This window comes from Labeo rohita, chromosome 3 (assembly GCF_022985175.1).
Source record: "Labeo rohita strain BAU-BD-2019 chromosome 3, IGBB_LRoh.1.0, whole genome shotgun sequence".
Lineage (NCBI taxonomy): Eukaryota > Metazoa > Chordata > Actinopteri > Cypriniformes > Cyprinidae > Labeo > Labeo rohita.
In genome coordinates, this window is record NC_066871.1 from 29,231,633 (window position 1) to 29,303,721 (window position 72,089).

The 72,089-nt window shown below is 35.3% G+C and overlaps 3 protein-coding genes across 7 annotated transcripts; 1 reads left to right on the forward strand and 2 right to left on the reverse strand.

Moving 5' to 3' along the window:
• Positions 1-3,432: 3,432 nt before the first annotated feature.
• On the reverse strand, positions 3,433-3,784 carry LOC127163315 (DNA-directed RNA polymerases I, II, and III subunit RPABC5-like). Its single transcript, XM_051106488.1, has one exon. It carries the CDS (start codon positions 3,733-3,735, stop codon positions 3,499-3,501), a length of 237 nt encoding a protein of 78 aa, XP_050962445.1. The 5' UTR covers positions 3,736-3,784; the 3' UTR covers positions 3,433-3,498.
• Positions 3,785-11,662: 7,878 nt separating this feature from the next.
• On the forward strand, positions 11,663-30,424 carry pdgfbb (platelet-derived growth factor beta polypeptide b). 2 transcript variants are annotated; one of them, XR_007827435.1, is made up of 8 exons: positions 11,663-12,544; positions 18,108-18,204; positions 19,197-19,259; positions 22,247-22,440; positions 22,523-23,447; positions 25,751-25,903; positions 27,066-27,451; positions 29,623-30,424. XR_007827435.1 is itself a non-coding variant. In XM_051105965.1 (7 exons), exons 1-6 carry the CDS (start codon positions 12,476-12,478, stop codon positions 25,879-25,881), a joined length of 1,479 nt encoding a protein of 492 aa, XP_050961922.1. In that variant the 5' UTR covers positions 11,663-12,475; the 3' UTR covers positions 25,882-25,903; positions 27,066-29,116. The 2 variants fall into 2 exon arrangements, 1 of the variants encoding a protein (XP_050961922.1); XM_051105965.1 differs by lacking the exon at positions 29,623-30,424 and having other exon boundaries at positions 27,066-29,116.
• An 8,045-nt stretch (positions 30,425-38,469) lies between these two features.
• Positions 38,470-66,405, reverse strand: csf2rb (colony stimulating factor 2 receptor subunit beta). Of its 4 annotated transcripts, none has more exons than XM_051105961.1 (14): positions 66,270-66,405; positions 55,899-56,074; positions 53,481-53,625; positions 53,227-53,399; positions 52,984-53,135; positions 47,360-47,507; positions 47,133-47,256; positions 46,897-47,048; positions 46,693-46,820; positions 46,430-46,595; positions 43,940-44,036; positions 43,691-43,760; positions 41,871-41,968; positions 38,470-40,703 (listed from the first exon to the last, which is right to left on the reverse strand). In XM_051105961.1, exons 2-14 carry the CDS (start codon positions 55,999-56,001, stop codon positions 40,274-40,276), a joined length of 1,986 nt encoding a protein of 661 aa, XP_050961918.1. In that variant the 5' UTR covers positions 56,002-56,074; positions 66,270-66,405; the 3' UTR covers positions 38,470-40,273. The 4 variants fall into 4 exon arrangements, with proteins under 4 accessions (XP_050961918.1, XP_050961916.1, XP_050961914.1 ...); XM_051105959.1 differs by lacking the exon at positions 66,270-66,405 and adding an exon at positions 65,211-65,354; XM_051105957.1 differs by lacking the exon at positions 66,270-66,405 and adding an exon at positions 59,801-60,172.
• Positions 66,406-72,089: the final 5,684 nt, after the last annotated feature.

Below are 72,089 nucleotides of genomic sequence, written 5' to 3' on the forward strand. Positions count from 1 at the left end.
TCTGTATGAGCATCAAAAAAGTAGGCTAATGCAGCTTTGCCTAAAATAAGTCATGTGTCATTTAAAGTGACAGTTCCCCAAAAATTAAAATTCTGTCATTAATTACTCATCCTCATGTCATTCCAAACCTGTAAGGCCACAAAATAAGATATTTTTGATGAAATCCAAGAGCTCTCTGACACGGAAGAGAGGAAATTGTTGAATAAAGTCACTATTTTTGTTGTCTTTGTGCACAAAAAGTACTATTTCAGCTTCAACATCACAACTGAACCACTGATGTCACATGGACTATTTTAACAATGTCTTTACTAGCTTTTTGGGCTTTGAACACATCAGTTGTGTTGCATGGTCAGAAAGCTCTCGGATTTCATCAAAAATGTCTTAATTTGTTTTCTGAGAAAGGTCTTACAGGTTTGAAACGACATGAGAGTGAGTAATTAATGACAGAAATTTCATTTTTGGATTAACTATCCCTTTAAGAATCATAAACTTTTGTTACACATTGCTTATTTCTGCAATAATCTTAAAGCCGATGGAAAATTCTGTCAGGTTTTTATCGAGGGAACCAGGCTGATGCAAACTTCTGGGTTGGCCTACAAAAATATATAATTATTGCATTACCTAATTATCTGTTAGAACTGTATAACATAGAGTTAGGGTATTTTTGTCTGCGTTAAACACCAAATGTCCATTTTAAAATGAAGTAGTAAGACTGTATAGTCACAATAGCTACTGTACTAGTATTGTGCATCATCATATCGTGCATGTTAGCATGCATGGATCACTGTTTCGACCAATCAACATCTAGAACCAGAACTGCTTGGAACAAAATACACATGACTGTCAATTTAGGAGCTGTGTGAATCCAGCTTCGGTTAGTGTTGGTATGTTTGTGTGTGAGAATGTTATGCATTTTTGTCTGTTTGGCTGGCATGGTGGGAGGAACACTGGGGGAGGGGTTTTGTTGCTGGGGATTTTCCCAGCGTAACACACACATGCCTGAAATCAAACAGAAGGTCTCAATCTTACAGTCATTCCATCTAGACACCTGCAGGCTCATCAAAAAGCTGCTGCCATCAATCATAACTTTGCATACGACAGATTTATGTCCAAAATCAGACCTTGCACAAATTTGTGTAGTTCATGGTTGAAACTCACACGTGAAGAATGTGTGTGTGAGTGATGCAGCTATTAAAAATAATTTTTCTGTCCATAAAAATCTTCAAACATTCAAATAAAGAGGCATTCCTGTACATTCACATAGCCACAGATTTATATACACCTATAAAGAGACAGACATTGCAGATGTACGATTTACTGCTTTGTTTGCTTGTGGCAAAAATGTAACTTATTTAAAAAGAGAGGACTCATTTATTAAATCTAGCCACAAATTAATAAATCATCTTAATTTGTGGCCACAGTATTTTTTTTCCCCATGTTAAGTTAGAACTTTGCTAGTTAGCGCACAGGCGAATACACACTTGCAGTACAGTTTGTACTGTTTCATACAGTGTGTGTCTTGATGATCTTGCTCTTTGAGACAGAGAGAGCTTTATCTGTGGCTGAATGTGAACTGCGCTCGCTAAAATATTTGAGATCTTTTAAGAGACTCAGAAGAGGTCAAAGGTTTTTTGGCTCTAACTTGCTATGGCACGGGTGAGTCACTTTTCAAACGCTGTTCCCAACCGAATCTAAAAACATCCTTGAAAAACATCCAGCCACAAATGAATTATCTGTATATAATTCAGATGTAAAGAAAAATGCAAATGATTTTATGTAGTATTATTCTTTGTGGTGGTGCTGCTTAAAATCGTAATATAGAATTAAAGCCAAGTTCGGGTTGTTTATATTTCTTTCCCGTCTGTGTGTTTACAGGCGGATCAGCAGAAGAGAAAGAAAAGAGGAATGAAAGGGAAAGAAGATGACTGAGTCCCATGAACCTTGAACTAGGAGGTGCATCATTGGTGATTCTTCTGGCCAAATTAATTTTGATAATTTCGATATCGAAATTAAATTGATATCGTCTCCATTTACTAGTTTCATTTGTAATCTTCACAATTCATAAACTTTCTCTTACTCAGAAGTTATTATTGTATTCTCTTGGTGTTACTTAAAGGAACAATTCCCCCCAAATTGTTCAATCTCCAGTGAAAAAGTAGTCATGCCTGAATCAAGGAATGGGATTGTGGACTGTATTGTGGACTGTATTGTGAAGTTAAAATGCCTTAATGATGGACTTGTTACTTAGTCATGTGGATTACTTGTGGTTTATTGTGATGTTTTTATCAGCTGTTTGGATTCTCATTCTGACGGCACCCATTCACTGCAGAGGATTCATTGGTGAGCAACAAATGTAAGCATTTTTATAGCAAATTTGCATTTGGTTACAGAATGTAACAAATTTTCTCTTTAAAATTCACTCTGAAATGTCGCATGAAAGTGGGTTATAAACAGCATAGATGTACAGTTGAGGTCAAAAGTTTTCATACACCTTGAAGAATGTGCAAAATGTCAATTATTTTACCAAAATAAGAGGAATCATACAAAATGCATATTATTTTTTTTTATTTAGTAATTACCTAAATTAAGATGTTTCACATAAGATGTTTACATATAGTCCACAAGAGAAAATAATATAATAATAATAATATGTTTTTTTGTTTAGTGATAGTTGTTTATGAGTCCCTTGTTTGTCCTGAATAGTTAAACTGCCTGCTGTTCTACAAATTCTTTGGTTTTCCAGCATTTTTGTGTATTTGAACTCTTTCCAACAATGACTTTATGATTTTCACACTGAGGACAACTGAGGGACTCATATGCAACTATTACAGAAGATTCAAACACTCACTGATGCTTCAGAAGGAAAAAACATGAATTAAGAGCGGGGGGGTTAAAAACTTTGAATTTGAAGATCAGGGTAATTTTTTTGTATTTTTGATAAAATCCATGAGCTTTCTGACCCTCAAAGACAGCAACACAACTGACACGCTAAAGGCCAAGAAAGGTAGTATGGACATTGTTGAAATAGTCCATGTGTCATCAGTGCTTCAACTGTAATGTTATTAAGAAATTGTTGAATAAAGTCGTTTTTTTGTTTTCTTAATGCACAGAAAGTATTCTCACAGCTTCATAACATTAAGGTTGAACTGCTGATGTCACATGGACTATTTTAACAATGTCCTTACTACCTTTATGTGCCTTGAACATGTCAGTTGCATTGCTGTCTGTGGAGGGTCAGAAAGCTCTTGGATTTCATCAAAAATATTTTAATCTGTGTTCTGACAATGAGGATGTTCAGAACATTTTCTAGTACAAAATCACAAAAGGTGCACAATTTAATATAATTTACTATTATATATATATATATATATTTTTACATTTCAATCTTTATTTAACAAAATGCTAATAAACAAAAATTCAACTTCAGCCATGTCCGGGTTGAACCCCACACCTGTATCTCTTCCATTAGGATTAAGTCTTTGAAAATATGAGGAGAGGCTAAATGTCATCTTCAATTGCACATAAAGCTCCTCGCTTCTCCAGAGGTGCATAATTCAACAACTTCTCAATGAGATTCACGTGAGCCAGAAGCATCCTGCGACAGCAGTATCTCTTCAAACCCAGAGCGTCAAAAGCATCACCTTCTGTATACTCTGCTTGAAGAAGACCTAAATACGCCTCCCATTTGTTCCCAACAGTCTTCCCACAGGTGAAGCAGCGAATGGGGATAATCATGGTGAAGGACGAGAGGCCAAAACAATCTCGAATGCTACATACGTTCCTCTTGCACCACTTAAAACAAACGCATTACAATGTACTATTATAATTAATCATTTATTACTGTACTCAATATTTGTGTGTGTTGTCTGTTTTTGTATGCTTAGAGTGTTTTATCATTAACTTAGCAACATGTTAATTATTGGAATCAGTTGTGAGTCAGCTCTTCCTTGCGCTGTTTCTGTTCTGAAACACAAATGAATTTGGCCGCATTGTCTGTTAAATAGTAGAGCAACTAATGTGTTATTATTTTGGACAGGTTGTGAGGAGGGTGTATTCTTCGGGGTGACCACCTCCCTGTAATGTGGAAAGATTCCTGTGACACTGCAGCATTGTATGTGCTGAGGAAGCACAGTTCAGGTTAGGCTATGGAAAACACCCTATTTGTCAGAGTTCGTTTGGTTTGAGAGGAGACGCGCACTCGCTCGGAACAAAGTCACCAACCCGGCCGGAAGAGCACAACAATAACATGTTGTTTGATGAGAGCAAATCAATGAATAATCCGTAGGCCCAATAGAAGACTCTTCATCTTAGCAGAGATGATGACAATTGGCCCATTCAAAATGCTCTACAGCGAAAGGTCCAATGCAGAGGAGTGACCATTTGTCATAACTCATTACTTCATCATGCTGTCAGTGAATAGTATGACTTATTATTTGATCTCTCTCATTCTCAGTCTTGTTTTCCATATCTGTTCTCTCATTTTAGAGCTGTCTTTCTTTTGCAGTGTGCAGTTTTGATTTGTTAAATTTGTAAAACATTTGAGAAATGATAATTTTAAAAATAATAGAGCTCAAAATAATTAAAAATAAATACACTATCAGTCAAAAGTTTTTGAACAGTAGGATTTTTGATGTTTTTTAAAGACGTCTCTTCTGCTCACCAACAAAACAGTAACATTTGGAAATATTTTTGCTATTTAAAATAACTGTTTTTTATTTGAATATATTTTAAATTTTAATTTATTTCTGTGATTTCAAAGCTGAATTTTTAGCATCATTACTCCAGTCACATGATCCTTCAGAAATCATTCTAATATTCTGATTGGCTGCTCAAAAACATTTATTATTATGTTTACCAGGGTTCTTTGATGAATAGAAAGTTCAAAATAAATACATTTATCTGAAATAGAAATCTTTATAAATTATAAATGTTTTTACTATCACTTTTGATAAATTTTAAGCATCCTTGTTAAATAAAAGTATTATTTCTATAATTTCCCTATAACTATGCTGACTCAATTATGCTATAATGTTACAAAAGCTTTTTTATTTCAGATAAATGCTGATCGTTTGGATCTTTCTATTCATTAAAGAATCCTGAAAAAAAATGTACTCAACTGTTTTAAATATTGATAATATTAATAATAATTACAACTAATAAATGTTTCTTGAAAAGCAAATCAGCATATTAGCATGATTTCTGAAGGATCATGTGACACTGAAGACTGGAGTAATGATGCTGATTTAGCTGATCAAATTTAGCTTTGATCACAGGAATAAATTACATTTTAAAATATATTCATATAGAAAACAGTTATTTTAAGTTGTAAAAATATTTCAAAATGTTACTGTTTTTGCTGTACTTTGGATCAAATAAATGCAGGCTTGGTGAGCAGAAGAGACTTAAAACATTACAAAACTTTGAAAAGTAGTGTATATACATTACTGCAAAGTTTAGGATAAGTATGATGTATTTATTTTTTAAATAAATTAATACTTTTATTCAGACTTTTTAAAATACTTTTATAGATTAGACTTCTTTTGAAGTACATCAGAGAATCCCAAAAGGGAAATGTGAATGTAAAAAAAATAATAATAAAAAATAAAAATAAAAATAAAAAATAAAAAGATGAATGAATGATTTCTGATGGATCATGTGACACTGAAGACTTAAGTAATGATGCTGAAATTTCATCTTTACATCACAGGAATAAATTACATTTTAAAATAAATATATAAAAAAGAGAAAACTATTTTTATTTGTAAAAATTTTTCACAGTATCACTGTTTTTACTGTTTTTTTAATCAAATAAATGCAGCAATGATAAGCATGTAAGACACTTCTTTCAAAAACATTTTAAACATTTTACAGACTCCAAACTTTTTATTAAGTAAAGTCTTAAAATAAGTTACTTTTTGAGGATTTTAAACAACTTCAGTTTCAGAGGAAGCTATACTTTGTGAGATTGTCTTTTGGTTTGGTGTTGCTGAAGGGTCATTGAAGCTTTAGTGATGGATCTGTGAGGAAACACTGATCTAGACTTCTGTACACTGTGTTCACTGGACTAGATAGAGTACTGAACTGCGTTTCTAATTGATCTGCCACACTCTCACAGTGAGTGAACACACCCATGAGTCTCAACAGCTGGCTTTGTGCTGTAATGGCTCTGCGGTTCTGAACAATAGTGTTCCTCTCCGGTCTTTATCCGGTTCATTGAGCCCTGCTGTTGCTCGTGTACAGCATCCTGTCCAGGAGCAAAGATGGTTATGACATCACAGCAAGACACAGCTCCAATCACAGTTATTACAATGCTAAATCATTTCAGCATAATGGCAAAAAAAAAAAAAATAAATAAAAAAAAGCTTTTTATCCAAATCGACCTATGGGGACAATTATTAGTGGTGCCAACTAAAGCAAAAATCACTATTACTACTAATTTTGCATTATACAGACTTCAGTTTTACACTACCTCAAATCGTTTCACCTGTTGATGTGAAAAACCAAGAGAAGAGCATTGGAGGTGAAAATGTTTTAGCACCAATTTAAAGTTAAAAACATCTTCATGATGGATTTGTTTATAAGAAACACACAGCTTTTTACTTCACAAGATGTTAAATGATAGACTCTTGTGCACGGGCGTAGAGTTTAGTAGGAACACTATAGGGAACACTATATGTCCCTACCATTATCCAGTGACCACTAAATTTTACCAACAATAATTTTGATCAGATGTTATCTTTGGAATGGAAATATTGATATTTTAATTGTAAACACTTTTTTCGCTTATTTCAATTAATGTTTTAAAACTAGTGAGTTAAGCCAGTAGCAGTACTGACAATGTAGACACGGCTGAAGGATTGAAAAGTGGTGGAACAGACAAACCGATTCAATCGGAGTCATTTACGCTGAAACCACTCCAGCTGATTCAAACTCGTGACTTCGATCATTCAGTTCAAGCGATTCACTAGCAAAAAACAGATCAAAAGCCATTAATTTTAGAATTTCCACATTGCTTGTAATGATTATAAAAGCACTTTTCATGAATTTAATGATTTGTAATATGCGCTCCAAATCCTGATCTGAAATGATGATTTGTGAATCATTATTCTAATCGTGACTTCGGAGTGTGGATCACAAATCATTTGATTTACAATGGAACTTCTGAGCAGGTTCACTATCATTTCACGAATTGAATGATTCATGATATGTGCTCCGAGACTTGATCTGAAATTATAATTTGTGAATCATTATTCTGATTAGGACTTCGGTGCATGGATTGCGAATCATTTGATTAAGATCAGGGGCTGGTTGCATAAAAGGTCTTTAAGACTGGTCATAATTTTTTTGAATTTTTTCAGTTTCATAAAAATGTAGATTAGTCTAAGATGAATCCAAAAAATAATTACCCTTTGGCTAACTGCTAACTGGTCAGACTAGTTCTTTAGACACTGTCTAGAGGCTAAGCACATAGAGGCTAAGTTTATGCAACTGGCCCTTGAACTTTGAAGCAGTCTGTGAATCTTTTAAATCAGATTGGTACTTTGGAGCACGGATCGCAAATCATTTAATTTAGATCAGGACTTTGGTGCAGGTTTGCGAATCATTTGATTCAGATCAGAACTTCGGTGCAGGTTTGCGAATCATTTGATTCAGATTGGGACTTTGGAGCGCGGATCACAAATCATTTGATTCAGATCAGGACTTTGATACAGGTTTGTGAATCATTTGATTCAGATCAGTACTTCGGTGCAGGTTCGCGAATAATTTGATTCAGATTGGTACTTTGGAGCGCGGATCACAAATCATTTGCTTCAGATCAGGACTTTGGTGCAAGTTTGCAAGCCATTTGATTCAGATCGGAACTACAGTGCAGGTTTGCGAATCAATTGATTCAGATCGGAACTTTGGTGCAGGTTCACAAATCATTTGATTCAGATTGAAACTTCGGTGCAGGTTTGCAAACCATTTGATTCAGATTGGAACTTTGGAACGCAGATCGCAAATCATTTGATTCAGATTGGTACTTTGGTGCAGGTTTACGAATCATTTGATTCAGATCGGAACTTCGGTGCAGGTTTGCGAATCATTTGATTCAGATTGGGACCTCAAGCGTGTATTGCGAATCTTTTAATACAGGACTTTAGTGCAGTTCTCTTTTTATTAAAAAGTAGAAAACGTAAAACCATTAATGCAGTGCAGCAAAGAAAAAAGAGCATAAGTAAAAGTAACCATGTTTTTTTTGTGTAACCATAGTTTTACTACAAATACCATGGTTAAAATATGGGTAGTGTAGCAAAACCATGGATAATTTGTGGTTAGCATGGCTTAACTATAGTAACCATGTTTTTTTTTAAATGTGAATAAAAGGGATGTGTTGCCAGGTTAACAACAACCAAAAAAAGTTCCCTCCAAAGCCAAAATCAAGCTTACACCCTTGCTTTTGTGAATTGTTTTGATTACTTGTGGATTATTGTGATGTTTTTATCAGCTGTTTGGACTCTTATTCTGACGGCACCCATTCACTGCAGAGGTGAGCAAGTAACACATTACTAAATTTCTCCAAATCTACTCCTTTGAAGAAACAAACTCATCTACATCTTGGATGGACCGAGGGTAAATAAATGTTTCATTTCTGGGTCTTTTAAAGTCACTCAGCAGTAATTTCTGCTGCAGTAGCATCGAAATCCAAAAATAATGATGTGAAATAGTCTTTAAAATGATCTGACAGAGTTCTAAACACCTTTCTGACAGAGAAATTCTGGTTTGAACCTCAGCATGTACAGAGAGACAGAAAGAGAAGTACATAATCATGAACAGACTTGAACAAATGGGTGCATATTACAGATGAAAGAAACCGAGGAATAGTGCAATATCAAAAGGATGAAAGGATGAGAGGGGGGCAGGGAGGAGGTGGAGAAGAAGAGAGGAAGTGGGAGACAAAGAAGTGGAAGGAGAAAGAAGTAGTGTGGGAGTTACAGCATGAGATGAATGGAGAATAAAAAGATGAACATTGCACAACTCTGTGAATAAAGAGTAGAACAGAACGGGGGCACAGATAAAAAATGAGAAATTGGATTAGTTGTGAGAGATTGTCCAGCCAGCCTTGTTCACATTTGACCTCTTGACCTGTCCTTTTCCTAATAAGTCAGATCATATCTGCTCACGCACGTGTCAGTGATAATTCTCTGTGCCAGTGCTCATTGTGATGTGATCTGACCACAGAGCTCTTTTGTTTGAGACCACTGGCAGCTGCCCACACATTTTTCTAGTAGACTCTGCTCATAAATGTGGTTTATTAACATCCTTTAAGTGCAAGTGTTTTTAAATACAGTACAAGAAAATACAATCTGAGTGCAGTTGATAAAAGTGCTATTTTGGTTTTTAAAGGTATTAAATCTGTACAATTCATGGACTTTTTTTCTCCTGTTTTTTTTTTTTTTTTTTTTTTTTTTTTGTTGCATTATACAACACGTTAGACAACACGTCATTGCATTTTTTAAACTTTTCAAAAGGGTCATGTTCAAATGCTTGATAGTAAACATTTATGTAAGAATTTCTTTAATGCATAAAGATTTGCATTAATTTATTATATAACAGAGCTATTCCTGTCACTTTCGGTTTAGGCTACCGACCTCTTGGTTTCATAACTTGGAAAGCCATTGTGCAAATCTAAAAGGTTGTAAGATTTAAAATAGCTTTGAAGAGTTTTGGTATTTAGACACACCTTTGGATTCCATTACCTTGGGCAATGCTGTGAAAACATTTAAAAGAGCCCTGGCCAAAGAGAATATGTCAACCGCCATTCCATTCATTCTATGCTAATGAAACCTTAACTTTTTTTTTTCTTTATGCATGGTTGACCTTTTTTTTTTTCAAAAGATGCAAACTACCTTATTTGCAATGAAAATAAAAGAACATGCCAAATGAAATGAGAACTTTAATATCTAAAGGCACTGCACAAAGGTATTCAGCTTTTAAAAAGGTTGAAAGAATAGTTCACCAAAAAAAAAAAAAAAAACCTAAAAATGCAGTCGTCCTCAAGCCATCCAATAAGAAGATGAGTTTTTTTTCATTGGATCAGGTTTGGAGTATTAGTACATCACTCACACACTGCATTGAATGCCATCAAAATGAGAGTCCAAACAGCTGATAAAAACATCACAATAATCCACAAATAATTCACATCAGTTCATCACTCCAGTCCATCAGTTAGAATCTAATATAATTCAATTTCTCCAAATCAGTTGCCATGAAGAGTAAAATCCATTTACAAGATTTGTAATGCTTTGTAAAGAAGTCTCTTCTGCTCACCAAGCCTGCATTTATTTGATCCAAAAAACAGAAAAAGCAGTAATATTCTGAAATATATTACTATTTAAATTAACAGTTTTTTATTTGAATATATTTTAAAATGTAATTTATTCCTGTGATCAAAGCTAAATTTTCAGCATCATTACTCCAGTCTTCAGTGTCACAAATCATTTTACTATGCTGATTTGCTGTTTGAGAAACATTTAATATTAATATTATTATTATTATAAATATTTAAAATAGCCGAGTACATTTTTTTCAGGATTCTTTGATGAATAGTAAGATTAAAAGATCAGCATTTATCTGAAATAAAAAGCTTTTGTAACATTATACGCTATACCATTCAAAAGCTTGGAATCTTTTTGGGAAAGAAATGATAGAAATTAATACTTTTATTTAGCAAAGTTTAAATTGCTTTAGTTTAAATGGATCAAAAGTGTTGATAAAGACATTTATAATGTTACAAAAGATTTCTATTTCAGGTAAATGCTGTTCTTCTGAACCTTCTATTCCTCAAACAAACCTGAAAAAATTCTACTCAGCTGTTTTCAATGTAATAATAATAAATAATAATAATAATAAATGTTTTTGAGCAGCAAATCAGAATATTAGAATGATTTCAGAAGGATCATGTGACTGGAGTAATGATGCTAAAAATTCAGCTCTGAAATCACAGGAATAAATTACATTTTTAAATATATTCAAATAGAAAACAGTTATTTTGAATAGTAAGAATGTTTAAACATTTTACTGTTTTTGCTGTACTTTGGATCAAATAAACGTAGGCTTGGTGAGCAGAAGAGACTTCTTAAAAAACATGAAAAATCTTTTGACTCATAGTGTACATCATTCATATTTTCATTTTCGGTTGAACTGTTCCATTAAAGCTTATTCTGACATGCAAGATGCAATTGCCACTGATGACAAAAAAGCAGTGCATGTTTGAATAAATATGCAAATGAGATTTGTGATCTAAGTTTTGGAGGAAAACTTCCATAGTGCATATTGTATAGCTGAAAGCTTTTTTGTATAGGAAAAAAACAACAGACATTTTAAAATAAATATGCATTTGCGTTCCACGTTAGAAAGAAAGCCAAAGCAACAACTGGAGGGTGAGACGTTGATAATATATTGCAATTGTACATTATATGTTCAGTGTCATTAATGAAAACAATAATATTCTATTTGTTCCCATGCACGTTTCTACTATTAAAATATATTGCAGGCATCCAAACTGAGGCAACATGACTTCAGCACCTCCTCACCCACCTCCCATCCTCTCTTTCTCAGTGAGTTCAGCCCTGCCTTTAAGGGGAGGGTAAGATAAGAGTCCACATACAGACCCCTGAAATCCTCCTCAGAGCCACAGTCCCATAATCAACACAGGACAGACGGCTCGCGCGGGGCCGTGCACGCGCTGGACATTGATAAGAAAACTGCAAGACCAAGAGTTATATTTAGGCTAGCTTACATTAATGTCGCTTTTATTGCAGACAATGCGAAGACGAAGGGACCCTCGCGTGCAACATATGGACCAGCTTAAAAAGGAAAGCCTTTTTAATATATAACAGTTTTTGACGTAATCAACGGTGATGTGGAGTTAATTATAAGTGAGGAGTTTATTACCAAAACAAAGGCACCGTAGCCGCATCACTTTGTTTTGTAACTATTTTTTTTTTTTTATTTTTTTAATAACATAAAGTCCTGTTTGACTTTTAAGACATTTTATGCAATCCGAATTACTAAAAAAAAAAAACACATGCATGAACAGGTATTTTAGATTATCGTTCTCTCAGATAATATTAACAGACGTCTTTATTGGACTGAACCATGTAAATAAATGATTTAAATAAGCTGAGGAATCCGGGATTTCGGTGCTTCGCCTGGAAACAAAGCTCTTGGCTTTAATCCGCAAACTGCCTTTCAAAGGACTTCAAATGGGCCACTTGCTCCTCAGAAGAGAGACTCATTCTGCCGTGGAGGGCAATTTGAATGTTTGCGCACTGAGAGGAATGTCGAGCCTGCAGATCCGCTGAGGGACTCAAACTGCTGCTTAATTAACCCGATATTTGCTCACGAGTCGGAGCCCAGTTGCTGAGCGTCTTGTGCGCGTCTCTCTAAATGCGCGCTGTCCCGTGGAGCCCCGCAGCGGCACGGCAGCAAGATGAGATCGCGGATCCCGCTTCTTCTCGCGGTACTTGCGGCGGCTTGTCTGCGGTTGGGCAGTGCGGAGGTAAGAGCGACCTAATACAAGAGTTAATTGGTTCCTGTTTCATTCTTATAGGCTAGGCTATTTTTTTTATCATAACTTTATAGGGTGGGTAATATATCTGCAATATAACTAACCTGTTGTTTATTTACTTACCCTCATGTTTTCCCAAACATTTTTTGTTCTCCATTAAAGTTGATAGGTTAGTGAACTCATCTGTCAGGCCCCAAAAAGGACAAAAGTAGGCAAAAGTGGTCCATACTCATGTGGTATATTCTTCTGAAGTCATATGATAGATTAGTTTAGAAACAAGCCAAAATATAAGTATTTTTTCCAAGAAAATCGTCCCCTCTTCTGTAGCGCTTGCATCACATTTTCAAATTTGTGACCCTGGAATGCAAAACCAGTCATGAGAGTCCATTTTTGCAATTGAGATTTATACATCATCTGAAAGTTGAATAAATCAGCTTTCCATTGACGTGTAGTTTGTCAGGACAATATTTGGCTGAGATACAACTATCTGAAAATCTGGAATCTGAGGGTGAAAAAAAAAAAAATCGCATTAAAAGTTGTCCAAATGAAGCTATAGCTAAGGTAGGAAATTTAAAAAATATCTTCATGGAACATGATCTTTACTTAATATCCGAATGATTTTTGGCATAAAAGAAAAATTGTAATTTTTGACCCATACAGTGTATTTTTGGCTATCGCTACAAATATATCCGTGCTACTTATGACTGGTTTTGTGGTTCAGGATCACACTTCACCTTTTTGGCGAGTCACATTCTATAGTAACACATTCCAGAATCAATGACAGTTGGCATAATGGTATCAAACCGGGTAAGATTTGCCTTCATGCTTTAAGCTGAATGTTGAAAATCCTAATTTTCATTCTCGATTTCACATATTCAAACTGTTTTGATACATCGACCAATGGGAAAAGACGTTACTGGTGACGACACACCTGACTCGACGTGGCACAGATTTATTTTAAATCTGAACAAAAAGTAAATGTGACCCTGGACCGCTAAACCAGTCTTAAGTAGCACGGGTATATTTGTAGGAATAGCCAACAATACATTGTATGGGTCAAATTTATCGTTTTTTTTTTCTTTTATGCCAAAAATGATTAGGGTATTAAGTAAAGATAATGTTCCATGAAAATGTTTTGTAAATTTCCTATCCTAAATATATAAAAACCTATTTTTGGATTAGTAATATGCATTGCTAGGAACTTCATTTGGGCAAATTTAAAGGCGATTTTCTCAATATTTGGATTTTTTTGCACCCTCAGATTCCAGATTTTTAAAATCTCGGCCAAATATTGTCCTATCATAATAAACCAGACATCAATGGAGAGCTTATTAGTCAGCTTTTAGATGATGTATAAATCTCAATTTTAAAAAATTGACCTTTATGACTGGTTTTGTGGTCCAGGGTCACAAGTGAGATTTCTTGAGAGTCTTACGGAATTTTATGAAGATTTTTATAATTTGACAGATGTCCTGAATGGAAAGGAGCAGCATAAACATTACATAAAATATTTAATTTAGTGTTCCATGGAAGAAACAACAGCATACAAATCTGAAATGACACAATGTTTTATTTTTATTTTGGGTGAACAGTTGGTTTGTCAGTTGTTTGTGAACATATGTGCACGTATATTTGTGTACAGGATGGATTTTTCTTCCCAGTGCTTAAAAGTTTGTTGATGCCACATGAACTTGTGCTGTAATCTTGCGGTGTAACCACTGGCATCCCACAAGATCATAAATCACTCATAGGGCATCATATGAAGAGAACAAATCTGTGAACTGATGCCTGAAGGCTCCAGGAACTGATTGGTTTACTAAGAATTGTTGACATTTAGCACACAAAATCTGCAGGCTCTAATGCATTTGCCCTTCCTTTGACCACCGCAGTTGCGTTGCATGAGGCACTTCATCAAAATAGGACATTTCTGTGACCCCCAGCCCCCCAAAACCATCAGAAGAAGACATATCATAATTGGTATCTCGTTAATTGAAGACATGACATTTCCAAAACATGCACCTTTTCCAGTTTAAATTGTAATGTTTAAAACATAATTCCTTGTTCGAAGGGAAATGTGAGATCAAAACTCATTTAAAAGCTGTGATTATGATCCCATCTCAGCTTTAAGGTGTGCTTTTTGGAAGTTCCCTATCATGTAAGAACATCATTTTTTTTGTCTCTTTATGCTGTCTGATTTAGATGGAAAAATCCCGCAAGGTAAAAAAAAAAAAAAAGCAAGTAAGACATATTTGACTTGATTATATGCTTTCATTTACAGATAAAAATGAAAACCATGCAAACGTGCGGTGTTATTTCTGATGGTTGTGCATATTTGCATGTGTTAGTAGATGATATGGGCATGTGTGTGTGAGAGCATTGTCAGCAGATGTGTAATTATGTATCATTACTCCCCAACATGGGCTGTGCATTCCACCACTCCTCCACAATCCCAGAATGCTCTGGGCCTGTCCTTTACTCTCTGATGATATTAGGAGCATGGTACAGGGGCTGTGTGGTTCAGCACTGGTTATCATAGAGACACACACCACCATCCCATTGGTTTGTTTAGATGAGGCAACCTGCAAGTGTCAGTGTAGCTTAATTTGGGATTTCTGTGATATTCGGATTTTCACATTTTACTTAAAAAATTTAGATATTTTACTATTTTAATATAATATAATTAAATATATATATTGTACTTTTTGCATTTTTTAAATTACATTTGCAACTTTGATTTATTTTTTATTTATTTATTAACATTTTCTAGATAGTGTTTGTCAATCTTATATGTATTTCCTTTCTGAAGAGATATCAATAATGTTTATGATTGAGCAAGATTTGCTATTGTTGCTTTGAAACAGCAACCTCTGAGCAATACAGATTTCCTCTGATTCTATTCTATTCTATTCTATTCTATTCTATTCTATTCTATTCTATTCTATTCTATTCTATTCTGTGTGTGGTCTTTGTGTATGCCATCTGGTATCTGTATGCGTATTGTGGTTGTTTATATAAGTGTGATGCTATATATTTACATTGGGTAGCCATAAAGCAATTTAGTGTGTGTATGCGATTTACGATAAATGTTTATGAATCATACATATGTGAATTAGAGTGTGTTAGTGTGTGTGTATCTCCAAGCATACACTATCATTTTTAATGTTGGAAAACAAATGAATCAAAATTCACAATAAAGACTTTCACATGGTTTCAAAAGCTTTGGTTTCAAATAAATACTGAGCGTGAATTTTCTTAAAAAATGATTCCACAAAAACATTATGCCGTTTTTAACATTAATAATATTAGAATGATTTCTAAAAGATCATGTGACACTGAAGACTGGAGTAATGATACTAATGATGCTGAAAATTTAGCTTTGCGTCACAGAAATAAATTTAATTTTAAAATATATTCAGATAGAAAACAGTTATTTTAAATTGTAATAATATTTCACAATGTTAGCTGTTTCTGTATTTTTGTTCTCCTTTCAAAAGCATTATACAAAATCTTACCGACCCTAAATTAACTTTTTATGTTTTCATTCTGTCCATCGGTGCTGTGATGAGTTCAGTATCAAGAAATCATGTAGACAACATTTCATTAACCACCTGGTGCACTATAGATCGGAATTGAAACCTTCAAGTTCTGTTGTGCATGCACAACTGGATGACAGCGCATTTGAGAATGTGACAGAGAAATTAAAAATGGAAAACTGATGATTCACAAGATTTATGCATTTGGATAAAACAAGGCCACTGTGCTTTTCGAAGCTCCCAAGGGTGTAAGATATACTGGTGATTCACCATGACTTATTTCTGCTCAATTATAAGTGCGTATCGCAAGAGGTGTGGCAAATTTAGGATGTCTCTTAACTTTTGGCACGCGTGAATTCCTGCATTTGTTCGGCCCGATGCAAAACCGCCTGAATCACCAGCCAGTAATGTGACGGATTTCCCTTATCGCGCCGATTACTGAAATACTCCATCCTTCCGGCAGCCTCCCTCATCCATCTCTCTCTTTCTCCTCCTCAAGCTCACCTTTTCTCCATCTCTCCATCCCCCACTTCCTCTCTGCCCTCTTTCCTGTGTCCCGCATAAATGCTGCCAGATGAGACGGAGGAGACAAGGGTCAGTGGCCCCTGTCTGGACACGCTGTATGAACAGGGCTATTGTGTCCCCAAGACCTGCATTGACACCCTGAGACAAACCAGCATCCATAGTACTCTGTCTCACTGTCACACACTCAAACAACAACACGTTACTTTATGTATGCACTCTTTGGAATTCTTGATTCTGATTGTTAATTCAGAATTCTGTGCTTAAATGATACACCGTAAAAAAATGACTGTAGTTTTATCTGTAAAATATTGTAAAAATGCTACGAAAAAAAAAAAAAAAACTGTTAATAGGTTAACAATAACTTTCCATGCTACACACAAGGAAAAAAATAACCTGATCTCATGACAAAAACACACCTGTGGGAACTTTACTGCAAGATGTGAAATACTTACCCCCATGTAGTTTTGTGACATATTGGATGTGAAATGTCCACTGGTGCTAAAAGAGTGTTTGTTTTTTTTTCCCCGAGAACAGATGAACGTACATAAGGTACGTTTTATGTGACATTGGTTTTGTATGTGTCACCGCAGTTCTGATTTGAAATGGTCATTGAGTGGCGTTATAACTCTAATGCTCTGTGACGTTTTAAAATAACCTGCCGTCTGCACTACACCTAAACCTACCTGATAGTATGAACAAAAGCGAATGTGACGTAAAAATGCAATCACAAGCTGTTTTAGCTTGTTTTTCCATCTCTCATCTTTTCCGCTCTTTCATTGCAAGTCATGTTTTTCACAGGATTCATACCCAAGGATTCTGCACCCTAAGTCCAATTCCGTGCTGACTGAGCTAATGAACAAACTTGTTTTACACAAAAAGCAAAACATGATTACAAGTGCTCGCTGTTTTACTGCCTTTAGTTTTCATTTCTGTTGGAAATTGCAGTGATACACACACACACACACACACACACACACACATTTTATATTAATATTTAATGTATATTATTTATATTTTAAGACATTTTATTTTTGTATATTTTTTTGTATTTATATATAAAATATGAATTCAACATTGCATGTTCATTTATTTATTCTTAAATAAATGAATAAACAAACAAACAAACAAACAATAACTAAAAAATTATTAGATCATTACATGACAAAATAATGCTTTGAGTCAGTGTCCACATCACTCTTTCTGAGTTTATTTCTTGCAGTCTTGACCAGCTGATGGTACATTATTTTTTACATGCATTGAAATATTATTACAATTTAAAATAACAGTGTTCTATTTAAACATTTTTAAAATGTCATTTATTTTCGTGATGCTAAGCTGAATGTTCAGCATCATTACTCCAGTCTTCAGTGTCACGTGATCTTCAGAAATCATTCTAATATGCTAACAAGAAACATTTCATCTTATTATTATCAATGTTGAAAATAATTAATAGAATATGCATTTCATTTCTTATATGTTTTGTTTCCTCTCTCTAGGCTGATCCTCTCCCGGCCGCCGTGGTTGAGTTGGTGAAGGGTGGATCTGTATCTTCAATTCAGGACCTGCAGTTTTTGCTGTTCTCTGAATCCATAGGTAAATCAGCTCTTTTTATCACTCACGTACATTAAAATCTTTCAGAAACGCATCTCTCAACCGTGACTCATTCTTCTTTCACATCTTATTATACAGACAGAGCTTTTAGAGCAAAAAATGCCACAAGAAGTGACAAAGATGCCCCAGATATCTGAAGTGTGACGACATAAAATTCCTCTGTTTCTAACTCAATTTGATATTCTATTCAACACCAAATTTATGGGTTTAGTGACTTTTTAGACACTAGTGTTCTGTATCTATCAAATAAATGCATTTAGTGTTTAAAGTTGCAAGCTATTGAATGTCTTGCTGATTCGACATTTTTGATAAAGTTTTAAAATGCCTCTGACATTCCTGGAGGGAAATATTACTCTTTAATAAATATGTTAATTAGGACCCTGGGCTGCAGCACTCCAGTACCGTACTTAAGATAGCTTGCCTCTTTAACACTTTTTACGATGCAACTTTTTGACCTTGATCTATGTATGCTGTATCCTCATTTATATTTAAAGCATGTACAGTAGCAGAAACTCTTATCTGGAGTAGCTAATTGAAAAACCCCTTGAAAATCCCTGTAAGGCTATAAAAGCAATGTTAATCAATGCGTGGTTTGATATGTCAATCTTCTTCTACTGTTACTTTCATCCTTACTCCTGGTTTCACAAACAAGGTTTAAGCCTAGTCCTAGACTAAAATGTAAGCTGTTTCAACTGAAAGAAACTTGCACTGGCTAATCTTAAAATATATCAGTGCCTTTGTTTTGTCTTTAGAGGCAAACCAGTAATGTTTTTTCTAAGGCACGTTTATAAAAATAACATATATGTCCTAATTGAACAATGGCCTAATCCTGGTTTAGTCTAAACCCTGTCTGTAAAACCAGACATTATAAAACAGAAAAAAGTAGCTATTTCCTACAAGAGGCTGCATTTTATTTATTTTCTCCCTTGTTTCACTACCTGATGGTTCAAAGTTGCTGTCATTTTGTTCTCCAGAGGTTGAGCCAGACAGTCACCATGATAATGACACCAGCAACCGTCTGCCACGCAGTCTTCTGGGTTAGTCCCGCTTACTTTGTTCTTCTTCTCTTTTCTTGATTGTTGCTGTATAATGTGTTTTGTTCTCGTTTATATCATCATTATTTGTTAAATATGTATTTTCATTGTTATTGTAACAACAGTGTCTTCTTGGGTTTATCAAAACAGGTTACTTGAGGGACTAATGGCACATATATTATACATTCAGTTTTAAAATTAGTTATTTTGTCATATATTATAATATATATTTTATTTTAAATGCATAATTATTTTAAACTATTATATTGATTTATTGTGTGTCAGTGTAGGCTTCAGCTTTCAAATAATGCTCATCATAACAATAACCATCCAAAGTCAGTAAATCTGTCTTCTTGAGCTGAGTCAGATCCTCATTATTTCCAGACACAATGATCATAATGGAAAAGAGAATCTGAAGAACTCAAACAAACACAGTTCATAATTGTTCATACACGCTGAACATGCACTTTCTGGAATAAGACTTTTTCAGTACATCTGTTTTGAGAGACTGCGAGAGAAATATGAAGTGAGACAGGGAGAAATGAACTACATTCTTAAAAATAAAGGTGCTTTAAAAGGTTCTTCAAGCGATGCCATTGAAGAACCATTTTTGGTTCCACAGAGAACCATTCAGTCAAAGGTTCTTTAAAGAACCATCTCTTTCGTACCTTTTTATAATCTGAAGAACCTTATTTCGCCACAAAGAACCTTTAGTGAAACAGGAAGGTTCTTCAGATGTTCTTTATGGAACCATTTAGACAAAAAAGGTTCTTCTATGGCATCATGAGCATTTAAGAGTGTAGGAGAGAGAAAAGGAGGGATGCTATTCAGACAAAAGAATTAAATTGAATTAATAGACAATACGCAGCTGAAACCAGAATATATTTGGTGGCATTTATTGTATACTGTCAATTTACTCCCCCGCCCCCAGGCTGAATTTTGTTGCATTTATTTATTTACTTAAAGGAGTAGTTCACTTCCAGAACAAAAATTTACAGATAATTTACTGACCCCCTTGTCATCCAAGATGTTCATGTCTTTGTTTCTTCAGTCGTAAAGAAATTATGTTTTTAAGGAAAAACTTTCTGAAATATTCTTCATATAGTGGACTTCTATGTTGCCCGCAAGTTTCAACTTCCAAAATGTAGTTTAAATGCAGCTTCAAAGGGCTCTAAACGATCCCAGCCGAGAAAGAAGGGTCTTATCTAGCGTGTCAAAAAAAAAAAAAAAAAATGTATGTACTTTTTAACCTTAAATGCTCATCTTGTCTAGCTCTGCCATACCCATGCAAACTCTCTCATGCAAACTCTCTCTCATTTTTATTTTTTTTTTTGTAAAGGGTGTTTGACCCTCCTTGCACATTCACTTTGTAAACACTGGATCAGTACTTCTGCAGCGATGTAGGATGATTTTGAAGTTGGAGGAGAAAATGAGATTAAAGTTTTTAGAGTACACATGCACATTGCAGAGCTAGACAAGAAGAGGTTAATTAAAAAGAATATAAATTGTCATTTTTTTTTTTTTTTAGAAAATAACTGATTGTTTCTCTAGATAAGACCCTTCTACCTCAGTTGTGATCGTTTAGAGTCCTTTAAAGCTGCACTGAAACTACATTTTAGACATTCAAACTTGGGGGCACCACAGAAGTCCACTATATGGAGAGAAATCCTGAAATGTTTTCCTCAAAAAACATAATTTCTTTACGACTGAAGAAAGAAAGACACGAACATCTTGGATGACAAGGGGGTGAGTATATTATCTGTAAATTTTGTGTTCTGGAAGTGAACTAAGCCTTTATTCACACAAAAAAACATTCAACAGTGTAGTTATTGGTAAACCATGTTTTCAAATTTAAAAAGAAAATAAGAAGAAAACAATATTGGTGTTTGTTTGTTTGTTTGTTTGTTTATTTTCGCAATATTTATATTTATTTTTCATTGTTTTGTTTTAGAAAAGTCATTATTACAATATTATTACATGTGCTTTAGAAAAGTCATTACTATATAATTACACACTGACCAAATGTCAACCACCTGCAACACCTTGAAGTGAACCCCGGATATTAAGACTTGTATGGCTTAATAAAATGCAAATGTTGTCTCTTATTGAAATATGTAGTAGAAAACCCATGAAAGATTTACATTATTTAAAAACTCCACTTTGTTTTATATATATTTTGGACTAAGGGGGGCGCCATTATTTCATTGATGTGAAATGGTTGCACTCTGTGAGCTACTGGCACTACATGTTGCTATTTTTACCGTAACACAACTCGGAAAATAAAATACTGATACAATGACCACAGATACTAAGCTACTAAGTGTAGGCTTAAACCAAATAACATACCATCGATTTTTCTGCACAAGGAGTCTAAACACTCCGGGATATTGAGTGAAATCTCGCTGAGAAACTCCTTCGGTTGCGGTGCCATGATAAGAGTCGTCATGTTTACATCCTGCCAGGATGGCATCTAGCGTTTCTTGTCTCTGCCATTTGTAAGCTCTTTCAATAGCTGTGGTCGACTAAAAGCCTCAAAGGCATCAGGGCTAAAGTAGAGAGAACAAAGATGCAAGTGTTTAGGAAGCTTTATTCATCCATAGGCAGCTTCTCATTCTTATTGCTAGGAAAGCAGTGATGACTTACATCACTTCTCTTGTTGCCCTTCGACTGAAAATTACAACCAAAAGCTGCACAATGTGGCATCGTATCAGTATTTTATTTTTCAAGTTTTGTTGTGGTCAAAAAAAAAGCGCCAGTAGCTCACAGAGTGCAACCATTTGATGTCATCGAAATAGTGGTGCCCCCCCATAGTCCAAAAATATGTATAAAACGATGTGGATTTCTTAAATAGCGTAAATCCTTTATGGGTTTTCTACTACATATTTCAGTAAGAGACAGCATTTACATTATGTTAATCCATACAAGCATTTTGAATGAGCAAGCACCTGTTCAAATCGAGTCTAATTGCTAAATGATTTTCATGTCTGCAGACGCTCAGCCTGCTCAGCAAGCCATCTGTAAGGTCAGGACCGAGGTCATCGAGGTCACACGCTCCATGTTGGACCGTAGCAATGCAAATTTCCTGTTGTGGCCTCCGTGTGTGGAGGTGCAGAGATGCTCGGGCTGTTGTAACACCAAGACCCTGCAGTGTGTGCCTATACTTACACACACACGATACCTACAGGTACACACACATACACTTTTCCAGTGCATAGTTAAAGTATACAAACAGGCCATTTTCAGTTTAATCTCCTTTTCATCTTCAGGTGATGAAGATACAGTATGTGAACAAGCGTCCGCTCTACGATAAGGCTGTCGTCTCTGTTCTCGACCATGTGGAGTGTCGCTGTCAGCCTGCTCCTCGGCCCGCTCAGCGCCGGAAATCGTTCGGCCACAAACAAGAAGGACGGGAACGCTCTGGAAAACCTCGGGCCAAAGATGAGCTCCATCGCAGGGATGAGCTCAAACACAACCAGAGGATAAGCCTGGAGGACCTGCTCAGCCACAGCTGGCTTCCCAAAGAGAGGTTCTCTGAATCAGGATTCGGCCGGGACGGCTGGGGTCTGAACGAGACGCACTATGGAGGGGGCAAAGGTCATCACCGTCACCCTGGGGATGGAAGGAGACACGGCAAAACGAATGACACTTCAACACAAGGAACGTCGGCTCCACTGCCGAATTATACCGAACAGGAAGAAACTGATTTGTCATTGCGTAACGTTACGCAATTTGAATTGCAGAGCAATGCTAACCAAAGTATAACCAATCAGACATCTGATTTTACTATGAGTACATTGGAGTTGACCAATCAGACTTTTATGCACCAGTCAAATCTAACGCAAGAAAATGAGCAGTTGCAAACAACCAATCAGACAGAACAATTCCCATCTAACACCACCGGAACAGCCAATCAGAATCAGAGAGATGTGTTTCTGTCTGTAGAGGAGAACGGGCAGAAGATGAGAGGTGGGACTACGGACGTAGAGGTGAAGAAGGAGGAGCGAGAGCAGAGACAAATGGACAAAAAGGCCAAGGAGGAGGAAATGGAAGAGCTGCTGCTATTGCACAAAATCCTAGATGAAGACAAACACAAACATCACCACAAAGTACAACAGACAAATATACAGCCGGATGAGAAACTACAGCAGCTCCATCACAAACAACACACTTACACAACCACACAACGGACAGGTGAAGTAACTTAAATAGATAATATAAGGTTTTCTATTCATCCACTTATCTTCAATGTCTGGTAGAATTTATTCATAGTCAGCTAGACAATAAAGTGTTGTTAAAGTAACAAGTCAACTTATGTTTTTAAGTAAATTTTTAAGATTGGCTATTTATTACGTTCTTGAGAGCAGAATTTCATCTTATATGGACCACAAAACCAGTCATAGGGGTATTTTTTTTAAATTCTTGAGATTATTGAGATTTATACATAATCTGAAATCTGAATAAATAAGCTTTCCACGGATGTATGTTTTGTTAGATAGGACAATATTTGTCCGAGATACAACTATTTGAAAATCTGGAATAAAAAACCTTAAAAAATCACGTTCTTAGCAATGCATATTACTAATCAACAGTTATGTTTATATATATTTATATATTTACGGTAGGAAATTTACAAAATATCTTCATGGAACATGATCTTTCGTTAATATCCTAATGATTTTTGGCATAAAAAGAAAAATCGATAATTTTGACCCATACAATGTATTTTTGGCTATTGCTACAAATATACCCGTGCTAATTAAGACTGGTTTCGTGGTCCAGGTTCACATTTGTCAGTGCCCTTCTAAATGAACATCTCAGCTCTTCCACAGTAAGCTTTGCTTAAAACATGCAATAAAGAGACAATTCACTCAAAAATGAAAATTCTTTCATTATTTACTTACCTTCCAAACCTGAGTTTCGTTATGAGTTTCAAAAGATATTTTGAAGAATAATGGTAACCAGACAGTTGCCGGTAGCCACTGACTTCAATAGTATGGAAAAGATACTATGGAAGTCAGTGGCTACCGCCAACTATTTGCTTACCTACATTCTTTAAAATATCTTTTTTTGTATTTAACAGAACAAATATACTCATACAGGTCTGAGGGTGAGTAAATGATAATAGAAGTTTGGCTTTTGGGTAAACTATCCCTTTAAGGAAGCAAAAGCGTGCCAAGTTTACTTTATATTGTCATTTTATGCAGTTTCAAATATTTTTAGCTGTGCTTTTCAAATCATTATATAAACTCAAGCAGATGTTTTACAGAAACAATTTACAGGATTGTGGTTTGCATGTGAGATAAAAATGTTCTAGATAAAAAACAGAATAAAAAATGCAGAAACTAGATAAAAAATGTTTATCAAGACAAACTTTGATGCTGGCTTGAGAAAGCCTACAGTATAGCTTGACGTTTGAAGGTTTTAAAGTACTTCCAGAATAAATGGTTCCTGATAATTTATGCACCCCCATGTCATCCAAGATGTTCATGTCTCTCATTCTTTAGTCGAAAAGAAATTAAGAAAAACATTCCAGGATTTTCTCCATATAATGGACTTTAGTGGGGATCAACAAGTTAAAGGTCCAAATTGCAGTTTCAGTGCAGCTTCAAAGGACTCTACACGATCCCAGCTGAGGAATAAGAGTCTTACCTAATGAAACAACTGACATTTCCAATGTGATTACATAATGTGTGAAGTCATGCATTTATGGTTAAAAAGTATATATATATTTTAGAAAATGACTGATTGTTTCACTAGATAAGACTCTTATTCCTCAGCTTGGATCATGTAGAGCCCTTTGAAGCTGCACTGAAACTGCAATTTGGATCTTTCAACCTGTTCACTCTCATTGAAGTTCACTATATGCAGAAAAATCCTGGAATGTTTTCCTCAAAAACCTTAATTCCTTTTTAACTGAAGAAAGAAGAAGAACTGGGTGGTTTCTAGGGTTTTGCTGTGCAATCTTTCGGGTGGCTTTTAGGATGATGCAAGATGGTTCTGGATGTTTCTTAGTACATTACAGACATACAGAGAAACAAAGCAATAGATAGATAGTTTACAGAGTAAAGCAGCTGAGTAGCTGAGCTTTTGTTTTAAGTGCTTGCACGTCCTCAAGCTTCCTCCTCCATGTTTCACACACGTCAGAAACATATGCTGAAAAAGTATGTAATATGCTGAAAAAATTAACTCTCTTCCAGTATGAACAGGTTGCAGGGGGGAAATTCGTCTGAGCTCATTCTTTGATGTGCATTTGTCTGTTGTAATTACCCACTTGACGTAAATGGTGGTGTTTAAGAACAAGTGCACTGGGGCATATTTGGACCATGTTCAGTTTGATTCTGTGAACCAACGTCTATGAATATCTGAGCTGACTTTGAATAAATGCTACCAGACACCTACACATCAGGAAGAGGAAGTAGCACTTGTATACACCTACATAAACATGTGCAGTGCAGTTAAAAGTTTGTTGTTGTTGTTGTTGTTGTTGCAAACAGGAACTACATCTCCTCCTGTGCAACATCTCCCTCCACACAAACCGCCCAGACCACCTCCCCACCCCCCGAAAAAGAGGAGAAAACAGCGCAATCGCATCAGCAAATCTGCCATGAGAGCCCTGCTCATGTAACACAAATACACAACATACACAGGTAAGCTGCTCAAATGTGACCCTGGACCACAAAACTAGTCATAAGTAGCACGGGTATATTTGTAGCATTGGCCAAAATACATTGTATGGGTCAAAATTATCGATTATGCAGTAAAGATCATGTTCCATGAAGATATTTTCTAAATTTCCTACCATAACTATATCAAAACTTAATTTTTGCTTTATAATATGCATTGTTAAGAACTTCATTTGGACAACTTTAAGTGATTTTCTCAATATTGTGATTTTTTTGCACCCTCAGATTGTTGTATCTTAGCCAAAGATTGTCCTATCCTAACAAACCATACGTCAATGGAAAGCTTATTTATTCAGCTTTAAATTATGTATAAATCAAATAATTTGACCCTTATGACTGGTTTTGTGTGTCCAGGGTCACAAATATAAAAAGAAATACATTTAAAGGAACAGTTCAGCCAAAAACGTAAATTTGCTGAAAATGTAATTACCCTCAGGCCATGCAAGATATAGATGAGTTTGTTTCTTCATGGGAAACAGATTTGGAGAAATTCAGCATTACACTTGCTCACTACTAAATCTTTTGCAGTGAATGGGTGCCGTCAGAATGACAGAATAATCCACAAGTAACCCACACGACTCCAGCCCAACAAAAATATTGCTTTCCCAAGTAAGAAGTCATCTCATCTGAATCAGGAGAGAAATATGCAGAGATCAAGCACCAAGTTAAATCAGTTCCAAACAAATATGTTGGTGGATTTTGATGTGAGTGGACTTTATCACTAGAGGAAGCTTTATTATGGGTTTTGGACTGGTATTTCGCCCAGAAATTATGGTTTAATGTTAAAATGTATTAAGGAATAGGTTACTTTCAAACACACAGCTTTTTCCCTCAAAATATATTGACATATTGGAGTTGTGTGGATTACTTGTGGATTATTGTGATGTTTTTATCAGCTGTTTGGACTTTCATTCTGACAGCCCCCATTTACTGCAATGAGCTAGTGATGTAATGCTACATTTCTTCACATCTGTTCTGATGAAAAAACAAACTCATCTATTTTGAATGGCTTGAGGGTGATTCGATTGAGCAAATTTTCATTTTGGATGAACTATTCCTTTAATATACAGTAAAAATAAACATTGGAATGTGCTGACTATGTGTCTTTTTTTTCACTCTCTCACAGATAGATAATCAGATGGATGCAATCTCTCCCGTATGAGTTCTTATTTATGTAACCAGTGTGTCCAGGGACATTAAGAGATATGGCGCTAATCACGTTTAAAAAAAACCTGCAGGCCATTCTCAGCTCTCACAAACTTCTAATCTCTTTCTCTGCTCAGTCATGAGGAAAAAAACAATTCTGACACAGAAGATGTTTGTATGGACGATTGTTTCAGGTTCTCTTGCACCTGCTGAAGATTCCCTGTGCTTGCCTTGGCTCTTTGAATGGACATTCATCCTTCTAGGTTCAGACTTGGAAATCGTGCAAATGTGGAAGTTCAGAACACGAAAAGCATAAAACACCTGTTGAACCTTGGACAGAAGGACCAAGTAAGAGTATGATGCTGGGTCAGTATGCAGCGTTAAACAGCCTGTCAGCACAGAATTAGTCAAATGTGGAAGAGAACAGATCGAAAAGACTACATTTCCTATGATCACTCACCCTAAGAGACCCAGTAGTTGCTCCTGTGCTACATCTCACCTATCATTTTGAATCACCCAAAAAAAGTAGTTGATATTTATTGTGATATTGAGGCTTGAACCAATGAACCAACTGATAACTTAATCTATTTCTCGCTGATCCAGTATTTTCAAAAAGAAATCTATCTCCAGGGATGCAATCAACGCTATTTTATGACATTTTTCAAACATTTTTCAAACTTTCATAACCTAAAACAGACAGACATAAAGAACGCTTGAACAACTTTGTATTTTAATATATTACCAGTCAAAAACTCAAAGTACCTTTGCTATAAGATGTTTTCAGTATCATTTGTTATTATTTAAGCAATTCTTAACACTGGAAGTTCACACAGGATAAAACAAGGGAATGCATTTCTGTCTCAATTAATTCCTCATACCTCTAAGAGTGTAAAGGTGCTACATTATAACACAAAGCAGTAAGAGTTTATTCATTAATATTATTTATTCTTTTGTAAATCTGTTCTGTTCACAGCAGGGCCGGTGTTTTATCACAGTCTTACAAAATGCTCACCAGAAGACCAAAATGGGGATTATTTTCAGTATGTTTATGTACATATGGTCTGTTTTGGATCTTTACTAAACGTTGCAGATTGTGCAGAATTTGCACTCTTTTTTTATACCTAGAATAAAAATTAAACACTAACCATTAAGGTGTAATACAGGGTCTTGTTTGATTTTTTGTGCAGTTAATGTTGTTAGCTTTTAACAGAGTTTTTTATAGTCCACCCCAAAAAATGCTGAACTCTCAGACCATCCAAGATGTAGATGAGGTTGTTTCTTTATCAGAACAGATTTGGAGAAATTGAGCATTACATCACTTGCTTACTGGAGTGAATGGGTGCCGTCAGAATAAGAGTCCAAACAGCTGAAAAAAGCATCACAATGGTCCGCAAATAATCCACACGACTCACAAGAGTCCATCAAATAATGTCTTGAAGTGAAAAGCTGTGTGTTTTTAAGGTGTCCATAATCCATAACAGCACTTCCATAAGTAAAAAGGTCCTTCCCTTATTATCTACTCAAATCAAAATCCAACAACATATTTGTTTAAAACTGTTTTGCTTGTAAACAGTGTTTGATCTGTGCACCTTTTTGGATTTGTTTAGTATAAACACGCAGTTTTCGCTTCACAAGACTTGTGGATTATTGTGATGTTTTTGTCAGTTTTTTTTTGTCAGTCTCTCATTCTGACGGCACCCATTCAATGCAGTAAGCAAGTGATGTAATGCTAATTTTCTCCAAATGTGTCCACATCTTCAATGGCTTGAGAGTGAGCAAGTTTTCATTTTTGGGTAAACTATTTCTTAAATGCAAACCTACTCAGAAATTCACATAGACTTCATTTATTGTGCTACTGCAGTCATTCTCTAACTCATTTGGCAGACACTTTTATTCAAAGCGACATTGAGTGCTTTCCTGCGAATCAAACCCTTGAACTTGGGGTTGCTAACTCCACGCATACCAGATGAGCTACTTAAACACTTGTTTTCAACCCAGTGCATACATACTTTGTTTTTGCTCTTTTTTTTTCCACCGCCATCCTGATTAAAACTAGCTTATTCCCAAGTCTATTTGCCCAGAAAACGTCATTTCTACACTTACAGTATCTGCCAACGGGTTTTCATTTTGACTTTGGCCTGTTCGTGATTCGATTTGGCAGAGGGTTCTGATCCCAGTTCAGCACATTTTATATAATTACACTACCGTTCAAAAGTTTTGGGGTCAGCGCGTTTATTTATTCCGCAAGGATTGATCAGAAGACAGTAAAGCCAGTAACATGACAAAATATGTCTATTTCAAATTAATGCTTATCTATTCAACAAAAATGCATCATATTACTGTTTTCATAACACTGGTAGTAATAATGTTTCATAAGCATTAAATCAGAATATCAGAATTATTTCTGAAGGATCATGTGACACTGAAGACTGCTGTAATGATGCTGAAAATTCAGCTTTGCATCACAGGAATAAACTACAATTTATTACATATATTTAAATAGAAAATATGTATTTAAAATTGTCATATTTTCACAGTTTTACCGACTTCAAAATTGGCACAACTAATCCAGGCCAGCATGGTTCAATCCCACGGCCCTGCAAATGCTAAAGTGGGACATCCCAGAAGTCCATTTATTCCCTATCACCACATGAAGTTCCACTGGCAGCCGGAGGTCTTTGGTGTGCTTGAAATGGAAGGAAAGTTTATTGCGTTGTTACTCTAGGGAGTCGTGTTGTTTGTATTTGTTTTTGGGAAGGTGACAAATATGTTCCTGGACTAAAGGATCCTGATTAAAATTCCCCCGTTCGCTAAGCATAAAGCGGCCAAGAGGCGCTTTCTCAAGGGCACTGACAGATCTACGCTCTTCAGCTGAATTTTCTGGAAGCAGACTGTAAATCTCTGAAAACAAGAAGACTGATTTTTTCTGACTTTTGACCTTTGCTATAATAAATAATCCTTTTATGTTTGTAGCAGTATATTGTGCTTGCCCAACATTTATGCAGTGACAGAATTGGCCTATAGTGCAGTTTGTTTATGTTTGGTCTACGTGTGAATGGTTTAGAGGGTGCCCTGCTCTGCAGCGGCCCACCCGGACAGATAGACGCACTCCCTCACTTCATATCTGACTCGCTCCTTTGATAACTGGAATTTATGTGCTGAATTAATGCAATTAATTATGCGGGCCTGCATTCTTGTGGGAGGAGAGAGACAGTGAGAGTCAGTAAAGTGGATCAGCTCAGTGCAGGCATTGTACAGCCTGACCTTAGATGAGTTTGACATTTTAATGCATTTTAAAGACTCAACTAAATCATGAAATAAACGTAAAATAAAGTTGTAGTTATACAGTTATTGTAAGTATGTCACTCAGTATTTTAAATGTTTATGTACTTTTACTTCACTAAGAATGAATTGTAATGACTGATAGTGCTATTTACATGCATAATCTGGATTTTTTAGCATGCATTTTAGCCTTTTATATACATTTATATTTTCTAGAAGTATCTAACATCCAGAAGATGATCTTTTTATACACTGAAATGTAGTTATTTTAGTTGTAATTAGTTAGTATTATAGTATTTAACATTTTGAATTAACCTTTATTTTTATATGTTCAGTTTTTGTTGTAATTTTAATTTAGGTTTTAATAATTTTAGTAAAAAGTATCTTTAATTTTTATATCAGTTTTAGTTTTAGTACTTCAATATATTTATTTATTTATTTTTATTCATGTAAGGTTTTTTTTTTTAATGTTTCACTGTCAGCTTACATCAGCTTATTTTTACATAGTAAAAAAAGTCTTTAGCAGTTAGTTTCAGTTAGTTTTTTTTTTTTTTTTTTTTTTTTTTTTTTTTGCTGTTTTGTTGCCAGTTTGGCATTCTAAATGGATTTACTTCCATCCTATACAGTATATGAAAGTAAGAAAAGTCTGTAAATTAGGGCCCAATGTACTGTGGTAATATTTATTACAGAAATTTTCTGTAATTTTTCCATAAAGATTTTTTTTTTTTTTTTCCCCACAGGAGTTTTATCTGTATTTTGAATTATGTATTACATTATTTTGTGTTTTAGGGTTAAAGGAAATGTCCGCAATTTTTATTTTCACTGTATGGCATCTGCTTTAACCTTATTTTATTTTATTTATTTTTTACCTTTTTTATAGTCAGTTGTGTTTTACTTCTTACAACAGAAATGATAAATGATTTAATCCATTTCCTCTCTTAATTCCTACAATTTCATTCATACATTTTTATTACTCCACAAGGAAGATGTATTTTCTCTAAAAGAGCAAAACAATCACTGAAATATTATGTGCTTCAATATTACTTTAGCAAATATTACCGAAGCCAAAGCAAAGATATTTGCTAATAAAATCACTCTAATATTTGGCAGCCATAAAAGGTCACATACTGAAAGATACCCCTAAGACAGAAAGGATGAGAAGGCATATTCCTCTGCTAGTGCGCTAATTTTCCTTGAAGCACACTTAAGTGAAGGTGCTATAAATTTGTCATTATTATTGCTGCTAAAGCATGATGTACAGGCACTCAGCGTCCATGTTTGCAAGAGTTAAAGCACTAAGAGCAGATAAATCAGAGTAAAGAGTTTGCACCCTCCCTCTTCATGATTTAGCCTCCATTAGCCTGCTAGCATAACACACATAAACAGACGCACACAGGTTGTCCACAAACCCACAGCACTTTTCAATGGCAGCAAGGCCACGTTCTGGATAGTGTCATGCTCTGCCCAGACCTGTTGATGAAAAAAAATGTGTGAAATTCAAAGAACTGAGGAAAGGAATTGAAGAAAATCATGCAGACAGCTAAGAAAAGGTGAAAACAAGTGTATATATATATATATATATATATATATATTTTTTTTTTTTTTTTTTTTTTGAATAAATGTAAATGCTTAAAAACACTAACATGATGAGACTCACACTTGGCTTTAATAATTACACTGTTAATGTAAAAATATAAAATATATATATTTTTCTGATCGTGTAAGTAATGTTTATTCAACCAAGAAAATGTCACTGGGACATGAATTTACATTTGGCTAAAAAAAGGGACTGCAATCTTGTGGAGGACTTTTTGCCTCCTCATTTCAGAACATAACCGCACGCCATTGGCACATGGTGCTTTCTGGAGGATGATGACAAAGATTTAAAAGATTAAAAACATGAAATAGACTATAAATTAGAGGTAAAAACTAGATCAAATCTTAGGAAGCATACTGTTTGTCAATGCATACAAACTCTTATCTTTATTGTTGAGAGTGGAAAAAGCAAACCAGATACTTTTAGATTTAAATGCTCACCTTTTTAAACTGGTTTCTGAGAATGCGGTTTAAAGGCCTCTAAAGACATGCACAACCAGACACAGCTCAAACCGTTTAATCAAGCATGCAGAAATAGTTTCATACACATAAATGCACGAGCACATGCCACAAGGTCCTAAATAAGATAACAGGAAGACGGTGTGTGCTGCCGGTACAGATAAAGATCTGATCTATTGTGTGTGAGCTTGTGTATGGTTTGGGTGTGTGAATATGTGCGCTCTTCCGCAGATGTTTCTGTGTGTGTAAGAGAGAGAGAGAGTGTGTACTGTATGTTTATCTCTGTGCATATTTGTGTGACACTGAGCCTCAAATAACCTCCTGCCACAGACCTTCTGAGACTGACGGTATTTGTCTCCTCTCACAGATTGTACAGCTGTTACCCTGATGTGAATCTCAACTGACATTGTGCTGTCCGTCACTTATGTTTCAGCTTCTGTGTGATCAGCAAGCACATTTTCACGATGATACATTTTGGTTGCAAGTAGTGTATATTGCAGTGCAAAGTTTTAAATTATTGACAATGCACATTTGCAATATTATTAGTTTTCTTACAGTTGCCTTAAACTAATCTGTAATGTATTTTTATGATAAAAACAAAACTACACAAAACTGCAACATTTACCAAGCATTGATTTTAGGCTTTAAGTCTTCTGTAAGAAATATTTTGAAAATAACATAAATAAATAAATAGGTAATTCCATGCAAAGGTCAACCTTACCATTAAAAAAAAAAGTTTGTACCAAAGGTTTTTACTATACTGATAGCACAGATGTCAACATTTGGTGGTTCAAATACCCATGTCTCTGTTAAAGCATTTTTTTTTAGTGCATGATTTTCCATAGTCTGTTAAGCGCTATTTTCAGGCTTGTCACATCCATAACAGTACATATTCCTCATAAATAGACACATCAAAATTAAAATAAAGTAACAATTATATGGTCTGCGAAGAGCCATCGCTTCTCTATTCATTGGGTATTTTTGCATCTGGTTTGTGCATTTTAATTCACAGAAATCCTACAAAGTATGTAGTCCCTTTTTTGTCACATCCATTGTGTTGCGTTTTTGGATGTTTAGACTCTATCAACAAAGGTTTATTAAAATATAAACAATATAAACAGTATATTGGTAACACATACATTCTTTAAGCATTTATATGTCACATCCATAATGTTGGATTTGCCCAAATAAATAAATGCGGGAGACCTATTTAGAATTAAAAATAGAATAGAAAATAGTAGAAAATAGAATTAAAAATAGTAGAAAATACCATGAATAAAATAAATACAAACAAAATTATGTAATAAGCTATGCTAACCATATCAGAACATTTCTGCAATGTTATAAAATATGATTTAAAAAAACCCTGTGTCATATTGAAGGCATACATATCTATTGATTAGAATATTAATACTGAATTTCCATTTGTTAGTATATCTTTTCATCCAAATGTTAAATGTCTGTCATTTCAGAGACTTAAGCCAGTAAGTCTTACTATAAACTATAAAAGATAAACTTTTTGTATTAAGTTTGTATTAAAACCTGCCAAGTTTCTCTCTATAAGTACAGTAATTTTTTTTTTTAACACATAATGATCATTTAAATGAGAATTCAGTGACTTTTTGGATAAGAGCGTTTGGTTCTGACTGGTTGACATCAGTCTTGCTAGTGAATGGGTCTTTAGCAGATCACTAAAGGTCAGAGGTCAGCTCAAAGGGTAGGATTACTGAGCTAAACAGATTATCTTAAAATTCTGTTTTTATAGAAAGATGTTGAACAATTGGCCTGTTTATGTATGAGTGTGTGTTTAGGATTACAAAGAGGCAATATTTTTGTCCCTTGGACAAAAAACAACTACATACAAATACAACGCTTTTGAGAAGTCTGTGTATTTGACAAATATTGCATTTAATTCACTTCATCTGTGATATCTGTCTACTGAGCTAGTTGATTCAAACAATTGAAAAACGTATACTGTTGATAAACAATACATAAACAGACGTCAGGTTGGGCTAAATGCTAATAAAACTGCTAACGTTACAGCAGCAGCGGATAATATGAACGTGCATGAGTTATTTTATTTAATCTATTTTATTTTAATTTTTCGTTTTTTTACCTGAATCATAGAGACACTAATGTTGATGTGTCTGAATTCAAGCATTTCAGTGGGCTTAAACAGATCACCCTATATTCACAAACAATGGACAGTTTTGACCTAAATATGATTTTCAGTTACAATAATTAATCGTAAAATTCCTAATTTTAACTTTTCGCAGCATCAGTTGCGTCCGCGCTCACAAGATCTCCCGATTCTTACATTTGAATTCAGTTCACTGGAGACTCGCTCTAAACGGGTCATTTGAATTAGTGAGTTGTCGACTCGAGAACAGCTGGAATCGGATCATTCTAGTGATGGGAAATTCGAATCATTTTACCGACTCGTCTCGTTCAGCAAAATGAACGAATCTCCTTTCGAGTCATTTAGTTCATATCGTTAATTTTAGCAAAATATAATAAAAATATCAGGTGTTACTTCCCTAACACATCTACTGCTTACACAAACGTTAATCACACTACAAACAAAACAAAACTATAATGCTGTAAGAAACAGAAAAGATTAATTCATTGTTTACCTGGGTCTTTAGTCTACGATTCGCTCACCTCACCTCTTATCTGACAAGTTCTCGGGTTTGAGTCGTTCGTTCATCACGTGACAGCCCCATAAGCTTAACCAATGCAGTGTGAGCCGGAAAGAGAATTGATTAGTTAATTTCTCAAGTTTTCGGGTTCGAGTCGTTTGTTCATCATGTGACAGCCCCATAAGATGAACGAACGACTCCAAAAACCCGAAGACTCGAAACAGGTGAACTACTGCTGCATTCACGCCATATCGTAATTACCGTAATTTCGAGATGACAACATGTGACATTCTACTCTGAGCTGTTCACGTCCTCAGAGTCGGAATTATGCTTTTCTATGGCAACACTATCAACGCCTAAACAGAGCCTATGTTGGTCAGGTGGTACAGCGGTCATGTGGTACAAGTCGTAGCTCTCAGAAGACTCCCAGTTCACAAGTTGTTAGGTGTGTTCGACTTAATGCAGCGCTGCGCAGCTCGATCAAATTCTGACTTGAAGCAGTGCATGCCGGTTAGAAATTTTGTCCGACTTGAGGCAGCGCGGACGCCTCGTGAATGTCACGTGTGTCATCGAAGTACCACGATAGCGATTCGAGAGCAGCGACTGACTCAGCCGGCGCAGTTTGTTCAGAGCGGCTGCAGGAGCTCTGATGACCACATGGCTGTTCCACGATTGGCCAGATTTACTGCATGACAACGATCACGTGTGTTTTGGGTTTATTCTAACATCCTCAAGTCCGATAATGCTGACAAATCTGTGTTTTTAGAACAATAAAAGTGTTTTTACTGTAGTCGCAATGTTATATTGAGTCCGATTTATCATAAAACACGGATAAAAGCATAAATAACCCCACTTTATTAGTATTTAAATAGTATATGTTCATGATCATTATTCTTGTTCAGACGGCGCTGTATTAAGCAGTATATGAAATGTATTTCTGTTGCTCATGAAAACGCTTTTGAAAAGTTTTTTTTTTCAACATTAAGTTTTTCTTTATTCTGTAATTCAATTTTTTTCTTTTATTGAACTTTAACGAAAACAACTACATACAAATACAACGCTTTTGAAAAGTCTGTGTATTTGATAAATATTGCATTTAATTCACTTCATCTGTGATAGAGCATGCCAACACCGCGAGAGCGTCACTAACGAGAGCAGAAAGTGTCCGATTTGACGCCTCCGCTTTTTACAAGTTGGAATCTCGTAATTACGGTAATTCCGATATGGCGTGAACGCACCTTCAATTCCAGTACGGAACCTAATAGGATGTTGCGCATGCGCGACTGAACGAATCACTCTCCGAGACGACTCGTTCGTCCCGAGTCACATTAAAGATTCGTTCAAAATGAATTCGCTAGATCATTCCAATTCGTAAATGAATCATTTGCGAATGGATTTAACAGGTTGACTGAAAAGAATCAGTTGTTTCTGAATCAAACACAATCAAACACGTAATATATTATATATGGAGTAACGATATGTTTTATGAAATTTAGTGAAGTAAAAAGTACGATCTTACCCTGGTGAAAAAACCAGCATATGCTGGTAGGTATGTTTTGATGCTGGTTTATGCTGGTCCTTGACCAGCAACATGACCAGCAGAAACCAGCAAAGGACCAGCTTAAACCAGCATCAAAACATACCTACCAGCATATGCTGGTTTTTTCACCAGGGTACGCTTTGGAATGTAGTGAAATAAAAGTGAAAGTTACTCAAAATAAAACGACTCCAGTAAAGTACAGATATTTGAAAAATGTACTTAACCCTGGTGAAAAAACAGCATATGCTGGTAGGTATATTTTGATGCTGGTTTATGCTGGTCCTTTGCTGGTTTATGCTGGTCATGTTGCTGGTCAAGGACCAGCATAAACCAGCAAAGGACCAGCATCCCAGCATCGAAACATACCTAACCAGCATATGCTGTTTTTTTCACCAGGGAAGTACAGTAAGGAAGTACAACTACTTTGATACTGCCCACCATTGCTGCCCACCATTGCTAGTGCTCGTCTTGTTTAGCCCTGTGGGAACTGTGTGTCATGACATTTAAGGTAGGTTGAAAAACTCTCATCTCATTTTCTCCTCCAAATTCAAAATTGTCCTACATCGCTGTTTTACCTTTTTTGTAAAGGGCGCTTGAACTTCCTTGCATGTTCACTTTTTAAACACTGGGACGGTCCTGCTGCGATGTAGGACTATTTTGAAGGAGAAAATGAGATGGGAGTTTTCCGACATACCCTAACTTGCTTTAAACTGTAATGTACAGAGCACACGCAGAGCTAGACAAGATGAACATTTCAGTTTAAAAAGTATAGAAATTGTAATTTATTTATTTATTATTATTATTTTTTAAGAAAATAATTGATTGTTTCACTAGATAAGACCTTTATTCCTCGACTGGGATTGTTTAGCCTTTAAACTTTATTTTGGAAGTTCAAACTCGCGGGCAGCTATATGGAGAAAAATCCTGAAATGTTTTCTTTAAAAAACACAATGTCTTTGCGACTAAAGAAGGAAAGACATGAACATCTTGGAAGACAAGGGGGTGAGTAAGTTATGTAAATTTTTGTTCTGGAAGTGAACTAATCCTTTAAGACAATTTAGTAATTTTTGTTGCATCCATCTTTATTATTTCAAAATGTTGATGACTTTATTATTATTCAAAAACATGAAAAATAATATTCGCAAAGAATAATATCGACTGGATTTTCTCTTATTTTACATTCAACATCCTCCAGGCCTGAAACGATTTGCTTTGCATTTCGGTTAGCTTTTATAAACCAGTGAAGGTATTTGAAGCTGTATTATTGCGGTACTCGCAATTGCATAACGGTCTCGTATCGCCATAGTTTCCAAACACCTTGAAGGCTTTCCTGTTTATTTACAACAAAGCAACGAGGACATGTTGTCCACCAAGAACTCCACCTCTCCCTTCATGCCTCTGTATATTTGCCTCTCTTGGTTTTGCTCTTTCTCATTCGTTCTTGAACAATGGATCTTAAAGTCTTTGTGTGGAATGTATCTGCTTTCAGGAGCACGATCAGAATTTAACAGGAATGTTTGAGGAGACACGATAACTGCGTGTTCTGTCGTCACGGTCAAGGCCTTATTAGTGTGGAGGAAATATGAAATCAACTGTTAGAAACTCTTTAGTGACTCACGTTGGTGTAATTAAAACATAGTCACATACACTGTCTCGCACACACAGGGCCAACATGAGGTGCAGAGTGGAGTAGATTAGTCTGCGATAAATCACATCTGCTCTGTGTGAAACCGATGATACAGACATACTCCATAAACTCCAGCATGCCAAAAAACACACATGTGAAACACTGAGAGAGATGGAGATAAACACACATAAACAGACGTTAAAATTACGTGTGTGGGGAAGAAGAGTACAGGGAGGCACTCTTGAGCGTTAGCTAAATCTTTAATACCATGTGCTTGAGTACAGATAGTTTGCAATCACACCAGCATAAAAAATAAACACTTTTAATACTTTCTCCTAAACCAGAAACAGCTATAAGCAAGACATTTTTATGGTTTTGTCTACGTATGACCACCCTGAAACTGCATCTTTGGCTCAGCGCATAAATAGCTTTAATGTTTTACATGACAAATAACAGCATTTGCAATATTTGAACAACAATGTAAGTCAAACTTTCATTTTAAAAGCATAAAGTTTGTAAAAATCCAAAACAGCACTACTTATGTACAAAAATGCGCTCCATTCCCTAATAAATCATTTTGCTTTTGTTTCTCTTTGCCGTTCACCTGAGAGTATGCACGGTATATATATTATTATTATTATTTTTTTGCAATTCAAACATTAGTTTTTTCTACAGTTTAAAACTATTTTACAGTTTAAATCCCCCTTAACTTGTTTGCAAAGCCACTGGTAGTATGTGATTTATTTATTTATTTATTTTGTGTGTGTGTGTGTCTGTACACTACCAGTCAAAAGTTTTTGAACAGTAAGATTTTTAATGTTTTTTAAAGAAGTCTCTTCTGCTCACCAAGCCTGCATTTATTTGATTCAAAGTACAGCAAAAACAGTAAAAATGTAAAATATTTTTTACTATTTAAAATAACTGTTTTCTATTTGAATATATTTTAAAATGCAATTTATTCTTGTGATTTCAAAGCTGAATTTTTAGCATCATTACTTCAGTCACATGGTCCTTTAGAAATCATTCTAATATTCTGATTTGCTCAAAAAACATTTATTATTATTATGTTGAAAACAGCCGAGTAGATTTTTTTCAGGTTTCTTTGATAAATAGAAAGGTCAGAAGAACAGCATTTACCTGAAATAGAAATCTTTTGTGACATTACAAATGTCTTTATCATCACTTTTGATCAATTTAAAGCATCCTTGCTAAATAAAAGTATTAATTACTATAATTACTCCTCTATAATTACAAATCAGCATATTAGAATGATTTCTGAAGGATCATGTAACACTGAAGACTGGAGTTAAGATGCTGAAAATTTAGCTTTGAAATCAAAGGAATAATTTACATTTTAAAATATGTTCAAATAGAAAGCAGTTATTTTAAATAGAAAAACATTAAAAAAATTATTGAAAGTACTGATTTTACCTTACATTGGATCTAATAAAATAATAAGATAAATCAAAATCAAATAATAAGAGACTTCTTTGAAAACATTAAAAATCAGAGTTAGTGAATCTGGCTGTCAATCAGTCAAGCTAAATTGACTGCAAAAACTGTGAAGAAAAGAAGACATTCAATGCAGTGAGTATGTGAGGCACTGCGGAAAGAAAGAAAGAAACAAACAAAAACATTCATTTTCGACTAATGCGTTGTTTGCTTTCCATGGTTTGTACCAAGGAAAGGAAGAAAAAATTCTTACATTCATTTGAAGCAACACTGCCATCTGTTGGTGAGACTGTCACAGCACAACAGTTTCAATCCAATAAATCCTACTAAAGCTCCAATGAGTCTTTCACCCCGTTTCGTTATGAGCATGCAAAACATTCATCGGTCGCTAGACATTGCTTATAAAGTGACATTTAATGTAAAGCAAAGATTTCATCTACATTTGTTGTGCGTCATTTGTTGCACTTAGCCTTGGTCATCCATCTCTGGCTCCTTCTTTGGGCCTGTAAAAAAAAGCTCCAGACTAACAGTCATTGAGCCCTTGATCGTTACGTTCCAGAATGTGCGATCGTCACTTATCCTCTCTTCTCTGACTAGCCTGTGACGACGCATGGCATGGTGAAGTAGCCCGATGGATGAGGGAGGACCACACAACCCTGATCTGGGCCGGGGGTGTACGCAGGGGGTTCATCTGAAGGATTTTTGGTCGGGCTGTCGACAGGGGTGGGGTTTGTGGTTGCTGGCATATCGGTGGGAGCAGTTACAACATAGCCTCCGTGGACTGGAGCAAAACTCTCAGACTTTTCTGACACGCATGTGTGATCTCTGTCCGTAGGGCTGTCAGGTAATTTGTCCTGGGTGCAGGATTCCTCGGTGCACAGAATATAAGGCCCGCTGAAGTTCAAGCCAGATTTATCTTTGCACATGCCTTCCCCCACATAGGTGTGCAGGTGGTTTGATCCACTTGACCTTTCCATTTTAACAGCATCGTCACCCTTTGACAAAAGCGGCTCCCAAGAGACACTGTAAGAAAGTTATGTGCAAAAGAAAAACCTGGTCAGTCATAGAGGATTTTAAGAGATAGTTCAACCAAAAATGAAAATTCTGTCATTAATTACTCACTCTCATGTTGTTCCAAACCTGTAAGACCTGTTCATCTTCAGAACACAAATTAAGATATTTTTGATGAAATCTGAGAGCTTTCTGAGCCTGCATAGAGAGCAATGTAACACGTACAAGGCCCAGAAAGGTAGTAAGGGCATCGATAAAATAGTCCCTCAGTGGTTTAACCATAAAAATTAATGAAGCTATGAGAATATTTTCTGTGTGCAATAATGACTTAATTCAAGAAAGAATACCAAGTTCTGGGCCTTAAATATGCAGGGTCAGAAAGCTCTCGGATTTCATCAACAACATCTTAATTTGTGTTCCGATGATTAAAGGTCTTATGAGTTTGGATGTAATTAATGACAGAATTTTTATTTTTGGGTGAACTTTCCCTTTAAGATACACAAACATGAGCCTACTTTTATGTGATTTCCAGTATGTTCGAGGGCTTGAAAAGAAAAGAAGCACGGGTGGTATTAGGCAAAATGTTTCATTTCCTTTTTTCAGAGTGTTGCTATTACTAAAACTAAAACTAAAAGCAAACTATTAAACATTGTTTTTCAGTAATAGTGCTGAAATATAAATAAAATATAAATAAGAATAATAAAACAAAATATAAAAAATAATTTAATAAAATATAAACATTGTCTGAAAAACCTGGCAACTAGCTGAAATAAGCTGAAGCACTGAAACTGCTAAAACTAAAAATAAATTAAATGTATAAAGAAGAAATAATGGTAAATAATTAAAGCTTTAGAATATAAAAACATAAAAATGAAAACAAAATCACAGAAATGAAACTAAAATGAAAATTGAAAATATAAAAATAAAAGCTGATTTAAAAATGCTGGGTTAAATACAACCCAGCACTGGCAAACTCAGCGACTGAGTTGTTTTGACCCAGTGGTTGCATTAAATGTTTAACCTAACCTTCTGGGTAGTTTCATTTAAAAATTAGACACTTAATTACTAGAGGCATCAGCAAAAATCAAAAGGTGAACATTTATTAATAACTGCTTATTAAGTTTATATATATAAATGTAATATATAATATATAATGTTGTAATTTGATTTAGGGCTTACCTGCTTTTGCAGAGACTGACATTGTCTCCAGCCAGTAGTACACAGATGGAGGTTGTCTCTTTCTCATTCTGGAGATTTGGCCATGGACTGGGAGACTTCTGAAAGAGAGAAAGATAAATATAAATAAATTATATATGTATGTATATCATAGTCATGGCCGAAAATATCAGCACCCTGGCAATTCTGTCAGAAAATGCAACACTTCTCTCAGAAAAATTTTCCAATTGCAAATGTTTTGGTATTCACATGCTTATTGTTACTGCAACAACACAAAAAAAAAAAAAAAAAAAAAACAGAAGAAAAGTCAAACAATCAAATTTCACACAGAACTCAAAAATGGACTGGACAAAATTATTGGCACCTTGTCAAAATTGTAAGAAGTAATTGCTTTTCAAGCATGTGGTGCTCCTGTAATTTGTATTTAGACACACCTGTGGCAACTAACAGGTGTGGGCAATATAGTAAGAAAGTTGACACACTGAGCATGGAGAAAAGAAAGATTTGTCTGTGGATTTGAGAGAAAAAAAGTCCATCTCCAGAGATCTTAATGCTCCTGTGTCCACTGTGCACAATATAATCAAGAGGTTTACAGCCCATGGCACTGTAGCTAACCTACCTGGACGTGGACGGAAGAACAAAATTAATAACAAATTACAAACAAAGCATTTTTTGAATGGTGGATAAAGAAACCTTATTAACTTCCAAACAAATTCAAGCTAATCTGCAGACACAGGGTACAACAGTGTCAGCCCGCACTATCCGTCGCCATCTGAATGAAAAGGGACGCTATGGTAGGAGGACACCACTGCTGACACAAAGGCGTAAAAAAGCAAGACTGGAGTTTGCCGAAACTTGTGAGACAAAACCACAATCCTTCTGGGAGAACATACTGTAGACAGATAAGACAAAAGTAGAGCTGGACATCATGGCACGGTTTACAGAAAAAGAAATGAGGCCTTCAAAAAAAAAAAACACCGTCTCTACAGTCAAACATGGTGGAGGTTCAAAGATGTTTCGGGGTTGCTTTGCTGCTTCTGGCACTGGATGGCTTGACTGTGTGAATGGTATCATGAAATCTAATGATTACCAAAGAATTTTGGGGCGCAACATAATGGCCAATGGCAGAAAGCTGCGTCTTCACCAGAGGTCACGGGTCTTCCAGCAGGACAATGAAAACACACAAACAAAAACACACAAACAAAGTGCTGGAGAGTGCTGAAATGGCCAGCAATGAGTCGAGATCTGAATCCCATAGAACACCTGTGGTGAGATCTCAAAACAGCAGTTGGGAGAAGGCATCCTTTAAATATGAATGACCTGGAGCAGTTTGCAAAAGAAGAGTAATCCAAATTTCCAGTAGAGAGGTGTAAGAAACTTATTCATGGTTGCAGGAAGCGATTAATTCCAGTTATTGTTTTTCAAAGGGGGGGTGCTACCAAATATTAAGTTAAGGGTGCCAATAATTTTATCCAGTGCATTTTTTTGGGTTCTGTGTGGAACTGGATCAGATTTTACTTTTCTTCTATGTTTTTTTTTTTTTTGTGTGTGTGTATGTGTATGTGTGTGTGTGTTGTACCAAAACATTTGCAACTGCAACAATTTGCTGAGAGAAGTGTTGCATTTTCTGACAGAATTGCAAGGGTGCCGATATTTTTGGCCATGACTGTAACCAGGTGTAATTTGGAAGAGCAGATTACTAGATATTATTAAAATACATCAAACAAATAACATTTGAAAATACTATATTAATTATATTGTGCATCAAACTCCAGATTCACCTTAAACTTTTACAGTTCTGAGATCAGTTAGTAAAGACTCACCTTCAACATCCCCTCCAGCACTTTGCTCTTTATGGGCGAAGGAATCGATCCTTTCCACAGCTTGAGCTTTCTATTATAGAATTACACACATGAATAAACAAACAAAAACAAAACCAGCTAAATATGAACAAACATTCCTGTAGCAGCACCAGTGTAATGAGATGAGATTGATTTCCAGTGAATGTGTATTGATTTCAGTGTATGCCATTTTGGATGGATGCATAAATGTAAACATATAGTGGGTTTTACCTGTGTAAGACTGGAAGGATGTTGTACAATATGATGAAAAGCACGGGCAGAAACACAGCAGGCACAATGTAGATAAAAGGGCTGATGGGCGATGAAACTAGCGATGAAACCACACACACACACACACAGTCTGGTTTATTATCTTTGTGGGGACTCTCCATAGGCTTTGTATACTGTCCACACTGTATTTTCTATCCCCTTACCCTAACCCTACCCCTAAACCTAACCCTTACAGAAAACTTTCTGCATTTTTACTTTCTCAAAAAATCTCATTCTGTATGACTTATAAGCTTTTGTACCCATGGGGACCACAAGCCGGTCCCCACAATGTCAAAAAATTTCAGGTTTTACTATCCTTGTGGGGACATTTGGTCCCCACAATGTAGCAAAAACAAGTACACACACACACACACACACACAAAGAGATTTTCTTATGCACCACGTATCAACTTCTGTCCTGTGGGTATCTCTCCAAAAAAGCTGGGTTAAAAACAACCCAGCGCTGGGTAAATATTGGACAGAACACATGCTGGGTTATTTTGACGGTAACACTTTATTTTGATTGTCTACTTTAGACATTGTATCTTGCATCTACATGTCATCTAGCAGTCATTAGAGTGTCAGTAGACTGTCTGCTTAATATCTCCTAATACTTTATTTTGATGGGTCCACAACATATTGACTATCAGAAACTTTACAAGTATATTATTCTACTAACCCTAAACCTAACCTAACAGTCTACTCTGAGAGTTAGCAGACATGTAGTAGTTGCAGAGTTACTTATAGTTAGTAGAATGTCTAAAGTCGACTATCAAAATAAAGTGTAACCAAAAAGAATTACATTGCTGGCTTAAATGGGCTGGAAATTACATTTATTATTAAGCAAGAACACCCATGGACAAAAATATAAGACAAATTGAATTTATTTGGGTGAATACAGCATAGTTTACAATATTACATACTCATTTAACAAGCATTTTAGAAATAATAATATAACATTTAGAAGTAGAATTTTAATTTAAGTGTATACAACCATTCTCTGTAATCACTTCTCATGCCGGTATTTTGGCAAAATCTAAGTCGGTTATGGGATGTTGTTCACCGGAGAAGCTACGAACCTCAGATCGCCACCTTGTGTTTCACTTGTAGCTGAAAGATGCCATTACTGACATCATAACCTGTCCATAAACAAACAGTGCTGAGATTACAGGACATATTTTAACATCAAATTAAATTAAATTCAGTATTATAACGAATAAAATCATGTTATGTTACACAAGGCAAAAGGTGTTTCGATCTGACTGACATCTCATCTTTGTATGTTGCGTTGTGTAAAATAATAGAGCGTTTTCACGTTATGTCATCAATCCAGATGTTGGCCATTGCGAACCGAACCGAACAGAACTTGTGTATGGGCTTGGGCGAAGAAACGGAAGTAATTCACTATGTCAGGATAAGAAATAGAAGGAAGAACTGTCGAGTCATCAGTCCGCAACAAAAGTGGCAGATCGTACGGATGTTTACCACCTATTACAGGGCTCGACAAAATAAATATGGACAATATGGACAAAACAAAATATAATTTGTCAATATAAAATGACCTTTCCTGCTTACTAAGTCCTTCTCTATATGATTTTCCACACATTTTCTGTGGTTTAGACAGCATCAATTAGTAGAAAAATGTCTTTAGTGGTACACTAACCGTGCAGTCAATGCTTCTGTTTACGTGTGAATATTGCTGCAATGGCCGTGTATCCGGGTAACTGACCAGAATGTGACGTGACTATATAATTTACAGCACAGTAAAGATTTTATAAATGAAATAAAATGTATACAAACCTTTATTTCACTGAAGAAGTGCACCAAAATGGGCGGCGCTGAAAACCGTTCTCTCTTGCAGAGGACACAAAAAGCCCGCGCTCGGACAGTAACTCAGTAGCTGGGTTCCATCGGAGATAGGCTCAACCCAGCGGTTGGGTAGAAAAAAATAACCCAATATTTAACAAATATTGACCCAGCAGCTAAGTTATAGAAAAAACTACCCAGCGTCTGGGTAAAAAAATAAAATAAAATAAAATAGCCCAATAAAATGACCCAGCAGACTGAACCCAGCATTTGGGTTAAGAAAATAACCCAGCATTTTTTAGAGTGTACCGACTGCTTTTGTCCTTAAGCATACATGATTTTACAAAGATATTCCCAGAACTTTTCATACGTATGTGTTATTTTAAAAGAAGCTCTTTTTGAATTATGTACACATAAAGTTCATATATAAGTTATATATCAATATAACTGAATTCATTAATGCGGTAGTGATTAATTTCTGCTTTAAATTACAGGGACAAGATGAATAATTCATTATAAAAAAAAAAAAAAAAAAAAAAAAAAAACATTTAATGTTCTCTATTGTGAATAAGGCATTGACAAATTTTCCATATTTTTCTACAATTAAAGTAAATATATCAACATTAAAAGTGTTAAAGGTGTTACCTGGCTTAGTTTTGAACATCACCGGCTGCGACCATTCTGATGGCGGAATTTCATAATATTCAGAATCAGTGACTAATCTGATCCGGGCCTGGTATTCTGTTGCTGGATCTAGTAGTGTAAAGGGAATATCACAACTGTTGTTCATGATAGGATGGCCATCTGAGAGCTACAAAGACAAACATGGAATCATGCATGTAATCAGTCACAGCTATAATGAATCATTTAGTAAATCCAACACAGATGGTGAAAGATAACAAACGCACATTCTTAGGCGAGAGTTCCAGCTCGTAGAGGAATGCAATATGGTCGGAAACATCTGGTTTAGGCCAGTTTAGTATGAAACGGTCTTCGCCTTCCTTCACATGGATCGGGCCAGGTTGTGAAAGTTTAACTTGAAGAGAAGAAGAATGGACGTTAGTGTTTCTCCTAAACTCCAGATGGCAGTGCAAGACTCTCAGGAAACTCACTGTGTTCTATAGTCCAGAACGTCCTAGTGTAGTGCACTGGTCTCAGCTCCACTGTTAACTGGTAAGGGTCAGAGATGTTTACAGAACACATGAACTCAGAAAGCTCAACGCCACCCGACTTTAGCTGAGGATCTTTACAACAAGCGGAGGATCTGAGCGAGAGAAAGAGTTGTCAGTGATATCACACTTTAGATCAGTTGTTAGTCACATGAGTTTGTGATGGATGGAGAACTCACATGTTGTTATCACTACTGCACCAGAGATGATAAGACATAAACTGATAATGTTCTGTCTTCATTTGCCAGGTGCACGTCACAGTTGTATCTCCCACTATCATGCACTGCAGGTTGAAGACTCCATCTGCAAGAGGTCATGAACTTCATTAAAACTGGTATTTGCATTTATAAAAGAAAATGATTTTCTATTTTAGACTATTAGCAAAACATAAGCAAAAAAATCAAACCATTGTGAGTCTTCCAGGACACCAGGGGGCTCCAGTTACTCCAGAGTCCCATTGGACCTCGTGCCCTCACTCTGGCTTGATAATCATAACCCGGCAACAGTGATTTCTTGTCAATCATATATTCAGAAGCATTGATGTTATCCACAATCTGTTCCAGTAAAAGAGAATGAGAAAACAGATTCATTCACAAACAATAGAAGTGTGGCTGAAATCGCATACTCTCTGAGTAGATACTTAGAGACTGTTAAAAAAACGTTCAATGTAGTATGAATGTAATGCGGTCTGCATTACACTTTGCTATTAGACACACACGTGTGAACTTCCCTACACGCTTCCCCTCTGGGAAATCCCCACTGCCATTTTGAAATGTGTTTCACTTGGTTAAGTGAACGTGGGAAGTTTATGTCCTCAAGTCCTTGATTTTTACCAAGGGAGTGAATTAACTCAATAATTAATCTCAAATAGCTCTATGATATATAAATTATTTTTTTTTATATTTAAAACAGCTCCAGCATGACTATATACTAGAGATGTAACAATATCAAAATCTCAAGATACGTATATTCGGTACATATATTGTATTATAACTAATATACATATATATGAGTTATAATACAATATATCGATATAAAGTCCACAATGTGATATTTATTGCAATAATCAAAAAAAGACAAATGAAGACTTGGGAAAAATAAAAACTGTACATTTTAAAGTGTAATCTATCTATCTATTTTTGGACAGTTCAAAATTAAGAGCTTCAACGCAAGTTCTTAACTAAGAAAACTTAAGTCAGAAAAAAGTCTGACGTGTACCTAAAATTTAAAGGGGGCTCAACCCTCTTTTTATTTGTGATATACTGTCTCAGACATATAGACATATATCGTAAAACAAATGCACTGTAAAATAAATGAAAATGTATATTTCATAGGTATATTATTTTTGCTTTACACTACAGTAGGGAGATACTTGATACCTCTTTTCTAATTGCTACACTTGAAAGAGATATTTTGAATTGTCAGCAATTATTAAGCTTTTATTTTGACGGAAATGGCAGTAGAGCTTTTATTTTGAAGGAAAACTCCAGCTTCAGTGAAAAAAAGGCTTACATCTCACTACAAATCTAGTGAAATGCTGTAATCATCTGCTGCGAAAATAAAGCATAACTGGTGGCCACTGTTTTCCCAAACGCACGCTAAACTCACAGCGTATGCAATAAACGAGTTCACTGCATTCATTCACTGTGAACGGAGCCGTTCTAAGGTGTGGAAAAAAACGGATCACAAGCTGATCACCTAAACAAAGCGCACGCTTGGTTTTGAAACACGGAATAAAATTGTGCTTTTGATTTTAGTTTGTTCCAAAGCATAATGACCCAAAACACAATTTTAAAGCCATTTTGTGTTAGAAAAAGAAGTTAAAATTTATTTTAAAAACTACACTTTTTGCCCGTAAGACCTATTGTTTCATATTATAAATAGTAATGTAAAAGACGTTCCACTGCAGCTCATTGCATTGATTCTACCAGTACACATCCGGGTTAATGAGACAGAAGGAAGCTAGCAAGGGAAGGACATAAAAAACAACACTAAATAAAAAGCAGCCTGGCCTGTCCCAACACCTGCAGTTGCGGTTTTTGCACTTGACCACTTGTCTGCTTACATGACGTATTTCCTATGTAGCCCAAGTGTTCATAGGGGTGTGAATACAGCAAGTCTGTGTAGAACTTTGGCTGATGAAAAACACTTACAACATAGTGTGAAAATGCATGTAAAGTTTTTAGAGAACTATATGTACATTACTTTGCACTTTAAAAAAAAACTTTGACGTTTCTGTTTAATAGTCCCTATGAATGACATTCACTGAATTTAATTGTGATGCTTTGAATTAAGTGATTAAAAACCAGCAACAAACTTTTTTTTATAATCTGGGTGCTTTTATGATAACTGTAAATTCTGACACATTTTGTTTTTGGCCTTCTTTAGAGTAGCGAGGTGTGTCGGATGCAGCCTGTGTTTATGAGAGTCACTGAATCATCCACCTAAACGATTTGTTCAAACATTGATTCATTCAGGAACAAAACCTCTTGACTGCCTATGTAAGTGAGTCACTGAATCATTCATTCAACCGATTCATTCAAAAAACTGATTCATTCTAGTCAATTCTTCTGTGTCTTTGGAAATATTGTGAATATTGCCTCAAAAAACGTATGTTACTACACAATATAACATCCTGTTTATGGAACTGTTGTGTAAAAAGCAGTTTCACATTCACAGTCCTGCTATCAGTGTTACATTTAGTTAATTAATCACATTGGAAGGTAATTTGTGTACATAAATATTACAAGTAGGATGTCAGTATACTTAACCTTTAGTTTACACAAACAGTCTATGCTGCTTGACACTGGAAACTAGTATAGAGAGTCTGCACTTACATCACGGTTTGGTCAGTTACGTGGATGCGCGGCCATATTGGAGATACTCAGATGTAAACAACAGCATGGATTGCACGGTTAATGTACTACTGAATAACTGATGCTGTCTAAACAATGGAAAAAACATGTGAAAGCTGCTAAATCATATAGAAAAGGACTTAGTAAGCAGGAAAGGACGCAATGTTTTGACAAACTAAAGTTAATAGGTGGTAAAGACACGTTCGAGCAGTATTAATTAAGATATCAGCCTAATATTTCACCTGTCTGACTGGAAATTATAAGAACAAACACGAATGTTGTCAAGACTCTTGCCCTGGAAATCCTGGTTCAGTTTGGCCAACCACAAACGCCTTTTGTTCCTCAATTTTTTTGCACTCTTCTTCTTGTTTTGTTGTAACTTTTGGCAGTCTATGAGAATCAGTCGGACCAGTTATTACAGCCCAAAACATGACAATAACTGACCATTTTCAGCAGCAATAATCAGAAAAATATAGGAGTTTCTGTAACGTGGGGTTTATTTGTTCATGGTCCTTGTCTAGTCATGTGATTCCCTGGCCCTCTTGTATTTCTGCTATTGGTCAAAGCCACTAGATGGCAAGCCTGCAGCCATTAGGTGAAAAAGCGTAATAGCTAAAGCTAACGCTTCCGGTCTGGCAGTATGTGGAAAAGGAGATCAGAAGCCGTTTTCTTTGAATGGATGTCAATGGAAGAGAGGCTTCACTACACTGAAAAACAGCTTTTTAGAAAAAACGGCTAATCATTTAATGAATCGACAGCCTATCTGCTAACCTTCTACATGTTTTACATTAAACAGTAATTTCGGATTTAACTACTTTTAGAGTTTACCATGAAAAAAAGGCCATTTTGTAAGAGAAGTCACTGACTTTTTGCGACAGGTGGGATTCATCTTATGGGACTTCTCATTCATTCCTATGGTACTTGTAAACGGCGTTTGAGTGTCGCACAACTCTGACAGAAATTCAACAATGTCAAGGCTGTAATGTGTTTGGTTATTAAGGGGCGCGTGATTCAATCTAGCCGTTACGCTTTCTGCAATAGTAAGTAATACAGACCCTCTCATTTCCCTATAGTAAGAAAATCTCTGTATTGGTTCCCTTGTTCAATATGTCATGTTCTGATTGGTTGTCCAAGCCATATGTCTTATTTCTCTTTGGTTGTTTGTGTCATGTGACCTTCTTTATTTGGTATATATAACCCTCATATAGCCGTTGTTCCTTGTCGTGTATTGATGTCGTAATCCTGCTGTTTGGTGAGTTTGTGTCAAGACAAGTCAAGTCTGTTTATGCCAAGTTTGTCAAGTCTCATCTGGATTATGTTTGGTTTTTACGTTTGTTTAAATAAAGCTGCACTTGGTTTCAACTACAGCTCGTGACCTCCATTACAGTTTCATTAGGTTCAGTGGCATTGTTGTTCAGTGCTGCCAATATGGGCAATTGATAATTTATTATCATAATTTAATATCATAAGCATACTGGTTTGTAGCGCAAATTTCTAATGAGCCATTTGTGGCTAATGAATCAGAAGTCCCCGAAAATGACTTCCATGTTGTAAAATAAGGTGGATACCAGTAAAACTCTGAGCGTGTACGTCCAAGCACACATCAGTCGGTAAACAAACAATGCTCTGTTTCAAGCCAACCTGCCATCTATATAAACACGCTTAGCATTTACCCATATAAATCTCCAAATCTTGACAGTGGATCTGTCTCCAGTTTCAGAACTCTAACTTCAGTCTTTTATGTGGAGGCTTTATCTTAGGTGGGAATCGTGTGAAGTTTGAGGTTATGACGTGTCATTACGATGGCAGATTGTGGTGTTTGATATTACAGTGAAACTGTAGAGCGGCTGCTGTACAGACATTGTTGTAGACAGGATATCCACAAGATATCCTATCAGATAATATTTGAGTGTCTCAAATATTGCTGTACTGTTAAGTCTGTACTGGCATTTTTCTTAATTTAAAACAATTGTTTCATGACAAATGTAAATATATACACTGCCATTCAAAAGACTGGGAGTAGTAAGATTTTTAAAGTTTCTTATGCTCATCAAGGCTGTATCTATTTGATCAAAGTTATGTGAATTTTTTAAAATATTATTGGAATTTAAAATAATAGTTTCCATTTTAATATACTTTACAATATAATTTATTCCTGTGAAGCAAAGTTGAATTTTCAGCATCATTATTCCAGTCTTTAGTGTCACATGATCCTTCAGAAATCATTCTAATATGCTGATTTATCAATGTTTGAAACATTTGTGCCGCTTAATATTTTTTGGCATCTGTGATACTTTTTTCAGGATTCTTAGCTAAATAAAAATTTAGAAAGTACAGTGTTTATTAAAAAAAAAAAAAAAAGTGTTACAATATTACTATTCAAAATGTTGGGATGAGTACATTTTTTTTCTTTTTTTAAAGAAATTAATACTTTTATTCAGCAAGGTTGTGTTAAATGGATAAAAAGTAAGAGTAAATACTTATATTGTTAGAAAAGATTTCTATTTTGAATAAAGAATCAAGAGAAAAAAGTATCACAGGTTCCAAAAAAAATAAAATAAATAAAATTAAGCAGCACAACAATTTCAACACTGATAATAAATCAGCATATTAGAATGATTTTTAAAGGACTCATGTGACACGTGAATACTGGAGTAATGGCTAATGAAAATTCAGCACTGCGTCACCAGAATTTTTTTTGATCAAATAAAGACAGTCTTGATGAGCATAAGAGACTCTAAGAGACTTAAAAACATTAAAAATCTTCTGAAAATAGAGTAAAACAGTAATATTGTGAAATATTATTACTACTAATATTAAAATAACGTTTAATAACTTTTTCACAGGATCCTTCTGAAATCATTCTAATATGCTGATTTGGTGAAATATTTTTGTGGAAGTTATGATTTTTTCAGGATTATTTGATGAATAAGATTTGTGTGGGTGGGTGTGTGTATGTGTTTTACTTTTTATATATTATATAAAAATATATATTTTATGTATTAATCATCACTATTTGTGTGAAACATTTAATGGATTGCACCTAAGGGTGTGTGTTAGTACCTTAAGATTATATCAAATGACTAATATGCATTTGAGGTAGATAAAGCACAACTGTTATTATAATTTTTTTTGTTCCTGACAGTGTACTCTGTGTGTGTTTGTGTGTACTCACAGTCCAGTCATGCATGTGTCTGCGATACTGAAGCTGGTACACTAGAGTTCCTGCAATATTTGAGGATGCAGGATACGGGTTTTTCCAGGACAGCAGATGACCTACGCCATCAACCAACGTCTCTGTCAAATCAACTGGGGGCTTAACTTTTCCTGAAATCACACACACACACAACGGTGAAAGGCTTTTCCATGCCAGAAATGCTTTGGAAGGTAAATGCACATGCACAAAACACACACTTACCATGCTGAGCAACTTTGAGAGTTGTGGCTTGGGATACACAGGGTACTTTGAAGTACAGAACGTGACATACTCCTAAATCAAACCTTTCAGTGTCATAGCGACACATGTGAGAGATCTTCCCACTGGATAAAAGCACACCAGATCTATTCGAGACGCAGAGTGTTTCTTTTTCACTGGCAGGGAGAGAGATTGGAAAATGTTATTTCCCCATTCTAGTATTTCTTTCATCGTTTATTCTTTCTTTTTTCACCTACGCTGAATCTGACATTTCGTCCCAGTAGTACAATTCAGGCATATTTTCTGTAGCCTGTGGATAAACATGTGGATCGACCTCCCATGTGCACTGTACATAGGACTTGTAATCATTGTGGCACTGCAAGGAATCCATCACTGCAGATTCTGAAACAAGAGTTCATGACATTGTGAGTGTAACGACATCGGTTCATGACTGAGATGCACAGATTTGATAAACACCAAAACATAAGAGTCAATAAAGTGCCACTGTATCCCAAATACATTTTTTTGCTTTCAATATTTGGCAGCACAACTGTTTCCAACATAGATAATACTAACAATAAAAGGATCATGTAACACTAAAGAGTACTGGCTGATGAAGATTCAGCTTTGAATCACAGGAATAAATTACATTTTAAAGTATTTTTAAATAGAAAACATTATTTTATATTGTAATAACATTTTGCAATATTACTGTTTTTTTGGCGTATTTTTGATCAAATAAATTCTTTAAAAAACATAAGTCTCACCGATATTAAACTTTTGAACGACATTGTAGTTTAACTTGATGGACAAAAATAACTACAGTTAAAATGATATAAAAGAAACAGAAATGAATAAAAGCTATACAGACATAAACAAACAGCTAAAAATGACAAAAGCACACAACAAAATGACTAAAACTGAAAATATAAAAGTAAAAACTAATTCAAAATATTAATACAAACTATAATAGTATCTCGGTGATGCTAAAATAACACTTTACAAATGTTCTTCATGTTATTTATATGAATTTACTAGGTGCTGTAACTGTCTTTTAAAACATTTGTCTTTGCAATGTGGATAATTCATTTTCCTTTACTTTTTTGTCATTATTAAAAATAAGTAAACTTAACAGGTTTAATGACATTTTTTGATTAATTAAAAAAGGATTAATCATTATTATTTTTAGCTCTTGCTTAGTCATGTCAGCTTCCCAAAAGTATTTAATTTGAACTGTTGCACATTAAAAGTTGCAATGCATGAATGCTGAAAATGGCATATATTTTTACGCAATATACGCCTGCACAAAAAAAGCCTGATGAATGATGATTTGACCTCCAGCACAACTGTTTCCAACACAATTCTAATAATAAGCAATAATAATCTAATAATAATCAGCATATTAGAATGATTTCTGAAGGATCATGTGACACTGAAGAGTAATGGCTGATGAAATTTAGCTTTGCCTCACAGGAATAAATTAGATTTTCTTTAATAACATTTTGTAATATTACTGGGTTTTCTTTCTGTATTTTTGAAAATAGTTCTTTAAAAAAACATTACAAGTCTCACTGATCCCAAACTTTGGAATGGCAGTGTAGTTTAACTTGAGGAAGTTAAACAAAAACAACTAAAATGACAAAAGCAGACAACAAAATGGCTAAAACTGAAAATTTAAAAATAAAAACTCAAAATATTAATACAAACTATAATAGTATCGCAATGATGCTAAAATAACACTTCACAAATATTCTTTTTACAGGTAAGAGACCTATAAAATGTCCATTAATGTTAATCAACATAATCCCTAGATTTTATCTGCAATTTAAATGAATATTCTAGGTGCTGTAACTGCCTTTTATAAAATTTTTCACTATTTTTGCATTTTTAATAACTTTGCAATGTGGATGATTAATTTTCCTTTATTTTTTTGTCATTATTAAAAACAAATAAACTTTAGTTTAATGACATTTTTTGATTAATTTAAAAAGGATTAATCATTATTACTTTTAGCTCTTGTTTAGTGTGTGACATCACAAGTCATGTCAGCTTCCCAAAAGTATTTCATGTGAACTTTTTGCACATTAAAAATTGCAGTGCATGAACACTGGAAATGGCATATTTTATATATGCAGTATCCGTCTGCACACTAAAAAAAAGCCTGATGAATGATGATTAGTCCTCTAGTTTGGTGGAAAAACTTTTATTCAAAGCTGTCTTTTTTTCTCCCCAGACATGTGGCCACAGGCAGGAACTTCCAGTGACTTACTAGACTGAAAAAGCTCTGAGTGATGTAAGTTTTGGATTGCTAAACTTAAGGGGATTTTTTTTTGCTATTATTCTTAGATTCTACAAGGCTCTCAAGATTAGTTAGAAGTGAACTTCTAAAATCAGATCTTCAGAGCTGCTTTATACTAGCCAAATCTAAGCCACGTCCTGAATTACAAGTGTCTTCAAAGGAAAATCTCTATTGACGTTTAGTCCGGTCCAAGATAAGGATTTATTTTGGCTGGGATAATAAAATTTATATGTATGAGTCCAGGACGGAGGCCACAGGAAGATTAGAGAAACCACTGATAAGGGTCTATCTGGTGGACACAGGCCTGAACTAAACAGGTTTTATGAAAAAAGAATTGAATGCAATAATGTCTGAGAGTGTTATCTTTCTCTCTCACCTTTCCCAAGCGTGACTTCATGTTGAGAACACTGTTCGACACTGATGTCCACCCTGACCAGCAGAGCGAATCCGACCATATGCAGAATCCATGTGGAGAACATTGTAGCTGAAATCCAAGTTCAGAGGCCAAACTCTTTTTACACCAGGAGATTCTTCTGGTTACTTTCAAGATAGCTGAATACATCAGAAACCAGTGCTGATGGTTAGAATCATTCAATTTAAAGGCACAGTTCACCCAAAAATGAAAACCTCATGTAATTTGCATGGAAGCCCATTTCCATCACTAAACAAAAACGGAAAAAAGGTTGTGTGACATTTTATCTCACAGTTGTGCCTTTTTTTCTCAGAATTGGGTGATATAAACTCAATTCTTCACAACTGCGAGTTATAAAGTCAGAAATTGGAGAGACAATTTTTTGCAATTGCGAGTTTGTGTCTGACAATTCAGACTTTTCAAACTCATATCATTGGTCGCATCTGGAGTTAGAAGTGCTTTAACAGAGAAAATTAGAGAGAGATGTGGTCACGCAGAACACGTCCTGTTGGAAATTGAGTTTAAACTGTGTTTCGCGCAATTGCTAGTTTGTATTTCGGAATTCCAACTTTGTTCTCACAAATGCGCGTTTGTATCTGACAATTCCAACTTTTTTTTCTCATAAATGTGTGTTTGTATCTCACAATTCCAACTTTTTTTCTTAAAATTGCAAGTTTATATCACAGTCTTATAAAAGACTGTAACTTCTCAGAATTTATATCACGCATTTCAGAAAAAAAGTCCGATTTGCGAGTTTGTATTTCACAGTTCTGACTTTATAACTCTTAATTGTGTGTTTATATTTCACAATTTTATTGCAATTACCTTTTTTACATTTTTTTTCAGTGGCAGAAACAGGCTTCTGTACTTTTAAGCAGTGTTTGAAGAATATTAAACTTACCGACTTTCAAAAAAAAAAAAAAAAAAAAACACTGAGACGTTCTTCAAAACATCTTATTTTGTGTTCCACAGAAGGTTTTAAAACAACACGAGTTTTATTTTTAGGTGAACTATCACTTTAAGAACAAATGTGACAAAATACATCATGCTGTTATAAAAACAAACACAGACACAAACACCATAGACAGGCTTCTGAGAATTATCAAGTCTCAAAACTTCCTTCCTTTTGTGTGCGCTAACGAAAAACACACATTCATTTTTTTTCCCTCTCATTAAAAACATTTGTAACTGAAAGCATTTGCATGATATATCCACTTAACAAAATTTAAAGTGAAAGTGTGTCTTAATTTCCATGCCATCAAACAACATTTTATAAATAATGACTGTTTTCAAGCATGTTTCCTGAACGCTCCTCTTGTCTACCATTGGTCTGACAAACAGACTGTCTCGCATCAAACTGATATCATTGGTCGCGTCTAGAGTTAGAAGTACTTTAACAGAGAAAATTACATACTTCAAAAGCATTAGTTATTTCAAAAGTGTCAAAATTAAAAGAAACATTGCATATAGTATATTGCTTACTGTTTGTGACAAAGTCATGGTGACCTCCAAATCCACAATTCAAAAACCATCTTTTAATGATTGGAGCACTTCAAGGAACAGGTGCACATCCTAAAACTGTTGTAGATCTTCATTCATCACGTCTCATACAAACCACTCTTCTGGGGTGAGCCCAACCATCTACCCGTAACCCACTAATGGAGCTATGCAGCGTAAAAACAGACGTAGTACTGTATGCCGCACTTCTCGCAACTGCCAGGAAACTGTAAAGAAAGGGATTTCCCTACGCTTAAAAGATGGTGAGGGGCGTTGGGGGAAAGAGATGTGGTCACACAGAACACGTCCTGTCGGAAATTGACTTTAAACTATGTTTAGTTTGTAAAACTTAGTTCAGTTTCTTATGTTTTTATGTTGTTTTTAAGTTTACGCTTTCAGGTTGCGCAGCGTACGGTAGTTGTGCTATATTTAGATGTGGTGAAGTACACGTGTGAACGTAGGTGAGTGAACTCACTAAAAGGGCAGAAAAAACAAAAACAGGTTTTCTCTTACACCTTGTTCGTACAGTGACATAAACTGTGTTTTCGCTATGACGAATCTTGGTGGTCTTGGCTTGTGCATGCAAAAAAAGTGTAAAACACTACAACAAGATAAACTTACTTAAAGATAACTTGTTTTCTTGATTTATTTTGGTCTTTATTCTTGTTTCAAGCACAATATTCTAAATTTAGTTGCATTTATGCTTAAAATCAACATTTTTTTTTTTAGTTTCTTTTTTACTCTAGAGCATTTTAGTTTAAACTATGTAATTTCTCAGAGAATCTCAGAAATTAACAGTGTTCAAAGTCTAAGTGTCTTTAGTCTTTTTGGTTTCTGATTATCTCTAAAAAATCCGGGTATTGATCAACTTAGCAGAGCTACAAAATCAGGGTTTATTTGAGACTTTGAGATCCCGAACCAGACGTTTCCTAGTATAAAGTTATCTATGATTGGTATCCTTTTTCAGTTTTCAGACCCAGTCTTCTGCTTTAACAACCTAGATTATTGAGACGATTAGGATAAAGGTAATATTTGATTTGGAAGTCTATGCTTATAACAAATTTGTTTTTTGGAAATAGTGAGATTACCACTTCATGATCACTTCATCAAAATTACCTTTTTAATTAATTAATTAATTAATTAATTTTACATTCGTATTGTATTATCAATGTTATTTCAGTCCTTGTGACTTATATATATTGAACAATATATGAAGAGTTCAGATGCAAAACCAGCTAAATCCATCTGACGTCTTCCTTTAAAAATGAATTTTTCAGATGTATAGGTTTCTATGTAAGTACTGGTACTTCTGATTGGGCTGAGGCTGGTATTTTAGCGAGTTTGAAGAAAAAGTATTTGATGGACGTATAATATGTGTCAAGAGCATTCACTCAGTATCATTATTTAATTTTTGACCGAGATGGCTTTTAGCTGGTTTTGCATCTTAACTCTTCATATATATATATATATATATATATATACACTACCGTTCAAAAGTTTGAGGTCAGTACATTTTTATTGTTTCTTTTTTTTAAGAAATTAATACTTTTATTCACCAAGGATGTATTAAGTTAATAATTAAAAGTTTATTAAAAGTTAATAATAAATAATTTACATTGTTATAAAATATTTATATTTTGAATAAACACTGTACTTTTCAAACTTGTTATTCATGAAAGAATCCTGAAAAAAAAAAATTACAGGTTCCAAAAAATATTTGGCAGCACAACTGTTGATATTATCCAACATTGATCATTCTAATAATAAATCCGCATATTAGAATGATTTCTGAAGGATCATGTGACACTTAAGACTGGAGTAACAGCTGATAAAAATTCAGCTTTTCATCACAGGAATAAATTCTATTTTAAAGTATGTAAAAATAAAAAACATTATTTTATATTGTAAAAACATTTTGCAATATTACTGTTTTTTTTCTATACTTTTAATCAAATAAATGCAGCCTTAATGAGCATAAGAGACTACTTTAAAGACTATTACAAGTCTTACTGACCCCAAACTTTTGAACGGTAGTGTATATATATCCCAAAATGTTTATATATGCACAGTTCTTTTTTTCTTTAAATTGTTTGATATTTTCCACGTTATTGCTCTTTCATTAACTTAAATTATAAAATATATTAGTGTATTATATTTACTTTCTAATAATTCTGTGAACATCAGCAGCTCAAAGCCGATTATAGTATTTCATACTCGTACTCATTTCACACCAAATGAATTTTTAACTTCCGTCAGTGGTTATATATATAATTTCAATAGCCCAAAGCCTACACTGAAAAAGAACAAATCTGTATTTATAGAGTTTCATATTCCTCTAAAAGTATTTATTTGTTAAAAAAAGTCCTTACCTGTATTTCCTTCATTAAGAAAGGCTTGTTAACATTCCATTCATCAGTGTCTGGATAAAAATGAGTTTAACTTGGTTTGTTGCTTTCAAGTTCAACTTCAAATCGGTCTGCTTTCCTGGTGTGTATTTGAAGCTGTGTTCTCATTACTGAAGTGTGAATGCACACATGAGATCATTTACTTGAACTACCTCAAAGCCAAAAGTTCCTTTTTTTTTCTCAGTTGGGTAAAAACATTAGTTGCTTGGTCATCAGAAACAATCTTATCACAGAAACAGAGTTAGCATGCTGCTAAATATGAACCAGGAGCAAAATAACGACGGTTTGATACATTTTAAAAGCAGTATTCACCTTTACATCATGAACACCACCATATTATTGACAAGGAAAGTCACAGCTTTCAGAAGCATGAAAGAACACCCCTACACACGTATTCACAACAACAAACACAAATTCACACTGGCGAGGAGCCACATTTACTCGTGAACACATGCTAAAATACACCCATGAACTCTCGTATGCCGACACATATGGTGTAACAAGAGCTTTTCAGTAAAAGGCAGGAGATCTTGGAAGTGTCAGAAATTTCTCTCTTCCTCTTTCTCTTTCTGTCAGTGGAAGGTGGAAGAATGTTTGAACATCCAGTCTGTTTCTCTTATCTTTACTTTAACCACAGACAATTTCTTTGGTAACTTGGAGTATGAACAATACTAGTAATTCTGTTTGCATTACAAAGTGACACTTGCTTTTATTTTTGGCCTTTTTAATTCGCAGCATACCATGGTACTGGGGTTGGACAAAATAATGACGAAGAAGAAATGGTTGAATAAAGTCATTATTTTGTGTTTTCTTTGCACACAAAGTATTCGTAGCTTTATAAAATGATGGTTGAACCATTGATGTCACATGGATTATTTTAATATTGTCCTTACTACCTTTCTGGGCTTTGAATGTTTTAGTTGCTTTGCTGTCTATGCAGCAGGGGCGATTCTAGGATTTTCATTTTAGGGGGGCTCAGCCCCCAATGAGGATATATAACAAAAATGTTTGACTAATAGTGGTTGTATACTGTACTTATTGCAATATTCCACTGTATTGTATAGATAGGTATAATATTTGATTACTGAATAAGCCCAATACCTACGGTGGCCGAGAGAGCTCAAGGCGCTGCAACTTAAGAAAACACATGCAAATAGAAAAAAACGACAACAAATTAAGAAAACATCTTCCTCAGTTTGACAACACAGGCGCTGCAAATCCTCGCAACGCAAACACAAATACGGAAGCGCGCTGCAAATTCTCACAACACAACCAAACACAGAAACGCGCTACAAATACCACAGACCACAACGGACCTCAAAAAGTGGCTTTTGGTCAGAGTAGAGGTGTTGTCGGTGAACTAAAAGGTGAGTTTTTGGTTTATTTTAACATCCTGATCATACGATTCATTGGTATTTTGGATATTATTAGACTAATCTGATGAATTACACACTTAACTGTGAAACGTTATTAACTTAATTGCAAATAAATATATAAATAAATAAATATATGCACATAAATATAACATTCAAAGTTCATGAAAAAATTCTGCAATGCTTCATTAATGGTTAAAATCAGGTCAAAATTCAGGTCCCAGCTGGGTTCGTCACTTTTTGAGGTCCCCCTGAAACGTTTCCGTTGTGGTCAGTGTTCCCAGATTGGGCGGGTTGCCGCCCTATTGGGCTTCTTTTGATCGGCTTGGACCGGAGAAAAACGCATTGCGCGGGTAGACAAAATTTGGGCTGCTTTTAAAAAATTAAAAGCCGCCCAATCAGCTGCTTTTTTCTTGGCTTTTATCTTTAGTCATGTTATTTTAATATGTTCGACCTCAAAGTATCACAGTAAAATAATGTGTAGTGCAGTCATCAACTCATCAAACAATTTTTCCTTAAAGGGGTCATCGGATGCAGACTTCACTTTTACATGTTGTTTGAACATTAATGTGTGTTGACAGTGTATGTACAAATCTACCCTATAATGATAAAATCTGTAATTAATCTGTAAAAATAATATAAACTTAAAAATAATAATAAAAAGGGAAGGGAATGCGCCTCCCGATCTACATATATCCGTCTATGTTCACGCAAATCATTTGTGATCCAGCTTCACCTACAGCAGAAGCGAGTATAAGTTTTTTTTTTTTTTTTTTTTGAATCTCTGCAATCACCTTTGGTAATAACGTGCTAGTTAGCAAGTTTCACCACCAAACGCGTTAAATGCGGCTAAAGTAAACAATCTCTCAGAGCATCAGAGAGAAGAGAGGGGCGGGGCGAACAGAGCTCATTTGCATTTAAAGGAACAATAATTTTTGCAGAGCTGATTTTGACAAGGTAAAAAGGTTGTTGTTTTACACAGCCATTGACAATTTTTAACCAAAGTATATTATAGACCGTCCAGACTACTCTGGTATACTTGGCATTGACAGCCACTGGACTTGAACAGTTTTGACAGTACAAAGTTCTGCATTATGCTCTAAAATGTGTACTTCATGAAATACGTGCTGTAGTTCTGTCTGAAGATAAAGCACAAGACAAAGGTAAGTGCATTATTGTTGTTAATGGTTATTATTATTATTATTATTATTTTATTTTTGCTGTCCGATTATCATACAGTATGTATCAATGAATAACACATTTTTGGCTGTCCTGGGGGTGTGCATGAACGAGAGTAAATGCAGCTAAATCACATTGCTTTCTGATCACTACACTGTGCACTTTTTGCACAAAAATTTGCTTATTCTTACTTTGTACATTGAAAATGATGCATGTGTTTTTCCAAGGGTTAAAGTCATCAGTTAATTTCTTGATTGCCACTTTTAAAAGATTTCTGGACATTTTAGGCATTTTCTGACTCCCTTTAATGCATTTTCCCTGTTTTGATCCATATTCCTGCAGATTGATTTATCTTTATTTTATTTTGTCATCATTGTTTTTTTAAGGAGATAAAAAATGGTCCTTATCAACCTTGATTAACATGGCAATAAAATTATATCACATTATTTTGGCAGTTAAAATTTTGGGCTTGTTTTTGTTGAAGTGGGCAGGTTTTGGTGAGCTTTTGGGCTGGAAATCGTCAACCCAATCTGGCAACACTGGTTGTGGTCAGTGCTATTTGCAGCGTGTTTGTGTGTTTGCAGCGAGTTTCTGTGTTTGGTTGTGTTGTAAGAATTTGCAGCGCCTGTGTTGTCAAACTGATGAAGATGTTTTCTTAATTTGTTGTCGTTTTTTTCTATTTGCATGTGTTTTCTTAAGTTGCAGCACGTTGAGCTCTCTCGGCCACCGTACAATACGAATCTTTTTGATCACACACACACACACACACACACACACACACACACACACACACACACACCTGTTTACTGTATAAATACAAAATTTTACTGTTTGCATTTCGTTTTATAAAGTATGTGCTGGAGGAAACAGTTGTGATGTGATGAGGGGTAAACACAGCAAAAACGTAGATGGGGAACCGATTGCTCCCCCCATGATCTTTTAAATACTATATTTAAACTGCACAGATGCAGATATTATAACAATCTGTCGATAAACACAGACCTCGTCCTTTGTTTTTCACTGTGCACCACCGCGGTCTGCGAATTAAAGAACGCGCTGAAAGAAAGATGGGGAGGAGCCAATCGAAGTCTTACGAAAGTCTTACAGGTTTGAAATGAAAGTGAATGATTGGGACCATCAAGCACTAAAAAGGGTTGTGTGCAAATAACAGAACTACTGTAGCAAAGTAACAGCAAAGCTCAGTATCCACCTTGAAGACCGTTTTCACAAAAAAAACAAACAAAAAAACAATGTCTGTTAAAGAGCAGCAACTGATGAAACTTTAATAACAAATACCGTTATTAAAATGCAAAAAAAGATGGTGTCATGATCATAAAACTTGAACTTCATAATTTGGCCTGTCCAGACAAATCACTTGACTAATTTTATCAGACCACTCTAGGTTTTGAAGACAAGAGTGAGATGCAAATTACCATTTGAATATATCATGAAAATCTGACTTTTTCCATATTTAAAGAAGAAATTCACTTCCAGAACACAAATTTACAGATAATGTACTTGTCATCCAAGATGTTTGTGTCTTTCTTTCTTCAGTCGTAAAGAAATTATGTTTCTTGAGGAAAACATTTAATTTCGTATGGATTTTTCTCCATATAGTGGACTTCAGTGGTGCCCCCAAGTTTGAACTTCCAAAATGCTTAAGTGCAGCTTCAAAGGGCTCTAAATGATCCCAGCCGAGGAAGAAGGGTCTTATCTAGCAAAACAATTGGTTGTTTTCTAAACAAATTGACAGTTTATATATTTTTTTAACCTCAAACGCTCGTCTAATCTCTGTGATGCACATGTAAATTCCCGTCTCATTTTCTCCTCCAACTTCAAAATCGTCCTACATCACTGCAGAAATACCGTCCCAGTGTTTACAAAGTGAACATGCAAAGAAGATCAAACGCCCTTTACAAAAAAAACAGCAATGTAGGACCATTTTGAAGTTGGAGGAGTATTGACCCCTAACTGTATTGACCCAGAATACACAGACTAGACCCAGAATAGACAAGACGAGCGTTTGAGGTTAAAAGGTATATAAATTGCCGATTTGTTTAGAAAATGGCAGATTGGTTTTGCTAGATAAGACCCTTCTTCCTCGGCTGGGATTGTTTAGAGCCCTTTGAAGCTGCTTTTAAACTGCATTTTGGAAGTTCAAACACACCATATCAGTCCATTATATGGAGAACATTCCTGAAATGCTTTCCTCAAAAAACAATTTCTTATGGACTGAAGAATGAAAGACATGAAGATCTTAGATGACAAGGGGATGAGTAAATTATCTGTAAATTTTTGTTCAGGAAGACAGAGAACTTCTCCTTTAAGAGCTATAGTATAAGTGGGTCCCCAGTGCATCTACCAACCCAGAAAATGTGAAAAATGTTAACTTTGTTTTGGTAAGCTTTTTTCTACAAGCATGTGAAAAAAAAAAAAAAACAGTGCGTCAAATTTCTTCTCCTCAGTGACGTGGTAAAGGGATTTTATTATAATATTACCACCCTCAATCTGCACGTTTACACCCACAGTGTTTTGTTTTTTTCGCAAACAACGATGAAGCAATGCTAACTGGTCTGTCTTCGGCTGCACAGAATACTGTTTAGAGTCCCAGCCTCAGAGGAGACAAGAGAGCAGAAGATTTATTGATTTATTTACTGTATATTACACTGCTGCCAAACAGATCTGATATAAACATCTGACTTCTTTCCCAGCTGTTTACCTTCACAGACAGAACTGACTGTTTTTGTAACTCCTGTGTGTTTTTAAAAGAAACTTGTGTGTATTTGACAGTTTAAGCACAATAAGTTTAGTTTAGTACTCACATGCAGTGTGACAGCCGCTTTCTGTCCCTGTGCTTCGGATGTGTGCTTAGAGAACCGTATATCAGAAATTTAAACTAATACGGTTTAAAAAACATGATTTCAGCATGATAGATGTGATCATCAAAACCAAACAGATGCTTTTTGGCAGAGTTACCAGCTTTAAATGCTCAGCTCTATTCTGGAAAAGGGGGCAAGGAGCAGCAGCTTATTTGCATTTAAAGAGACATGCACGAAAACGCGTTTCGGCTTCCACTCAAAATAGGCATTTTCAAAATAATATAATAAATGATCTGTGGGGTATTTTAAGCTGAAACGTCACAGACAAATTCTGGGGATACCTGAGACTTATATTACATATTGCACAAAAAAGAACATAATATAAGTTAAATATATTAGATAACATGAAATAAATTAGTGCGAGAAGAAAAGGAGAAATATTGCATGCCAGCTTTCACCTCTCATTACCCACTTATTTCCACCAAAGCTCAATGCATTACTTAATGCATGTATGAACCACAAGACTATAGCCACAGAGTGCATGGATTCAACTGATTCAAAGCTTCATTACAAAACATATCTCCGTCAAGGAAGTATGAATGACATTTCAGCTATAAAAATTCACATTAAAACACTTAAGGCTTTTATATGCTTTGCTTTATGCTCTTTTCATTTTTGATGGCTGAATGCTTGCTGTTGGCCATGATCTATGAATTAAAAGTTCACTCACATTAAAGTGATGTGAAACCGTGATGCTTCTTGACCACAAGGGACTGCCCATTAGAAGCTGATATCTCTGCCACAAAAATAGTTCTTATGAACTATTGAGCAAATAGCAACTTCCTGAAATATGCATCTGTGTAAACATACTGGAACCAACATTTAATCAGCACGTTTCAATAGAATTTCCTCAAATGATTCTTTTGAGAATTGCCCTGTTTTCAGTGTTCCCCAGTTGCAACAATCATATTTTTCATCATTGAAGTATGCGGTAAGTCTCCAAGCCTTCTGTGGAAATCACAAGGCTAGATAGATAGATAGATAGATAGATAGATAGCTCACCTGATGAAGCTCATAGTGCATTGATTTTTATCCTGTTCGCCATGCCATCGCCATTTCAGGAACAATGATTTCTGATTACTTGACAAACGACAGTCAGTCTTTTCTTGTGCTTGTCAAGAGTGTGACTGACAGTCAGACCACATGTTAAAAAGAAAAAAATGAAAGAAGAAAACCGAGAGATAAAAAGAGATTGTGTGAAGATACGACATGCAAAGTGGGGCAAAAGACGACCTGCTTCTTCATGAGCCTCTTTAGATCATATCATTGTAATGAGTGAAAACACCTTATAATATTTGAATCATATCAGAAAAAAATGTTTCATTTGTTTACTTCTGTTTCATCAGCATCAGTATCTGCTTAACTGATAAAGACAGCTGTGAATACAGTATGCACACAATGCAGCAAAACAGAACGCCATTCTACACTACTGTACTCGAACTTCAGGAAGAAGTTTGTCTCACTTTGAAGATCACTTTGACAAAACACATTGATGACACTTGTCTTGGCTCTGTGCAGAGCTCTGTTATCAACTCTACAGAAAAGACAGGTTAAATAGTGGAAAATGTGTGTAGGCTTGATCAGAACTTCTGTCTCTCTGAACAATAATGAGTGCAGACAGGAAGACAGCTAAGCAAAATATACAGTTTACTTGCTTTCAAGTGCAAAACCGCTCATAATTTGAACTCTGTATCGGTTTGTGACCATGGATACTCATAAAAAAGCCCTGGCCACCTGACCCTTCAGAATTTGCTTAAAACCAACCAAAAACCAGCTGACTGTAGCCAACTCTTGATATTTTTTTGCATGCAGTATGCATCAGATGAACTCTGTGGCCATCATTTGATGCTAAAATTAGCATGCATTGTAGCTAAATTCATTACTGAATGTCGCAAACTATGTAATCAGAAGTATTGAAGCATTACTAGCATACATGGATGCATACTTCACAAATAAATGAAAAACAGGATGCCATCTGGGTATTTTTGACATACTTTTTTCAGTCAGTTACAGTTGAAGTCAAAAGTTTACATACACCTTGCAGAATCCGCAAAATGCAAATAATTTTATCAAAATAAGAGGGATCAGACAAAGTGCATGCTATTTTTTATTTAGTACTGACCTGAATAAGATAATTCACATAAAAGATGTTTACATATAGTCCACAAGACAAAATAATAGTTACATTTATAAAAATGACCCTGTTCAGAAGTTTGCACTCACCTGATTTTTTATTTTTTTTTTTTGTAGCGATAGTTGTTCATGAGTCCCTTGTTTGTCCTGAACAGTTAAACTGCCCGTTGTTCTTCAAAAAAATCCTTCAGGTCCCATAAGTTGTTTGGTTTTTGAGGAAAGCATTTCAGGATTTTTCTCCATATACTAGACTTTATTGGTGCCCCGATTTTGAACTTCCAACATGTAGTTTAAATGCAGATTCAGAGGGCTCTAAACGATCCCAGCCGAGGAAGAAGGGTCTTATCTAGCGAAACGATCGTTTTTTTGTTTTTTTTTTCGGAAAATAAAAATTTGTATTTTTAAGCACAAAAGCTCATGTAGCACAGGCTCTGGGATGTGCGTCCACGACACTACATAATATTAAATTACGTCAAAAGGTCACGCGGAACCACAGACCCATTGTTTACAAAGCGAACGCGCAAAGACTAAGAAAGTAAGTCAAACGCTGTTTACAAACAAAAAAGTACAACGATGTCAGATTATTTTGAAGTTGTAGGAGAAAATAAGATGGATATGATTTGCTAACCTCACCTCTTATCTGACAAGTTTTTGGATTTGAGTCGTTCGTTCGTCACGTGACAGCCCCATAAGATGAACGAATGACTCGAAAAACCCGAAGACTCGAAGCAGGTGAACTAATTCCAGTAGAGAACCTAATAGGATGCTGCGCATGCGCGACTGAACAAATCACTCCCCAAGACGACTCGTTCTTCCCGAGTCACATTAAAGATTCGCTCAAAATGAATGAATCATTCAAGAACGACCCATCACTAATTCGTAGCATCTTGGACGTGCATCCCAGAGCCTGTGCTACACAAGCTTTTGTGCTTAAAGGGGTCATCGGATGCTAAGTTCACTTTTTCATGTTGTTTGAACATTAATGTGTGTTGGCAGTGTATGTACAATATACTCTATAATGATAAAAATCCATGCAGTGGTTTTTAATTAATCTGTAAAAATAATATCCTCCTTTTCAAATCGAGCCGTTCTCAGATGCCTGTCGGTGTGGCATCACACCCACAGAGGCCGCTCCCACAGTAGTTGATCGACATGAGCTCTTACCTTAGACCAGCTGTCACAGTCCAGTAACTTTCCATGTTGTGATGCCAGAGCAGGGATGTAAGTTAGACAAGAATATCTCAGATTGAGCGATTGAGGTGTTGTGTTGCTGGATGTAATAATGAACATAGTGGTCGTCATTTACTCCCGACATCTGAGCCGCTGAAGATGCAATAGATTACGTTTGTTTGTGAAAGGAATGCGCCTCCCGATCTACATATATCCGTCTATGTTCGCGCAAATCATTCATGATCCAGCTTCACTTACAGCAGAAGTGAGTATAAGCGTTTTTTTAATAATCTTTGCGATTGCCTTTCCTTATAACGTGGTAGTTAGAAAGTTTAGCGGCTAAACACGGCTAAATGCGGCTAATGTAAACAAGACCGTCTTTCCACAGCGAGAAGAGAGGGGCGGGGTGAGCAGAGCTCATTTGCATTTAAAGGAACAACCCGTTAGAATGAGATGATTTTTGCAGAGCTCATTTTGACAAGGTAAAAAGGGTGTTGTTTTACAAAACCATTGAGAATTTTTAATTGAAGTATATTAGAGACTTTTCATTAAGACACTAAAGGATCATATCAACTTGTGGAAAATGGGCATCCAATGACCCCTTTAAAGAGTATACAAAAAATGACCGATCGTTTCACTAGATAAGACCCTTCTTTCTCGGCTGAGATTGTTTAGAGTCCTTTGAAGCTGCATTTAAACTACATTTTGGAAGTTCAAAATCGGGGCATATGAGTCCCTGAGTTATCCTGAAAAGATGGATCATTGTTGGAATCATACAGTCATTGTTGGAAAAGGTTCAACCATGCAAAAAATGCTGAAAAACTAGCGAAAGAATTTGTGGGACCTGAAGCATTTTTCTGAAGAACAACAGGCATTTCAACAGTTCAGCAACACAGTATTAAGAATATGTAAACTAAACTAAATATATAAACCTCTGAACAGGGTAATTTGTATAAATTCAACTATTATTTTCTCTTGTTGACTATATGTAAAATATCTATTTATGTCTGTATTTATGTGAAATATCTTATTCAGGTTAGTACTACATAAAAATAAATTTATATTACCAATTATTTTGGTAAGACGATTAACATTAAGGTAAACTTTTGACCTCAACTGTACGTATTAAATGTTCAGCTGCACTAGTTTTAACATCAACATTAGCTTAATGTTAGGGTTAGCACAGGAGGCTGGTCTGGTTTTTTATTCAGTCCTTTCCCATGATTCTGTGATGATGGATTGTTTTACCTTCTCAGAATCGTGTGTGTGAAAGTTTGCATATTCACACATGAATTGATATCTGGATTCCCCTGTTTCTAATTTAATGTTCGTTCGACTCAGTTGAATTTCACACCTTTACGCTTCGGCTGCTTTGTGTGTGTTTTGTTTTTAGACAGATAAAATGATCAAACCCCTTCATCCTTATTCTTTTTTGAGCATGTTTTGGATGGAAGCATTTGAGTGTATTTTTTTGTTGTTGTTGTGTATTAAGTTCAATAACATTGCAGTTTAATAAGACAGTTATTGTCTTTCATTCACAAGGTCTTGGCATTTAGACTTTTATAACACTTGTTAGTCATTTAGCTGCTGACAGTACACGTCAGCGGTGAACTTTTGATTCTGTGACTCAAAGTCAAAGTCACGCACCCTCGAGTACAAATGTTTCTTATTGCCCTCTCATTCCCTCCCCCCCCTCAAGATCACTCTGTTAAACAATGCTTTGTGATTACCTTTTTTCCCCAGAGCTGTGTGTGATTCTCTCAAACGGTTCTTGAAGAGGTTTTGGTTCTTAAGACTTCTTAACGTGACTTCCTGGTGACAAGTGTTGCGTCTTTTTTGAGCGTGAACTCGAAAAGCCACAATAAAGTTAGAGCTTCCTTATTTTAATGTTTTTCAGGACCTCTTTTTCCACTGTTAAACCTGTAGTTTGTTTTCATGTAGCATATTTCAAGTTGTGCTATTATAAAACCAGACGGTGACTCATTGTGAACAGGTAGGATGGTTGTGTGGCCAAAAATGACTTTCATTTCATGTTAGGCGCTTTACAGGAATTGTTTTTGGAGTAATTTTAAGTGACTGAATCCTAAAACAGCACACTAAAGCGTTCTACTCTACATAAATTGAGAGTTTAAAGTCTTGTAAATGAATCATCTCCCTTGATTTATGTTGTATAATGTGATTTAGTGTGTTGTTTCAGGATCTATAATACCTGGATGTGTATAATAACATGAGAAATCTCTTCATTAACAATCTGATATCCATGCAGGAATGCCAACAGTATCAAACTATGTGACAAGGAGAGCCCTTAAAGGGACAGTTCACCCAAAAATGAAAATCACCCCATTATTTACCTACCTTCCAGCCATCCTAGGTGTATATGACGTTCATATTTCAGATGAATACAACTTGAGCTATATTAAAAAATGTCCTGGCTCTTCCAAGTTTTATAATGGCAGTGAATGGCTGCTGAAAATTTTAAGCCCAATAAAGTGCATCCATCTATCATAAGCCATAGTTTCTAGCTTCCGTCATTTGCCGTACACGTGCTTGCGAGACAGTGATGATGAGTGATGAAAGTGGAAGCACAGTGGAGAGAACAAAACACTGGTCACAAAACAGAAATACAAAGTGAGGATTTGTAAAGAAAAATGTTGGAGGATTTCAATATAATCTAAGAGGACACTGGTTTCCTTTGCTGTAAACAAACTTATGAATGCACAACAGTTAGCGGAAGCTAGAAATTAGAGTTTTTAAAGTTTTAAATATGTATATTTTTCTTACACAAACATATCGATTCACTTCAGAAGGCCTTTATTAACCCCTGGAATTGTATGGAGCACTTTTTATGATGATTTTTATGACTTCAAAACCTCAACAGCCATTCACTGCCAATATAAAGCTTGGAAGAACCAAGAAATTTTTTAATATAATTCCGATTGTATTTGTCTGAAAGAACAAAGTCATATACACCTAGGATGACTTGAGGGCGAGTAAATCATGAGGTAATTTTCATTTTTGTGTGAGCTATCCCTTTAAAACAGTTGGGTACTGTAAATTATATTATATATATTGTATGTGTATTGTGTGTATATTATATATGTATATTATAGACATGTTTCCTTTGAATACTAACATCACACTAACACCCAAGTGACTTATTAAATGAAACTTTGCCTCTATAGTGCCACCTAGAGTCTTTTTCTTGAATTTTTCTTGTATTCATTTAATATTTTAACCTCAGATTACCAATGAAGGTGTTCTGTGTGAAAACGTGTGCTTCTTATATTCATGAACAGAACGCCTCCTAATAATGCAAGTGAAAACACGCAGTTGTTTCCCGGCAGAGTCTTGGTAATAAGAAGTTCCTTAGAAGTTGCAATTTCTATATGATGTAATACTTTCAGAAGTGAGTCTACTTCCTGTCAGCTCAGCTGAGACAGTTTGTCTGGCTGTAGCTTCTTATTCTAGTTTTAGCACATTCTCCTGATTAGGAGAAATGTTTTCCCATTCTGGTTATTT

Excerpts from the sequence above, each read along its gene's own strand:
- pdgfbb (XM_051105965.1), top strand. The coding sequence starts at position 12,476 with ATGAGATCGCGGATCCCGCTTCTTCTCGCGGTACTTGCGGCGGCTTGT. Across the intron at positions 12,545-18,107 it reads TGCGGTTGGGCAGTGCGGAG|GCTGATCCTCTCCCGGCCGC; the intron begins GTAAGAGCGACC and ends TCCTCTCTCTAG. Across the intron at positions 18,205-19,196 it reads GCTGTTCTCTGAATCCATAG|AGGTTGAGCCAGACAGTCAC; the intron begins GTAAATCAGCTC and ends TTTGTTCTCCAG.
- LOC127163315 (XM_051106488.1), bottom strand. The coding sequence starts at position 3,735 with ATGATTATCCCCATTCGCTGCTTCACCTGTGGGAAGACTGTTGGGAAC.
- csf2rb (XM_051105961.1), bottom strand. The coding sequence starts at position 56,001 with ATGTTCTCCACATGGATTCTGCATATGGTCGGATTCGCTCTGCTGGTC. Across the intron at positions 47,257-47,359 it reads GTCCTGGAAGACTCACAATG|ATGGAGTCTTCAACCTGCAG; the intron begins GTTTGATTTTTT and ends GACCTCTTGCAG. Across the intron at positions 40,704-41,870 it reads GTCAGTCTCTGCAAAAGCAG|TGTCTCTTGGGAGCCGCTTT; the intron begins GTAAGCCCTAAA and ends ACTTTCTTACAG.